Genomic DNA, 51,688 nt, shown 5'->3' on the forward strand with positions numbered 1-51,688 from the left:
GGTTGGGTTATTGAATCAGTGACTGACTGAATGAATGAATAAATGAATGAATATGTTGCCTGAAGCTCTAGACTTGGGGACTGAATGAGTGATTTCATCAGATCCTCCTGGCAAGCGGTTCGGCAGCGGCCAGGCCTGGCAGACAAATGTCTGGGGTTGGGCACTGGCGCAGATCCTCCCCAGGTCCTCATGTCTAGTCCTGCCTCCCACCGCCTCACAGGCTGACCTTGGGCAGGCCAGCTCACATGTCAATAACGTCAAGGGCTTCCCCACTGGGAGAGAGGGGGCGATGGTGTCCCCTGCCCCACCTTACCGGGACAGCAGATGCCAAGGAAGCAAGCAGACACTGTTGTAGAGGATTTATTTTTTCAGAAGGCCTGAGTGACAAGGGCAGGACAGGAGAGGAGGGGAAATCCCAGGGCCCTATGCACGGGCAGTGGGCAGGTTAGCACTCCAGGGAGGAGTTTTATTCCCCATGTCTTGGACCTAAGCCCCACAGCCACCCCATAAGATGGGTATTCCCATTCTCAAGTGAGGCTCCAGGAGGTTCAGTGGTCTCAGAATCCCAGAGCAACAACCACCCTGCTGCACCACCCCAGGCCCCCTCGGAAAGAAACAAGCACTTATAAAGTTTATTTCTTTTGCCTGGTGAACCTACGGTCCCCAAGGAAGTGCAGATAAGCCCTAAATCCCAGTCCTTATGCTGACCCCTTCCACCTGAGAACAATCTTCACCCAAGGCTCTTTCATTTAACTATGCCCCACACACTCCCAGGGCCAGAAAAGCTCCGCCTTGTCCCCCTCCCGCACAGTTCCTAAAGTTCTTCCATTCATCCACTTGGCCTCTTAAGCATTTGCCCTCTTTTCTTATAAAAATACAGCTAGAGCTTGCTAGTACTGACAAGCAAAGGGTAGTCATTCACACCATAGCGAAAGTTTGGTTACTGTTATTTGGGAAAAGAGAAAGGGAAAGTGGGGGACTCTGAAGAGGTCAAGCCTGGGTGTTGGAGGTTGGAGGAGCAGTCAAGACCAGAGGGAAATAAGAAAAGTAAAGAGGTGACACACATAAAAGTAAAATGGGAAGTAAGGTGAATCTGGGCAAATTTGAGGCTTCACAATTGACTCAGCTGGCTGCTTTCTAGATGAACTTGAGTCTCTGTATTGATGTGTGAGGGTCTTTGTGGGGTGGGAGCTGGGAGAGGAACATTACTTTTATTGATTCAGCCTCTAGCCATTCATTGAGCCCTGATTCTGAGCCAGGCCCTGTGCTCTGGGCTCTGTGTTAGAGGCCAGGAGACAAAGTAACTCCAGCGTGGGACCTTGGTCCAACCACTGGGGCTGAAGGGCAAGCCCCCAAGTCCTGAGAATTCTGGGCAAACTGTGACTGGGGCTGTTAAGAGAGGGCAGAGGGTCAGGGGACATCTGAAAAATAAAACTCAATTGCTTGCTGCTTGGGTTGTGCAATGCCTTGGAGGGCCGGGAGGGTTGGACACACACAGGTGATGGAGAGACATTCTGGGCATCAGGAGCAGCCTGGAGAAAGACCTGGAAGTGGATGTGTACGGCATGAGTTTGGAAAACAGGGAGCTGGAGTCCAGTATGCATGAAGGGAAGTGAGGCAGGGCTGGAGGCAGGGGTGCCAGGCTCCCGAGCTTTCACCTCAGCCTGGGGCAAAAATGGGGAGCCAGGGGAGGGTTTTGAGCCAGGGAGTGACTGAGCAGGACTGTGGCCTCTCTGGCTATGGTCAGGCAGAGGACGGTTTGGAAGGATAAGAGGGGAGATGGGTGAGAGTGTGGAGGCTCGTCTGAGGGTGATAGCTTCAGGGACAGAGATAAAAGATGGCGGAGGGATTGGTTGGCCCAGGCTTGTGTTGGCGGGCAGCTGTAATGGCCAGGAGGCGGGGCTCTGTGAGCCCTTCCGGATGAGCCAAGCCCAGGAGTCCTCATGAGTCCAGTTTCTGGAGAATCTTCTTCACCCAGGGCATTCTGGGGTCAGCACAGATCTCCCGGTCCTTGACAGTTAGGAAGCTGGAAGGAGGAGAGAATGAGGGAGCCTTAGCATGTGGCAAGATTGCCACAGCCCTTCTCTGGAAGCTTAGCATTTATGAGTCACTTACTTACTGTGTGCAGAGATGCCCCCCATACAGAGTCACTTAGCATGTATGAGGCCCCTGCTGTATGTAAACACACTTCTTCAGGGGGAGAGGGGGAGAAGAGCGGCTAGGACTTACTTCCTGGACTCTCAGTCCCTCAGCCCCAGGCTTGAGTGCCAGGTCAGGCCAGGGAATAGAGTGCCCAGGAGTCTCAGGACCATTGCTGACATTGCCCTGGGGGAGAGAATATTGGGTAGGAGCCAAGAGCATGAATTTAACCCAAGAGCCAGCTCATCTGGGTTAAAATCCTAGCTCTGACATTGCTAGCAAGTCCCTTAGTTTCCACATCTGTAAAATGGGAATGATCATCATGGTCCAACCTCATAGGATTTGAATGAAGATTAAATGAGTTAATACAAACTGACGTGCTCAGAGCAGCTCCCAGCAGAGAGTGAGGGCTCTGTAACTGCGCCAGGAGCTGGTCCGAACTCTTAACAATGATTTTCTTAATAAATCCTATGACGCCCTATTAGTCTACCCTTTTCATAGGTGAGGAAAGTAAGGCCCAAGGGGGTAAAGCAGCTTGCCCGAGTGCCAGAGCTGGTACGATCTGATTTGCTGTGCCCTCAGGAGCCCAAAGCACAGAGAAGAGAGGTAGGCACTGACCCAAGATCACACAGCAGTCATGGGCTAAGTCTCCCACCCTTGCCCAAGGTGTGGTAAGTAGCAGGCCAGGCCCTTGGGGCACTCTGCCTCAGCCCTTGTTGGAAGAAATGGACTTAAAGCTGGCTGGAAGTCAGGGACATCCCCACAGCTCGACTCCCTTCCTGCCTCTCAAGAGCCTGTCCATGGGGCCTGGAAGCTCCAGGCTCCCCTTACTCCCCTGACCTGCCCCCACCCCACGGACAACCAATGAACAGAAAGAACAAAGAAGGCGGCAATGTTGATCTTGGCCACGTGGGCAGCCTGCCCGGCTGCACCAGGCAAGACTCAGCCCCTCTCTGAACCTCAATCTCCCCATTTGTCAAGACACATTCTCTCTAGAGTTCCTTCTGGCTCTAAATCCAATAATCACGTGTGCTGTCTTTTACCAAGCATCTGTTATATGCCAGGCACCGAGCATTACACCTTCCACTTACTATTACCGTGTCCTGCACTGTTCAAGAGGTTCCATAACCTCTCTGTGCCCCTTGCCTCACCTGGCAAAAGGGGATCAGAACAATACAAACAACGTAGGGTTATTTCAAGGATTAAATGAGTTCAAATTGATGAAGTGCTCAAACAGTGCCTAGCATTTAGCAAGCACTCTTTACAGATTTGATAAATAAAAATAAATGGGCGCCTGGGTGGCTCAGTCGTTAAGCGTCTGCCTTCGGCTCAGGTCATGATCCCAGGGTCCTGGGATCGAGCCCCGCATCGGGCTCCCTGCTCGGCGGGAAGCCTGCTTCTCCCTCTCCCACTCCCCCTGCTTGTGTTCCCTCTCTCGCTGTCTCTCTGTCTGTCAGATAAATAAATAAAATCTTTAAAAAAAAAAATAAATGAAGGAAGCGTGCCTGCACGCTCAGTGGGCGGAGCGTGCGACTCTTGATCTCGGGTTTGTGAGTTCGAGCCCCACTTTGGGTGTAGAGATTACTTAAAAGTCAAATCCTTAAAAAAAAAAAAAAAAGCCAAATCCTTAGAAATAGATACATAGATAGATGTGATCACTCCTGTTATACTGATGGGGAAACTGAGGCTCAGCGTTGAAGCGACACCAACCCACTTCAGCCCTCTTTGTTATTCACCCACACACCCCTGTGAGGGATGGAAGATGAATATGGAGGAGGAAGATGAAAAAATGATGGAGCCTCAAAGGGGGTCATGAGGCCCCAGGCCCAGACACCCCGCTGAGCAGGTTGGCAGGCAGCAGTCTGGAGGGGCAGCCCCAAGGACAGGCCACGTCACCCGGCCAGTGGCAGTCGCCACCTCGGGCTCCAGGCCAAGGAAAAGGAAGCAAAGACATGGAGAGAAAGAGGCAAAAGAGAACAAGAACCACAGGCGAAAGCCCTGAACGGAGATCCAGGAGTCCCGGTTCCAGCGGGGGCAGCCTTGAGCAAATCACTCCCCCACACACACACCCCGCACCTGTTTCTCCATCTGCAAAATGCAAATGATCACGCTCCTCGTAGGAAGGCTGTGAGGGTGACCCGAATTCACACAGGAATGCTCAGAACCGCGCCTGGCCGTCTGGCCATGGGATACACTCTCTGTCAGCTCAGTACTCTTTGGGGAAGAATGGGCTGCCTCGAATAACTCCCAGGGAGCTGGGGAGGATTCCAGATGCTTCTGATGGGAGCATCGCTGCTGACTCAGAGGCTCTGGGCACGCCGCCCGCACCCTGCTCCCGGCGCTCACAGCTCCGCACTGCCCACGGACACACTCTATCGTGTATACGGACAGCCGGCGCCCGGCTCATTCAGCTCCGCAGTCTCGGCACCCAGTGGGCGCCCCATTATATTTGTTGAATGACCACACGACTTCTTTTCTTGGTACACCCAAGCCTGGGCTGAGCCGTTCCAACGATGGAGGCCAGTTGCACTCCTCCCATCCCTGGGTCTGCCCCCCGACCTGCTCGCAGGCCCTCCTGGGCCAAACCTGGCAGGCTCTCCAAGGCCAGGCCCTGCCTCCCCAGCTCCATACTCACACCACGCCAGGCCTCCGGCACGAGTCTGAGGTCCAGTAGAAAAACTTCAGCATGCGCAGGGGCAGAGGGTGACGGAAGTAGTCCCGGCAACAGATACTATCTTCCACGTTGGCACCAAAGGGACCTGGAGGAGGAGAGTGCTCGGAAGACTCACAAGCTGGACACAGGCAGGTCACCCTTGGCCCCGACCTCTGAGCCAGCACTTCTATTCTCATGTGGAAGGTTGGTGTCCCGAGGACTCTGACCCTCAGAGTCCCCAGGCTCAGGGTCTCTGAGGAGCACGAAGGGCCCAGTCTGGGCTGGGGGGCAGGGGAAGTGGTCAGCTCCAGGGAAAGGGACTCACAGCAACTGAGAATCAGCGAAGCCCTAGGCTTCTAGGTGGGACCCGGGACTGCACAGGAAGGAGCCCCAGCCATTCAAGGTGAGGCGCGTGCACGGGCACCATCAGCCTCCCCTGGGAGCTTGTCAGAAATGCTTGGCGCCCAGCCCCAGCCTAATCCCACTTCGGAGCTACTGGATCCAGACTCCAGGGGTGGGAGGGCTGGGGGTCTGCACCTTCAAGCCGCAGCCCTGCGGAGTCAGATGTGCATTTTGATGAGTGCCCAGGCAATCACAGAAGTCGGCTTCAGCTCACACCTACTCCCAACTTCGCGGTGCACGCGGGGAGGCTGAGGTTCAAGGAGGAGGATGTCTGGCCCAGGGTCACACAGCATGACTCTGGAGAGTCAGGATAAGGGCTCAGGCAGAGTCCAGTCGTGCAGACCTGGGTTCGAGTCCTGCTCTGCCCCGAGTCACCAGGCCACCCTGGGCAAGTTTCTTAACATCTCTGAGGCCCACTTGTCTCCTCCGACCAAAGGGGTGATAACAGTACCAAACCAATGGGGCCTTTAAGGCAGGAAAAGCTCCCAGGAACCCCCAAACCTGAGTAATTGTTGTTCCTAGCTGCCTCTCTCCCAGTCCAGTGCTCGTGCCCTGACCCAACACCAGAGAAGTTAGGGACTCAGTGTTGAGGGCAGGCTCTGGAGCAAACATGAGGTGTCGGGGGGGGGGGCAGGACCAGCTTTCCAAGAGAATATCCCTTACCCCAGCTCCTGCCTTTTTTTTTTCTTTTTTAAGATTTTATTTTTTTATTTGACAGAGAGAAACAGCGAAAGAGGGAATACAAGAGGGGCAATGGGAAAGGGGGAAGCAGGCTTCCCGCTGAGCAGGGAGCCCAATGCGGGGCTCAATCCCAAGACCCTGGGACCATGACCCGAGCCGAAGGCAGATGCTTAACGACTGAGCCACCCAGGCACCCCCCAGCTCCTGCCCTTTCCCATCCCAGATGGGCCCCTTTGGTGGCTCCTTCTCCATACCCCAAGGGTCCGATGCTTGAGTTCTCTGGAGTAGAGGACCCCAGGCCATGCCCCCTACCAGCTGAGACAGATACTAGACTACAAGTCTTCGAGACTACCCATTTCACAGATGTGTCAACTTAGGCCCAGGGAAGCACTGTGACTAGCCCAGAGCTAGCAGCAAACTGGGGTCATCTGCTCTCAGTCCGATGCTCTTTCTGCTTCACGAGGAAGATACCGCAGTGTCTGACCCTGGCCTCCGCAGGGAGCCCTCCCTCTTCGCAGCCTTACCTGCCTCAGTTGCTTGTGTCAGAGCAAGAAAGACAAGGGCAGCCAGGAGCGGAGTCTTCAGGCTGGCCATGCTCTTGTCCTTTGTGTCCCAGCCCAGGTGTCTGTAATCACCGGATGACAGGAAGGTCTGGTATTTAAACACTTGTTACACCCACAAGCCTCAGACGCTCTTAGTCACTGGTGGGCTCAGAATCTCTGACATTCACATTATGAAAGAAGAACTCCCGCTTCCTCCAAATAAAAGGAAATTCTCTGTGGCTGGGAACAGCTCAGAGGGGACCCCCACCCTGCCCTCCCCTCTGAGTCTCAAGAGACTTGTAAAATCCCCCATGAGCTGGGCTTCTTAGAGGCCTGTGCTCCCCAGGGTCCACGGACTGGATGGCCTTCACCATGTCACTGGATGTCTCTGGGAATCAGTTTGCCCATCTGGAAATGGGAGAGATGGTTTCACAGCCCTACCTATTTACCTCAGTGGTTGTTTGTAAGGCAGTGAGGATGTGGGCAGGGGCTGACCAGTCCTAAACCCTCACCTTGTAGCCTTGATGATCTTCACCCCTGATCTCTCTTTAAAGGAGAGGCCTGAGAACCCATTGGGCTGGTTTCTGTGCCCCCTACCAGCATCTTCTACCGCTTCTCACAAAATCCCAACTTGGGCCAATGCATGATCCCCTCAACAGTTGCAAAGAGCTTCCACACATTTCCCTCCTGCCTGTTCTTCCTTCCCAGCTGTCTCCAGTCTCTTCCTCATCCACCCCCTTCTCGATCTCTCACCATATCCACTTCCTATATTTCTCTTGGATCTGTCTCTTGGATATGTCCCCTCCTTCCCATGCCCATGGTCCCTGCCCAGTCCAGGCCCCTCCACCCTGGGCTCCGACGCTGGCCGTCAGTTCTCTCTCTCCACACACAGCAGCCAGTGTGGCCCACGTTCAAAGCTGCACGGGCCTTTCTCCTGCTTCAAAACCCTGCCGTGGTCCTTTGACCTGAGGGCAGAGCCCAAGCTCCTAACTGTGGCCTTCAAGGCCCCCTTCCCAGACATGCTCCCTCCCACACTGGTCTCCCTCCTCTGAGGGCTCACGCCACACTCCTCATACTTCCTCAAAGAGCTTGGCCATCCATGCCCTCTCTACTTCTCTACCGCATAAGCTCCTACTCATGCACAAGAGCCATTTGAAATGTCACCTTCTAGGTAAGCACACCCCTTCATGACTTGAAAGTTCTGTGGGGTGACCTAGAACATGGCCCTGAGGAAACTATGTCAAGTTTTCTCTTTCTCAGACCCCTTCCTAGAAGCGAAGCTCCACACTCTTGGAAGACAAGGGTCTGCTTATATCTGTCTTGGCATTTCCAGCATCTACCAAGAGTGGGGTACACAGTGGGTGGTCAGAACACACCCAATGAAGGAGGAAACTGAGGCTCAGAGAATAAGGGGACTTGTCCAAGGTCACACAGCCGGTAAGTGACTGAGCCAGCCTAGAAATTCAGGACTCAGCCCTCCATTTGCAAAGGGTCCCATCCATCCATTTATTCATTCATTCAACAAATATTTATTGAGCCCTGTGGTAGACAAAATAATAGTCCTCCCAACATGTCTTAATTCCCGAAATCTGTGAATATATGACCTTACATGGTAACAAGGACTTTGCAGATGTGTTTAAGTTAAAGATTGTAAAATAGGGAGGTTGTCTGGATTCTCCAGGTGGGCCCAACGGCCTCACGGAGTCATTGTAAGAGTGAGTCAGACTCAGAGGAGGAGACGGAATGACGGAAGCAGAAGTCTGGGAGATGCAGGACCATGAGCCTGGGAATGCAGATAGCCTCTGGAAGCTGGAAAAGGCAAGGAAACAGATTCTCCTCTGGAGCTTCCAGAAGGAACATAGCCCTGTTGACACCTCGATTTCAGCCCACTGAAACTGACTGAGGACATCTGACTTCCTGAACTGGGTTTGTGTTGCTCAAAGCCACTATATTCATGGTCATCTGTCATAGCAGTAAGAGGAAACTACTACGAGCCCCCATCATGTGCCAGGATCTGGGACATGGCAGTGAACACATCCCTGCTAGCGTAGATTTTACCCTGGAGGCTCACGATAAAGAGGCAAATACCAAACAGGGTAATATCGGGCCATCATGAGTGCCGTGAAGAAAATCAAACAGAGGAAAAGAGACAGTGATGATTGGGGAGCAGTTTTGGGTGGTCAGTAAAGGCCTCTATGAGGAGGTGACATTCAAGCTGAAATGCACAAGATACCAAGAAGCTTGCTAGGGAAGAAAAGGCAAGTGCAAAGGACCTCGCAGGGCAAGGGGAGCCTGGGTGGCTTAGTCAGTTGAGTGTCTGCCTCTTGATTTCAGCTCAAGTCATGATCTCATGGGTCGTGAGATCGAGCCCTGCGTCGGGCTCAGTGCTCAGCACAGAGTCTGCTTGAGGATCCTCTCTCTCCCTCTCCCTTTGCCCCTCTCCCTGCTTGCATGCTCGTGCTCTCTCTCTCTCAAATAAATAAATACATCTAAAAAGCCCTGACAGGAAGAGAGGGCTGAGCACCTGGGGCAGAGCGGGTGGGGGAGCAGGAGGTGGCCAGGGGGTTCCTGTGAACCTCCCGATGGAGAGTCATTAGAAGTACACAGCATCACCTGGGAAGACCTCGTGTCAGAGGGCGTTACCCAAGGCCAGAAGGACAGACACTGTTATGATTCCACTTCTATGAGGTTCCAAGTTGTCAAATTCATAGAGACAGACAGTAGAATGATGGTTGCCAGGGGCTGGAGGGAGGAGGGAATGGTTAGGGTTTAATGAGCCCAGAGGTTCAGTCTGAGAAGATGGAAAAGTTCTGGAGATGGGTGCTGGTGATGGGTGCACAGCCACGTAAATGTACTTAATGCCGCTGAACTGTACTCTCAAAAATGGTTAAAATGGTAAATTTGATGTCATATATATTTTATCAGTTAAAAAAAAAAGAATGGCTCAGTTGGAGGAGCATGACCTCGGGGTTGTGAGTTCGAGCCCCACGTTGGGTATAGAGCTCACATACACACATATATACATACATACATAAATCTTAAAAAAAAGAAAAAGAAAAACGAAAGCATACGGAAAGATGCTCCACATCGTATGTCACCAGGAAAATGCAAATTAAAACAACAGTGAGGTACCACGACGTGCCCATTGGAATGGCCAAAATCTGGACCACTGACAGCACCACATGCTGTTGAGGATGTGGACCGAGAACCCCAATTCATTGCTGGTGGGGATGCAAAATGGTCCAGCCACTCTGGAATGCAGTTTGGCAGGTTCTTACAAAATGAAACGTACTCCCAGCATAGGATCCAGTGATCACGCTTCTTGGTTTATTTCCCCAGAGAAGTTATTTATGTCCACACAAAACCCTACATTCATATTCATAAATGCCAAAACTTAGAAGTAACCAAGATGTCCTTCAGTAGGGGGATGGATAAACTGTGGCATATTGAGACAATGGAATATTCTTCAGTGCTAAAAAAGAAATGAGTTATAATGAGTTCTCAAGCCATGAACAGACATGGAGGAATCTTACATTTACTTAAATATGACTAAGTTAAGAAGCCAGTGTGAAAAGGCTGAATACTGTATGATTCCAAGTCTACAACATTCTGGAAAAGACAAAACTATGGACACAGTAAAAAGATCGGTGTTTGCCAAGGGTTAGGGAGAGGGAGAGATGAATAGGCAGAGCACAGAGGACTTTTAGGGCAGTGGAAATACTCCTTATGATACCACAATGATGGATATATGTTAATAGCATATATTTGTCCAAACCCATAGAAAATGTAAAGCCAAGGGAAACCATAATGTAAACAATGTGATAAGGATATGTCAATGTAGGTTCACCAGTTGTAACAAATGGCCCACTCTGGCTGGGGATGTTGATAATGCGGGAGACTATGCATGCATCGGGGCAGAAGGTACATGGAAATGCTCTGGACCTTCCTCTCAATTTTGCCGTCAAATTAAAACTGCTCTAAAAAACTGAAGTCTTTAAAAAAAAAAAAAAGAAAGAAAGAAAGAAAGAAAAGGTGTTACCCAGAATCTAATCAAACTTCTAATCCTAACTTCTAGTTTGTAAGAAATACAGAGGCTGGAAGAAGATGAACGACCTCATGAGAAGACAGACATCTCCGGAAGGTAGGTCCTTCCAGCCCCTCTACAAGGTAACTATCCTGAGATCAACAAAAAGTCAATGTTGTTTAAAGAAAAAAGTGGATGGGGATATTTAAGGTTAAGGAGATTTAAGAGACATAACAGCCCAATATGCGCAATATGTGGACTTCGAATCCTAGTTTTGGAACACCTGCTACAAAAGACATTTGGGGGACAGATGGGGAAATTTAAATATTAGATGATAATTAGGGCTTTATTGTTGATCTTCTTAGGTGGAATAAAGACTTTAAGAATATGTAAGAGAGGGTGCCTGGGTGGCTCAGTTGGTTAAGCGACTGCCTTCGGCTCAGGTCATGATCCTGGAGTCCCGGGATCGAGTCCCGCATCGGGCTCCCTGCTCGGCAGGGAGTCTGCTTCTCCCTCTGACCCTCCCCCATCTCGTGCTCTCTCTCTATCTCATTCTCTCTCTCAAATAAATAAATAAAATCTTAAAAAAAAAAAAGAATATGTAAGAGAACGTCCTTGTTCTTAAGAGATGCACACTAAAGCATTTAGGGGTGAAGGTCACGAGGACCTTACTTTTGAAGAGTCCATGTTCAGGGGAAATATATATGTCTGTGTATGTACATGTGTATATGTAGGTGTGTGTATATATAGATGTGCGTGTATATGTGTGAATATGTATGTGTATATAGGTGCATGTTGTGTGCATGTGTAAACATATGCGTGTTTGTATATGTGCGTGTATGTAAGTGTATGTGTGTATGTGCTTAGTGCATATGCGTGTGTGTGCATACGTGTGGTTGTGAATGTCAACGTACTTGTATATATATACTGATATCCCAGAGAAGGAAAGAGAGAGACAAATCCAATATAACCAAATATGAACAATGTTGCAGCCAGGCGGTGGATATGCTAGCCATCATTGAACTACAAAATTCCTGAGCATTTAAAGTGTTTCAAAATGGGGGCGCCTGGGTAGCTCAGTCGGTTGGGCCTCTGACTCTTGGTTTTGGCTCAGGTCATGATCTCAGGGTCCTGGGATGGAGCCCTGAATTGGGCTCCGTGCTGAGCCCGGCACCTGCTTGAGATTCTTTTCCCCTCCCTCTGCCTCTCCCTCTCCCTCTGTTCCTCCCCACCCCCTCCCCTGCCCGACATCCACAGGCACACGTGCACACGTGCTCTCTCTCTCTCTCTTTCTCTCAAATAAATACATAAATAAATAAAATCTTTAAAAAAAAAAAGTGTTTCATGGGGCGCCTGGGTGGCTCAGTTGGTTAGGCGACTGCCTTCGGCTCAGGTCATGATCCTGGAGTCCCAGGATCGAGTCCCGCATCGGGCTCCCTGCTCAGCGGGGAGTCTACTTCTCCCTCTGACCCTCTTCCCTCTCGTGCTATATCTCATTCAAATAAATAAATGAAGTCTTTAAAAAAAAAAAAAAAGTGTTTCCTAATAAAAACATGAAAAGGGGCGCCTGGGTGGCTCAGTTGGTTAAACGACTGCCTTCGGCTCAGGTCATGATCCTGGAGTCCCGGGATCGAGTCCTGCATCGGGCTCTCTGCTCCGCGGGGAGTCTGCTTCTCCCTCTGACCCTCCTCCCTCTCATGCTCTCTGTCTCTCATTCTCTCTGTCTCAAATAAATAAAATAAAATCTAAAAAAAAAATAATAAAAAAATAAAAACATGAAAAAAGAAGAAATACTTTTTTAAATGTGGAAGTCATCCTGTGAAAAATTAGCTGTCATTGGAAAATTGTGACAGGCAGAGAACCGGTCTGGTGGTTCTTCATCTGAACTTGGGGTTTTCTTACGCGGGGCCCTCCAGGGTGGAGGCCCCTCCATGGGTGGGCTCAGGGGCTCCCCCTGGAGAGAGCACCTGCGTCCCAAGGGACTCTACAGGGCCCCAAGCCTTCCTGCCGGCTCGGCCTCTGCCGCCTCATCACCCCATTTCCCTGAGGCTTGGGAGGAGGGTGAGCCACTCATGCAGCCAGCCAGGCTCTGCTCTCCAGGACCCCTCGGCCTCCCCAGAGCAGGAGCCGAGGCAGGCAGAGAGTTCAAGGAGCCCTGAATTCCCAGGCAGGACTCAGGCGACCAGCTTTCAAAGAATGGAAAGGGGAGTTCCTCGGGCCAAAGGTGGGAATCACCGGAGGTTGCCCATGGGGCTGTTTTCTCCCCTCTAAGGGGGCAGGTGATGCTGCCCCTATCTTCTGAGCTCGCTCTGAAAAGCTCCCAGATCAAATCTGCTTTTCTCCAAACTTCCTTCGTTTAAATTAATTCTTGTTTATTACAAAATACGTCAAAGTGGAAACAACTCAAAGGTCCACTGACAGATGAACAGATAATACAATGTGGTACACACACACAATGGACTATGATTCAGCTTTAAAAAGGAAGGAAATCCTGACACATGCTACAACAAGGATGAACCTCCAGGACATTTTGCTCAATGAAATAACCCTGACAGGGGCGCCTGGGTGGCTCAGTCATTGAGCGTCTGCCTTTGGCTCGGGTCATGATCCCAGGGTCCTGGGATCGAGCCCCGCATCGGGCTCCCTGCTCAGCGGGGAGTCTGCTTCTCCCTCTCCCACTCTCCCTGCTTGTGTTCCCCTCTCTCGCTGTCTCTCTGTCAAATAAATAAAATCTTAAAAAAAAAAAAAAAAGAAAGAAAGAACCCAGACACAGAAGACAAATGCTGTAGGATTCCACTTATAGGACGTACCTAGAGGTGGTCACATTCACGGAGACAGAGAGTGGCCTAGTGGGTGCCAGGGACTGGGCTGTTTGATAGGACGGAATTTCAGCTTGGGAAGTTGAGAAAGTTCTGGAAGGGATGGTCGTGGTGGTGGCACAACACTGTTCATGTACTTAGAGCTACAGAGCTATGCCCTTGAAGTGGTTAAAATGGGAAATTTTATGTTCATGCATATCTTACCTCAATAAAAATATACATGATTACATATAAATGGGTATTCACACCGATACATAGTTTAGATCTCATGAGTCGCCCCTGAGGCGGGAACATGACATGGCTGGGGGCAGGTGTTCAGAGGAGGGGAGGCTTCATTTTCCACCAAATATCCTTTTGTATGGTTTGAAACTTTCCCCGCCCCCGTGCATGATTGACTTATTCAAAAAGATAACATTTGTAACATATGCAGCACAAAAGGGGTAGACAGAGAAGTAATTCTCCCACCTCTGACCACCACCCCTCTGTGTATCATTTCTTTTCCTCGGAGAAAAAGAGGCTTAACAATTTCTTATTTGTCCTTCAGAAACAGTGTAAGCATATGCAAACACATATATAAAGGTATTCCTTTGAAAGTAATGGAAGAGAGGGAGGGAGGGAGGGCAGCATATAGTAAATACCAAAATACTGTTCTGTACTCTGCTTTTTTCACCTAAAATGCATCTTGGAAGCGTGCCTGTTAGTACACTTAGATTGGCCTCATGCTTCCCAACGGCTGTGTGGTTTTCCACTGTATAGACATACCAAAATGTATATAGCCCGTCCCCTGTTGATGGGCATTTTGGGTTTTTCCAGTCTTTTTCATTTAAATTAAAAAAAAAAACAAACCGAAATAACTTTCCTTGAGCAAACTCACCAAGGGGAATGCATCTGGTGGGGGATAAATTCCTAGAAGTAGATTATCTGGGCTTTTGCTTCCAGGGAGATGCAAAGAGAAAGTCCCTGCCCCAGACAGCTGCCTCAGAGCTTCCCCTTTTCAGCAAAAGCAGAAAAGGGGGGTGTCCCAGGAGGGGGCTCCACGTGGGGCTGTGGGGACTCACCAGACCCCTGATTTGGGAGCGGCTGTGAGCCCCCACTCCATCCTGAAGCCTCCCAGAGGGCATCCCGCCATTCCTCCACTTGGCTGGGTGAAGATCAGCACCCCAGCTTTCCCAGGAGCTGGAAGGAAGGATAGGCACATTTAATTGAGGACAGTGGGGTGGCAAGTCTGCGCGCTTGTGGGCAAAGAGAAATGGTCAAAAGCCCAACCAGGAGGCAAGATCTTTTGAAGGTCCAGACCACCACTTGGGCCAGACAAGCAGACTGTGAGGTGAGTGGGAAATCCTGATATGGAGAGAATGGGGTGAGGAGGAAGAAGTAAAAGACTTTGGGGCTAATTGGCCACAATGACAACCTGTACGATGATGACGACGATGACGATTGATGATGATGACGATTGATGATGATGATGATGACTGATGATGATGCCAACTGGTACTCACTGAGAGCCAGATGCACTGGGTCTTGGATTATACATTCACTATCTCACCATCTCCCCATAGCAACACTTAGAAGGGGCCACCATCATCATCCCTATTTCCCAGGTGAGGAAACTGAGAAGATGATCAGATAAGGACAGAGACAGTCCACGGCCAATGAGTGCTGGGGCTTGAATTGGCGCTCAGGTCTGACACCAGAGCCCAGCTGCACCCTAACCGCTCACCCTCTGCAGCTGGGGTCAGATTAGGCCCAGAGGCACCAGGGAGAATGGCAAGCCACGTGTGGAGTCCGTAACAGCCTGAGTTACTGATGCCTGATGTCTCAGATGAGGAACCAAGGCTCAGACACCGGAAGCCATCTGCTGGGGCCACACTAGAGAGTCTGGATTGGATCCCCGGATTTCTGTTTTTGTTTTTAAGATACAATTCACATACTATAAAAAGTTACCCCTTTAAAGGGAATAAAAGTCAGTGTTTTTTTTTTTAAGATATTCACGAGGCATGTAACCACCTTCACTATTTCTTTTTTTTTTCTTTTTTTTTTTTTAAAGATTTTATTTATTTATCTGACAGAGAGAGAGACAGCGAGAGTAGGAACACAAGCAGGGGGAGTGGGAGAGGGAGAAGCAGGCTTCCCACCGAGCAGGGAGCCCGATGTGGGACTCGATCCCAGGACTCTGGGATCATGACCTGAGCCGAAGGCAGACACTTAACGACTGAGCCACCCAGGCGCCCCACCTTCACTATTTCATTCCAAAACATCTTCATCACCCCAGAAAGAAGCCCTGAGCCCATCAGCACTCATCCTCCATGTTGCCCCTGTCCCCAGCCCCTGACAACCACGAATTTACTCTTGGTCTCTCTAAGTTCGCCTTTTGCGGGCATTTCATAGGAACGGAACCACGTAGCATGTGGCATTGTGTGTCTGGCTTCTTTCTCCGCCTAATTTCTTTTTTTAAATTTTTTTTTTATTTTTAAAGATTTTATTTATTTATTTGAGAGAGAGAATGAGACAGAGAGAGCATGAGAGGGGGGAAGGTCAGAGAGAGAAGCAGACCCCCTGCCGAGCAGGGAGCCCGATGCGGGACTCGATCCTGGGACTCCAGGATCATGACCTGAGCCGAAGGCAGTCGCTTAACCAACTGAGCCACCCAGGCGCCCTCTCCGCCTAATTTCTTAAGGTTCATCAGTGCCGTAGCATGCATCAGTATTCCATTCTTGTTTCTGACTGAATGGTATTTCCTTGTGGAGAGACCATATTCTGCTCATCCATTCATCCATCAGCGGACATTCGGGTCATTTCCACGTTTTGGCTCTTCTGAATCATGCTGCTGTGAACATGATGTCCACGTTCTCGTGTGAGTGTCTGTTTTCAACCCTTTGGGGTGCGTAAGGAGGAGTGGCATTGCCGGGTCATAGGATAATTCTATGGTTAACTTTTAGGGGACCTGTCAGACTGTTTCCAGGGAGGCTGCCACAATTTACATGGTCACTGGCGATGACGTTCCAATTCTTCCACTTCTCTGTCAACGCTCGTTATCATCTGGACTGTGGATTACAGCTACCCTAGGAAGTGTGAAGTGGTATGTCATCGTGGTTTTGATTTATGTTTTCCTAATGACTAATGTTGCTGAGCATCTTATCACGTGCGTATCGGCTGTTTGTATATCTTCTCTGGAATGTCTTTGCCCTTTTTCTTTTTTAAAGATTTTTTCTTTTTTTTTTTTTTAGATTTTATTTATTTATTTGAGAGAGAGGATGAGAGGAGAGAGAGAGCACATAAGAGGGGGGAGGGTCAGAGGGAGAAGCAGGCTCCCCGCCAAGCAGGGAGCCCGATGCGGGACTCGATCCCGGGACTCCAGGATCATGACCTGAGCCGAAGGCAGTCGCTTAACCAACTGAGCCACCCAGGCGCCCTAAAGATTTTATTTTCAAGTCATCTCCACACCCAATGTGGTTTCAAACTCACAACCCCAAGATCAAGAGTCGCACACTCTTGCAACCGAGCCAGCCAGGTGCCCCCATCCTTTGCCCATTTCTAAATTGGGTTGTTTGTCAGAGCACGGGGGTGGCTCAGTCCATTAAGTGTCTGACTTCGGCTCAGGTCATGATCTCAGGGTCCTGGGATTGAGCCCCACATGGAGCCCAGCATGGAGCTCCCTGCTCTATGGGGAGTCTGCTTCTCCCTCTCCCTCTGCCCCCTCCGCCCCTCCCCCTGCTCCTGCTCTCTCTCTCAAATAAATAAAATCATAAATAAATAAAGTTGCTTGTCTTTTTGTTGTTGAGTTGTAACTGTTCTTTGTGTATGCTGATGTTATTATTTTTTATTTTAATTCAATTAATTAACATATAATGTATTATTGGTTTCAGAGGTACAGGTCTGTGATTCATCAGTCTTATATAATACCCACTGCTCATCACATCATGTGCCCTCCTTAATGTCCATCACCCAGTTACCCCATCCCTCCACCCTTCTCCCCTCCAGCATCCCTCAGTTTCTTTCCTATGATGAAGAGTCTCCTGGGGCACCTGGGTGGCTCAGGCGGTTAAGCGTTTGCTTTCAGCTCAGGTCATGATCTCAGGGTTCTGGGATCAAGCCCCACATCAAGCCCCACATCGGGATCCCATCGGGCTCCCATCGGGCTCGCATCGGGCTCCCTGCTCAGCCGGGGAGTCTGCTTCTCCTTCCCTCTGCCCCTCTCCCCACTCGTGCTCTCTCATACTCCCTCTCTCTCAAATAAATAAATAAAATCTTTAAAAAAATTTTTTTTTAAAAAGAGTCTCTTACGGTTTGTCTTCCTGTCTGGTTTCATCTTGTTTTATTTTTTCCTCTCTTCCCCTATGATCATCTGTTTTGTTTCTTAAATTCCACATATCAGTGAGATCACATGGTAATTGTCTTTCTCCGATTGACTTATTTTGCTTAGTGTATGCTGATTTCGGATCCTTATTTTCTCCCATTCTTTAGCTTGTCTTTTCACTTTACTGATAGTGTCCTCTGGAGCACCACAGTTTTTTATTGTGATGACATCCTATTTATCTTCTGTTCCTTTGGTTACTTTGCTTTAGGTGTCATCTCTAAGAAACCATTGCCTTATCCAAGGGTGTGAAGACTTATCCTTATGTTTTCTTCTAAGAGTGTTATAGTTTTAGCTCTTTCATTTCGGTCTTCGATCCACTTTGAGTTTATCTTTGTATATGATGTGAGGTAGGGGCCCAACTTCATTCTTCTGTGGTTGTGCCAGCATTACTGATGGAAAAGACTATGCTTTCCCCCATTTCATTGTCTTGGCACCTTGTCAAAAGTCAATTGTGTGCACTCATTTCTAGACTCTCAGTTCTAGTCCGCTGATCTTCATATCCATCCTTATGCCAATATTACAACATCTTGATTACTGCACTTCACAGTAATCCCCTCTGGGCTTTTTAATCTTTAAAACTTTCACACTGAAGCCTTTCAAACATACAGAAAAGTAAAATAAATCTTGGGACCCACAACCTAGATTTAACAGCAGTTGATATTTTGCTATGTTTTAGTTTGTAGTTTGGTTCATCTCTCTCTTTCTTTTTTTCTTTTTTTAAAGATTTTATTTATTTATTTGAGAGAGAGAGAATGAGAGACAGAGAGCACAAGAGGGAGGTGGGTCAGAGGGAGAAGCAGACTCCCCGCCGAGCAGGGAGCCCGATGCGGGACTCGATCCCGGGACTCCAGGATCATGACCCGAGCCGAAGGCAGTCGCTTAACCAACTGAGCCACCCAGGCGCCCTCTCTTTCTTTTTTTCATTAAGAAATAAAATATTTTCAATACAACCAAAGCTACCGTACCCCTACCCTTACCCATTTCCCCTCCATCGCTTTCCATGGGTAACCACAAAACCACCATACTGAAGCTGCTGGGGGCCCCTCCCAAGGAGGTCATTATCCTTTTATAGCTTTATAAATAAAATACAGTATTGTTTTGTGGGTCTTAGACAGGTAGCATCATACTTAATGTAACCTTTTACAATTGCTTATTTCACTCAAGTTCAGGTTTATAAACTTTATTGATCCACGTGGATCTAGCACATTCGTTTTCACTGTTGTGTGTAGCAAATTCTATTTTGGACGGATCTATATTGTTTATTCACTCCCCAGGCAATGGACATTTAGGTTGTTTCCAGATGTTCACTATTACTAAGAGTTCTGTAATGAATGGACATTTTTGTCTGGGTCTTCCTGTTCCCTTCATCAAATTTTTGCTCACTATTTCGTTCTAAACTTGGTTCTCCTCTGAGGACCCTGTTCCCCTGTAGCCTTCTTAGCAGTGGCTATTCTCACTGTGAGGCCAGGGGTGGGATAAGCATCCTCCTTGCTCTTCAAAGCTACTTCCAAGTCAGCCATTCTTCTCTCTCCTTCCTAAAGCCCATAGATTCTTTGAAATGGATGTGCCCAGATGTTACCACCCCTTATCACTCCTGGTTGCAGCCCCCTCCACCCCCCTTGGCTGACAGTTTTAGCTCCCAGCTCATAGTCACTCTCTCCAATGTGGTTCTGTCACAATCCTGGTAATTTCAATAACCAGTCTCTCAGTTCCATGACCTCCTCTGCTCCGATGAACTTATCCTCCACCTACTTCAGCCCCTCCATCCCAAGGTCATACCCTTGACCACATCATTACCTGTAACGGTGCTTGCATAATCTCCATTTCAAACACCCCTCCCCAGCCACCATCGTCTATCAGTCCAGCTTACTGATTTGAGTATCCAATTCCAACAACCCTTCGACCCCACCCAGACCCCACCAGGGAAAGGGGACAACCCTTCGACCCCACCAGGGAAAGGGGACAGGATTGTCCCCTTTTCCTGTCTTTACTTCTCTCTTTACTCAGTTCAACTTCCACTTTACTTCTCTCTTTACTCAGTTCAACTTCCACCGTCTTCCATTACAAGCACTGTTTGCCTCTGCCCTCAACTCTCTTGCCCAAATAACTTCCAACTCCCATCCTTCTTGCTACCTCCTGGCACAACCATGACCAGAGTGAAACCCAGTGCTCCACTCAGGGCACCCGCACCAGTGCAGCTGGACATGGCTGGAGAGAAGTACCAAGTCATGCCAACTGTCCTTTCAAGATCACCACCCTCCCGTGGTCCCTGGGTGCTGCCCCAATGTCCCACATTTCCTTGGTTCGTTCACCCTCCCAGTCCTCCAGACTATTCCATTCTCTCTTCCCTCCTCTCAGACCTTCAACCCTTCCTCCCTGATCCGCACTCTCAACTGATGACCCTGATTCTGATTTCCCCAAGAAAAGAGAAGTTATCAGAAGAACACGCCCACCTGCAGCTGCAGTATCTGTCCACAGAAATGCATCTCCCTTGCTCCTGACTAATCCCCTCTCCTACTCAAGGACATTCTCATCCTCCCATTTCTTCCTGGCAGCATCAACTTCCCCCCTCGACTGTAGCATCTCATCTGCATGTATCATACTGCTGTTTCTCCTATCTTAAGAAAACAATGACCTTGGGTGCCTGGGTGGCTCAGTTGGTTAAGCGACTGCCTTCGGCTCAGGTCATGATCCCAGGGTCCTGGGATCGAGTCCCGCATCAGGCTCCCTGCTCTGCGGGGAGCCCGCTTCTCCCTCTCCCACTCCCCCTGCCTGTGTTCCCTCTCTCTCTGTCAAATAAATAAATAAAATCTTTAAAAAAAAAAAAAAGAAAACAATGACCTTGACCCCACATCTCCTGCAGACACTGCAATTTACAGCAAAATTCAGGAGAATAGCCCATACTTGCTGCCTCCAGTTACCCTCCTCCTTTCTTTGCACCCCAATTCTGATTCCAAAGATTCCCTGGGAATTCTCTGTGATAGCAGATTCATGAAAGGAAGACCCACTCCAGGGAGAAGGATAGGACATGAAACACTGGAGCATATTGTATTTCTAGTGTACAGACAGAGGTTTAAGCAAATATTTTTAGGGATGCCTGGGTGGCTCAGTCGGTTAAGCATCTGCTTTTGGCTCAGGTCATGATGCCAGGGTCCCGGGCTCGAGCCCCACGTTGGACTCCTTGCTCAGTGGGGAGCCTGCTTCTCCCTCTGCCTGCCGCTCCCCCTGCTTGTACTCTCGCGCTCTCTCTCCCGTGCTCTCTCTCTGGTAATTAAATAAATAAAATCTTTTTTAAAAAGGGGAAAAAAAAGAAAATATTTTTAGTTTATGTGAGATGGAGAAATTGTTAAACACGTGAAGGATATACGTGTCTTTTGTAGCTTAAAACAAACTGTTGGAATCAGGTAAGCTGACATGTGTTAGGAAATGTCACACCAGATGCTCTAACAGATAAGCCTCCAACTAAATAATGGCTTGGTCATGGATAAAAGTTTATTTCACACCACACAAAGTCCAAAACGGGTGTTCCTGATCGGGGCGCAGCTCTTCTTCAAGCGGTGATGCAAGAACCCAGGCTCCTTCCCTCTGTGGCTCCACTACTGGGAACAGGTCACACGCTCATCTGCACGAGCAAACAGGATAGAACACGGAGCATGGGGGGCTTTTCTGGCCCACGCCTGCAGATTGGCACAGCAGCTCTGCTCACATCCCACTGACCAGAATTTAGACACGCGGCCTCACCTGACTGCGAGGGAGGTGGGAAACATAATCTGGCTGAGTGCACAAGAAGAGGAAACAGGTTCGGTGAAGAGTCAGCCAGTCTTTGCAAATGATGAAATATGAAAGTCCTCCAAGGAGCAGTGGCCGGGCGAGAAGACGATTTATCCTCCAGCACCTTAATCCGAATGGAGAGCTAGCTCTGGTCTGGAATCAGAGAGCAAGCCCCAATGTCAAAGCCATAATTGCTTTTTTCCTCTTCGAAAAGCAAACAGTCCTACACATTCCATCCATCCCTTCAGCCATTTGATATGTTTTTGCATTTCCAATCTGGTTTTTCAGTGCTCTATAAAATGAGAGGCACCTTGAAGCTTTAGAATGCGTCTACTGTGGCTATCAACTTAAGTTTCAGAGATCCTGACTCTGGCTTGGCTCAAGTACCAACTGGCAGCAAGAGCTTGGCTAAAAGTCTCATGCCCCTCGGGCTCAGTTTCTAATTCTGTGAAATGGGGATGAGTAACGCTTGCACTGCCAAATTGTTCAAGGACCAAAGACTTGTTCATTCTCTGCTTCAAACAATCCTCACCACAGCCCTTTAGGTTTGAAAGAGCATGGATGGCCATTGCTCACTCCACAGAAGGGGAAAGTCTGAGCTGGAGAGGTTAGATGCCTGGCCCAGGGAAATCCCAGTAAGCAATCCCCAGACAAAAGGTGGTGGCTGGAACTATGAGAGGACATGACACCCTCCAGGGAGGGAAGCAGAAGAGGGTGAGGAATAATGGAAAGAGGAGAGGAGAAAACCCATGGAGGTAGATCTCCAAGCTCAAGGTTCTTTCCATAGTGGCTCCTAACCCTCGCTTGCTTGTCACTTGTTTGCCCTGATGCCCAGCCATCTGGGTCCGCAAGGAGGACTATGAGAGGTAGGGGGAGTTAAGGGCACCTGGAATGCCCAGGAGCTTTCAGGCAAGAGTATGACTGAGATTAATTTCTCTTGAGAAAGGATCCTCCAGGACCACCCACAAAGGAAAGGGATGCTCTCCTTGCATCTTCTATTCTGAGCTCCAGAAAGTGGCTGCTCCCAGGGTACAGTATCTGCCACATAGGCCCGGACCCGTTATCCCGGGATGCTGTATCTGCCACATAGGCCCGGACCCATTATCCTGGAATGCAGTATCTGCCACATAGGCCTGGACCCATTATCCTGGGATGCTGTATCTGCCACATAGGCCCGGACCCATTATCCCGGGATGCTATATTTGCCACATAGGCCTGGACCCATTATCCTGGAATGCAGTATCTGCCACATAGGCCCGGACCCGTGATCCAAAAAGACAGAATGATTTAAAAAAGAAATGTAGCAAAATGTTAACAATGACTCAGGGTGATGGGAATACAGGAGTTCGTCATACTGTTTTTGCAAGATTGCTATAAATTTGAAATTACTTCAAAACGAAAAGTAAAAAATAGAAGATTATCAGCACCCAGAAGCGCCCTCACGACCTCTTCCAACCACTAGCCTCTCAAGGGAAGCCACCCTCCCAAGTACCTAATACTGAGACCAGTGTTTTGTCTATTTGCACCATGCAGAATGCATTCTTCCGTAGGTGCCTTCTTTCATCAACATGGTGTTTGTGAGATTCAGCCACGTGGCTGCTTTTACCTTTAGTTCATTTGTCCTTATTCCTACACCGTATTTCATTGTCAGAATTCATCATACACGGCTGGGATTTCTGGAATGACCGACGACACCCACCAAAGAACAATGATAAAACTGTGCAAGAGAGTCAAAAAGAACCTTTCGAAAACTGGAAATTGATCAAAATCATATATAGTAGGCAGATTCATGGCCTCCCAGAGATGCCCATGTCCTAGTCTCTGGAACCTGGGAAGAAGGCGTTCCAAGCAAGTTTATGTGAGATTAAGGTCGCAGGTGGGATTAAGCTTGATAACCAGATGGCCAGACAATAAAGAGATTATTCTGGGTGATATGGGTGGGGCCAGTATAATCATCGGGGTCCCTTAACTGTGCAAGAGGGAGGCGGGGTGAGAAAGACTTGACTGGCCATGGCTGGCTTTGAAGATGGAAAGGAGCCTCAAGCCAAGGAATGCAGGCACCCTCTAGAAGCTGGAAAAGGCAAGAAAGCATTCTCCTCTAGAGCCTCCCGAAGGAAAGCTGCCCTCTGGACACCTCAATTTCAGCGCAGTGAGACCCATTTTGGATTTCTGACCCCTAGAACTGTAAGACGATTGATTTTTATTATTTTCAGCCCTAAGTTTGTGATATGGTGTTATAGAAGCAACAGAAAACTAATACAACACTCAAGAAATGGAGAAACGTTTACTCGAGAGAATCTCCTGAACCTGAACAGGAAGAGCGGGAGTCTATAGTATTCAGCCTGAGGTGCAGCCATATTTCTCCTCCCCTCAGCTCCGTGGTGTAGACGGTCTACCAAAGTGATGGGAAAGGGGTGCCTTCATTCTGGAGCAAGTGCAGAAAATTCCAGGCCCTGAGGCGTTGTCAAAAACAACCGTGATCTCAGTGTCATGCTGAGAGGAGGCAATCACGAAGGCAAATATCACAGCTAGTCTGAGGTCTCAGTACGGGTTGGGAAAAGCAGCAGATCCACAGACTAGCCAGAAATGGAATGTGGAGGGCTGGGGAATGACACAGCCCAAGTGGACAATTTTATTTTAAAAGGTACAAAAGAATAGGGGGGCCTGCCTGGGTGGCTCAGTTGGTTAAGCATCTGACTCTTGATCTCAGCTCAGGTCTTGATCTTGGGGTCCTGGGTTCAGGCCCCATATTGGGCTCCATGTGTGGAGCCTACTTTAAAAAAAAAAAAAAAGGTACAATAGAAGAAACAGTAAACAATTCTCCATCCCTGACTGGTTTCCTTCCCCAGAAGCAACCTCTTACCAGTTCCTCACGCAGCCCTGCGGAGTATTTTCTACTTCTGCAAGCGGATGTATATATAGCTCATTCCTCCCTCCCCTCCTAATGCTGCAGTCTTCTCTGCACCCTGCTCTGTTCCTTTCATCCCCCCCATTTTACAGTATATCTCAGTGGCTTGCAAAAGTACATGGTTGTTTTGTTTTTGTTTTCAAAGATTTTACTTTGTGTGTGTGTCATATTTTTTTATTTAAATTCAATTGATTAACATATAATATATGATTAGTTTCAGAGGTAGAGGTCAGTGATTCATCAGTTGCATATAACACCCAGTGCTCATTACATCAAGTGCCCTCCTTAATGCCTGTCACCCGGTTACCCCATCCCCCACACCCCACCTCCCCTCCAGCAACCCTCAGTTTGTGTCCTAGAGTTAAGAGTCTCTTATGGTTTGTCTCCCCCTCTGAGTAATTTCTACACCCAACGTGGGGCTCGAACTCACAACTCCAAGATTAAGAGTCACATGCTCTGCTGACTGAGCCAGCCAGGCGCCCCAAGAGTACATGGTTTGCAAGAGTACATGAATACCTGTAGAACCGGGTCATTTTACAGAAGGGGAAACTGAGGCCCAGAGACCTGTAGAACCCAGTCTTGCCTCCCATTCTGAAGCTCATTCCTCAAGCAGGAGGGTGAAATCGGCAGGGAAAAACTGTCCCTGCTGAGGCATATTATGTAAAACAAATCATTCATTGAATGAAATAAAATAGACCAAGCTTGGGGCGCCTGGGTGGCTCAGTCATTAAGCGTCTGCCTTCGGCTCAGGTCATGATCCCAGAGTCCTGGGATAGAGCCCCGCATCGGGCTCCCTGCATGGCGGGAAGCCTGCTTCTCCCTCTCCCACTCCCCCTGCTTGTGTTCCCTCTCTCGCTATGTCTCTCTCTGTCCAAATAAATAAATAAAATCTTAAAACAAAACAAAACAACAACAAAAAACCAGACCAAGCTTTATTTGTTTGTTTTGGGAGCCTCTGACTTCTCAGAAGGAGGAGAGGACATCAGACCTTCCCAGTACAAACTGGAAAACAGCATCCCCCTTCCCTAGGGGTCATCTGAGAGCCAGTACCTGCCCCTGTCACAGATTGCTGCCTTCCAGCCCAAACTGGGGCCAAACCTGTGGAGCCCCTTTCAGCTCTGCTGCAACAGCTGTGTGGCATTGAGCAGGTCGCCTTCCCTCTCTGGGCCTTCAGGCCAATCTTCTCCAAGGAGCTCCTCTCTAAGCCTCAGCAGCTGGAGTTTGTTGCTCCCTCTTCAGAGTTCCCACACACATGATTTACAACCACCCTCCCTCTGCCCCCACTTTCCCTCTCTTAAGTAATCTTTAACTGAGCACTTAGAATGTTCTGGGTCTATGCCAAGGATTCCTCATGTGCTGGAGTCTCAGAACAATATTGAGAGGAAGGAAGAATCTGGGCACACTTGGTAGATAAAGAAACGGAGTTTTCAAGAGGTCAAAGAACTTCTCTTATGTCACATAGCTAGTTAGCATTAAGGACAGAAGTCATACCAGGCCAGCTCTGCCAACTGCAGAATCCCTAAGGTGACCTACCACTCCCTTGGGCCTTGATATTAAAGTGTAAGCTTAGAAAAATTCACATCCACCTCCAGACAAAGAGGGCAAGCCCAGAGAGAGAAAGCAAATTGCCCAAAGACATACAGCCACTGGGGCAGAGCCAAAAGTGGAACATTTTCTTAGGACTTTTGGATATTTATCATGTGCTGGATGTTGGGGACATGGAGGTGACTAGAATACCTCCTGTTTGGGGTGCCTAGGTGGGTCAATCAGGTGGGCATCTGATTCTTGATTTCTGCTTGGGTCATGATCTCAGGATCATGAGATCAAGCCCCTCCTGGGGCTCCATGCTCAGCACAAAGTCTGCTTGAGATGCTCTCTCTCTCTCTCCCTCCGCCCCTCCACCCTGCTAGCGCTCTCACTCTCTCTAAATAAAATCCTTAAAGAAAATAGAAAACCTACTGTTTGCATCCAAGTTGCCCACAGATCTCATCTATGCAATGGTCAAAGCCAGGTTTTGACCTGTAGCTACAGGCCAGGCATTGTGTGGCTTACTAGTGTGTTCTTCACAGAGACCCAGGAGGAAAAGCACTCTTGTCCCACTTACAGATGGGGAAACTGAGGCTTGGAGAGATGAAGGAATGGCAGCCTTGGAGCTGGAGCTCTGGCCTGACCCCAACCTATTGTCCTAACCACCCTGCTGCCCTGCTTCCCTGGCTTGGGAACGCACAGTACTGGGAGTAGTATATAATACCTCAGAACAATTATTATTATTTTTTTTAAGATTTTATTTATTTATTTGACAGAGAGAGACACAGCGAGAGAGGGAACACAAGCAGGGGGAGAGGGAGAGGGAGAAGCAGGCTTCCCGTGGAGCAGGGAGCCCGATGCGGGGCTCGATCCCAGGACCCTGGGATCATGACCTGAGCCAAAGGCAGACGCTTAATGACTGAGCCACCCAGGTGCCCCCACTACATAACAATTACTATTATCAACGGGGTACTGTTACTAGATGACCCTCCCCCTCAGGCCTGGGCAAGAAGAGTAGAATTGGGACAGCGGACTCAGGATATTTCCTGGCCCTTCATCACCCCAGGAAGAGCAGCCAAATTCCTTCCTTAGACAGGAAGGTGACTCAGACGTTCCTCCAGGACATTCCAAGTCCGGCTTGAAATCCCAGAACGTCAGGACTGGCCCAACCAGCAGCTCCCATCTCTCTCCCAGAGAATGGCCTATGGAGGGAGAGTCCCCAGGTGATTTCCCTGGCAGGGAGAGATGGGGCTTTCAGCAGCTGAGGAACAATTAGAGCAAAAGTTCACTCCTAGGAACCATGGAGATGGTTCTGAGGCGAGAGAAGAGGAGTGATTTATCCAAAGGCCCCCAGATTTATCCAAAATCCCACAGGAGCCAGAAAGGCAGAGGCTGAGGTGAGCCTCATCTGGAACACTGAACAGCTCTTGGATCGGTCTACAGCTGTGTGCTTGGGGCTGGTGACACCATGATGGACAAGGCCCAGAGCCTGCCTGGAAATGTTCATGGCTCGCTGTGGAGCGACGTCATGACTGGGCAAAGCCAGCATGGCGTGTCCACACCAAGGTGGAAAGGAGTGGCAGCCTGGCAGCCTAGCGGAGGATGCCGTGGAACTCTGCCTGGTGGGCATGGGGGAGCATACGAGGGGAAGCATTCGAATAGGTCTGGAAGGGTGCATTTTGGGAGGTAGAGAAGGGCAGAAGGGCATTCCAGTAGAAGAGAACAGCATGGCCGAAAACTCAGAGGTCCCGAGGACTGCGAGAGGCAGCAAAATATACGAGTCGAGAGCCCACATTTTGGAATCAAACTACTTAGGTTTGAATCCCGGCTCTATCACTTACAGCTGTGGACCTTGGCAAGCAACCTAACCCCTTGGTGCCTGTTTCCTTCTCTGGAAAACAGGGAAAACAAGAGTCCCCACCTCAAATGACTTTTGTGAATATTAATTAAGTCAATCCACATAACAGAGAGCTGGGCAGAGTTATCACCTGCTACTATTCACAGGCAGAATGTCCGTGGACTCCAGTGCTCTTTCCTCTGAGCTTGTCTCTATCTTGCTCTTTTGGGGCTCCATGAAACCTTCCCCCACTCTTGCCCAGTGTTCGAGAGCCCTGAAGGGTGATGGAGAGGGGGAGATCCTGGGAATAGGGCTAGTGGAGCTTCTGGAAAATCCCAGCTGCAGGATTGGGATCCAACCTCAGGGGTTAGGACAAGACAGGAGATTCTCTACGGAAGGTGGGAATATAGGAATGGATGGAGCAGAGAGATACCCCCACCCTCCCCCAGGCAGTGGCCCTCTGGCCTAAGGGCTCCAGAAGACTCTTGCAGGACAAGTCAACTAGAGAAGGAGGTCACAGATTTATGGCCATCTGTTAACACAGAAAGAATTTGCCTATACCTCCCAGGCAGGGACGTGGACTTCCCACAAACCACTGGGATGGGGAAGAGTGGGCAAGGGCAGAGAGGCACTGGGGCTCCCTTGAACAGCTCAGTCCCCTCCCCTGGTCTGAGGAAGGCAGGGGTCTCCAGTCGCCAGTCCGCCTTGACCAGCCTGGGGCTATGGAGCCAGAAGAGGTGGCCGCCTTCCCTAGCTGACTCAAGTGTCAGTGGAAGAGCCCCATCTGAGCCAGTGGCTTTGAGGAACAGGATGTGCTCATGACTTCTGGGATGAGGACATGTCATAAGGACACACAGGAAATGGTACTTAAGGAGATGGATGGGACTGTCTCTAAGGACCCCACTGGGGATCCATCACCCGCCACCCCATCCCTCCCACCCCCCTCCACTCCAGCACCCCTCAGTTTGTTTCCTGAGATTAAGGGTCTCTTATGGTTTGTCTCCCTTTCTGGTTTCATCTTGTTTCATTTTTCCCTCCCTTCCCCTCTGATCCTCTGCCTTGTTTCTCAAATTCCACATATCAGTGAGATCATATGATACTTGTCTTTCTCTGATTGACTTATTTCGCTTAGCATAATACCCTCTAGTTCCATCCACATCATTGCAAATGGCAAGATTTCATTTTTCTGATGGCTGCATAATAGTCCATTGTGTATATATATATATATATATATATATATACCACATCTTTATCCATTCATCTGTCGATGAACATCTAGGCTCTTTCCATAGTTTGGCTATTGTGGACATTGCTGCTATAAACATTGGGGTGCATGTGCCCCTTCAGATCCCTACATTTGTATCTTTGGGGTAAATACCCAGTAGTGCAATTGCTGGGTCGTAGGGTAGCTCTATTTTCAACTTTTTGAGGAACCTCCATACTGTTTTCCAGAGTGGCTGCCAGCAGGGTCACCCTCTGGTGAGGGCCCTCTTCTGGGTTGTAGACTACCAAATTCTCGTTCTATCTTCACATGGTGGAAAGAGGGAGTACACCAGCTCTGTGGCTTCTTCTTATAAGGGCATTAATCCCATTCCTGAAGGCTGTTCCCTCAGGACTTAATTACTTCCCAGGGGCCCCACCTCCAACCTCACACTAGAGATTAGATTTCAGCATAATGAATTTTGGCGGGACACATTCAGTCTGAAACACGTGTCTGTGGTATAACTGAGAAACAAACCTCTCTCCCTGTCCCCTGCCCCTCAGTTACCCTTCCCAGAAGTAACTGCTCTTGCCAGTCTCTTCAACAACCATTTTTATGGTGATTTACAGATTTGAGAGTTTTTGAGATGCTGGATAAAAGTCCCAAAAGGAAGCAATAGCAAAGCAAGACCATGAAATGCCCAGGAAACATAGAATGAAGAGTTTTTTCTCTAAAAAACAATGGTGAAAGCCCCTTTTCCTGCATCCAACGTGGCTGTGATTCTGCTCTGTGGGTCTCAAAGTCTGATGGGATAGGTTATCCTTCCACTCCAGAGCATACCTGTAGGACTGAGTTCTCCAACCAGCCCATTACACTGGCCCCTGGCAGATCTGGGGTGGCTACCATTGGCTCTACATTTAAACCTTAGTCCCACCAGCTGAAGCCTTAGTAATAGGTTCCCAGTTTTTAGTGTATCTTTCCAGAAAGAATAAGTTTCTAAGCATGTATGTGCATATATTTGCCACAGTCTCCTCTTTTCCTATAAATAGGGTAGTATATTAGAGAAGCAATTTGGACTACTCACACCACTTCTCTTTAACATTGTAGTAGAGGTGGTAGCCAGTGCAGTAAGTTAAGAAAAAGAAATAAAAGACATAAGAATTACAAAGGAAAAAATAAAGTTCTCATTATTCATATGACATGACTGGGTACAGAGGACTTCCCAAAAATATCTACAGATGAGCTACTGAAATCAATAAGTGAATTTAGCATGGTTGCTGCATCCAAGGTCAATATTCAACAATTAATTATATTTCTATAAACAAGTAACATACAAATAGATACTTGAAGGGCACCTAGGTGGCTCAGTCAGTTAAGCCTCTACATGGGTTGGAGCCCTGAGTCCAGATCCCTGTTCAGTGGGGAGTCTGCTTATCCCTCTCCCTCTGTCCACCTCCCCACTCATGCTCTTTCTCTCTCAAATAAATAAATAAATAATATTTTTAAAAAATAGATATTTGAATTTAAAAATGAAAACTAAAAAATTGTAACTGATATTTTAAAATGTTATCAATACCATAGATAATTAAAACCTAGAAGTAGGGCACCTGGGTGGCTCAGTTGGTTGAGCGACTGCCTTCGGCTCAGGTCATGATCCTGGAGCCCCGGGATCGAGTCCCGCATCGGGCTCCCTGCTCGGCGGGGAGTCTGCTTCTCCCTCTGACCCTCCTCCCTCTCATGCTCTCTGTCTCTCATTCTCTGTCTCTCAAATAAATAAATAAAATCTTTAAAAAAAAAAAACAACCTAGAAGTAAATCTAATCAAAGTTATACAAGACCTCAATGCTGAAAACCGCCAGATGTTTTTTTTTTTAAGACTGATTAATTGATTGGGGGAGCAGAGGGAGAGAGAGAATTTCTAGCAGTCTCCTCGCTGAGAGTGGAACCCAACGCAGGGCTCAATCTCCCTATCCTGAGATCATGACCCAATCCGAAATCAAGAGTCAAATGCCCAACAGACTGACCCACCCAGTCACCCCCCGCTGAATGTTTTTGAAAATAAAATTAAAGGAAAGCTAAATGAATAGAGGAATATACCATGATCATGGACTGGAAGATTCAAAATTGTAAAGAAGTCTACTTCTGACTTCTTCACATTGGTCTACAGATTTAATGTAATTCCAGTCAAAGATCACAAGATGATTTTTATTACATGAAGATTCTAAAATTTATATGGAGAGGCAGAAGATCTGAAATTACCAAAACAATTTGAGGAAGAAACCTAAGCTGGAGGACTTACCCATCAAAATCAAGGCTTACTATAAAACTGTTGTGCTTAAAAAAAAAAAAAGTATTGTATCAATCAATTATCCAAATGGAAAAAAAAATATTGATCCCCTGCCTCAAACCATACATAAAATGAATTTCAGATTGATTGTTGATCTAAATGTGAGAAGAAAAACAATAAATATTTTAGAAGAAAACAGGAAATATCTCCAAGGTCTTGAAGTAGGACACAACCTCTTTTTTTTTTTTTAAGATTTTATTTATTTATTTGAGAGAGAGAATGAGAGAGCACATGAGAGGGGGGAGGGTCAGAGGGAGAAGCAGGCTCCTGCCGAGCAGGGAGCCCGATGCGGGACTCGATCCCGGGACTCCAGGATCATGACCTGAGCCGAAGGCAGTCGCTTAACCAACTGAGCCACCCAGGCATCCGAGGACACAACCTCTTAATTGGGGATATTAAAAAGCACTAACCATAGGGGCACCTGAGTGGCTCAGTCGGTTAGGCATCTGCCTTCAGCTCAGGTCATGATGCCAGGGTCCTGGGATCGAGTCCCACATCGGGCTCCCTGCTCAGCAGGGAGTCTGCTTCTCCCTCCCCCTCTGCTGCTCCCCCTGCTTGTGCTCGCTCTCTCTCTCTCTCTCACTCTTGCTCTATCTCAAATAAATAAATAAAATTTTAAATTTTATTTATTTGAGAGAGAGAATGAGAGAAAAAGCATGAGAGGGGGAGGGTCAGAGGGAGAAGCAGACTCCCCATAAGCAGGGAGCCTGATGCGGGACTCGATCCTGGGACTCCAGGATCATGACCTGAGCTGAAGGCAATCGCTTCACAAACTGAGCCACATAGGCGCCCCAATAAATAAAATCTTAAAAAAAAAAAAAGTACTAACCATAAAGGGAAAAAACCTGATTAGTTAGACTACACTAAAACTAAAATTTGTGTTCACCAGAAAACACTGTTAAAAAAGTGAAAAGTCAAACAGTGGGATAAAAAAGCTCTTATCTAGAATATATAAAGAACTCCTATGAAAATCATTAAGAAAATGACAGACTACTTAAGGGGAAAAAAGGGGCAGTAATGCTTGAACCAGAATTTCCCAAGGAGGATTTCCAAATGGCCAAAAAAACAAAGAAAATTTGAAATGATGTTCGACTTTATTAGTCATCAGGGATATGTAGATTAAAACCAGAATGAGGTACCCACTACACACCCATCAAAAGGACTGACAAGAAAATGACAGACAATCCTAGTGTCAGCAAGGATGTAGAGCAACGAGAAACTTCACACACTGCTGATGGAGAGGTAAGTTGGAGAAAACTCGGGAAAATTCCTTGGCAGTATTTACTAAAGGTGAATGTATGCATACCCTGTGATCCAGAATTCTACTGTTAGATATACACCTCCGGGAAATGTGTACATATGTCTACCAAGTGACATATACCAAGAACGTCCACATTAGCAGAATTTATAATTGCTCCAAACTAGAAACTACCCAAATGTTTATCAGTGGTAGAATGGATAAATTGTATATTCTTTTATTGTTGTTTTGTTTTTTTAAATGTACAATGCAATGATTTTTAGTAGAGTTGTGCAACCATTACCACAATGACATTTTAGAACATTCCCTTACGCCTTGAAAGAGCCCTCATGCTCATTTGCCATCACTTCCCTTTCTCTTTCCCCAACCCCAGACAACTACTAAACTAATTACTGTCTCTACAGCTGTGCCCTTTTTGGAAAACTCATAGACATGGAATCATCCATTATGTGGCCCTTTGTTTTTGCCTATGTTCACTTAGCATAGTGTTTTTGAGGTTCATCCATGTTTTAGCATGCATCAGTACTTCATGCCTTTTTGTAGCTGAATTACAGCATTCCGTTGTATGTGTATACGACATTTTGTTTATTCATTCATCCATCCATGGACATTTGGGTTGTTTCCACTTTTTGGCTATCATGAATAATGCTGCTCTAAACGTTTATATTTAAGTCTTTGTGTAGACCTATGTTTTTATTTCTCTTTGGTAAATATTCCTAGGGTTATATAGAAAATTTATGTTTGACTTCTTAAGAAACTTGCCAAACTTTTCCAAATAGGAGGTACCATTTTGCATTTCCACCATCACTTTATGAGGGTTCATCCTTGTTCACATTTGTTATCATCTGTCTTTTTTTATTATAGTAATTCTTGTGGTATGAATTGGTATTTCATCGTGGTTTACATTTCGCTAACGACTAAAGATGTTGAACATCTTATCATATGCTTACTGATGTTCATATAGCTTCTTAAGGGAAAATCTATTCAGTTATTTTGCCTATTTTTTAATTTTTTTAATTTTTTAAAAAGATTTTATTTATTTATTTGACAGAGAGAGACACAGCGAGAGAAGGAATACAAGCAGGGGGAGTGGGAGAGGGAGAAGCATGCTTCCCGCTAAGCAGGGAGCCCAATGCAGGGCTCGATCCCAGGTGCCCCAATTTTGCCTATTTTTTAAAAGAGTTTACTGTTAAGTAATCTCTACACTCAGCATGGGGCTTAAACCCACAACTCCAAAATGAAGAGCTGCATACTCCACCAACTGAGCCAGCCAGGCACCCCTATTTTGCCTATTTTTGAATTGGATTATTTGTCTTCTTTCTGAGCAGTAAGTGTTCTACAAAGCGTTCTATACATCTTTAAACACATGCATAATTTATGAATATTTACTTCTAGTGATTAGATTTTCTTAATGGTGACTCATAAGGTTTTAAATTTTGATGAAATCTAATTTATTAATTTTTTAATTTTATGGATTGTTCTTTTGCTGTCATATCTAAGAAACCTTTCCCTAACCCACAGAGATTTTCTCCTAAAAGATCTACAGTTTTAAACTCTACATTTTGGCCTCTGATCCATCTGGGGTTAAAATTAGTGACTGGTGTGATATGGGGGGTCCACCATCATTCTTTTGCATGTGTGTATCCAGTTGTCCCAACACATTTGTTGAAAAGACTATTTTTTTCCCACTAAATTACTCCTTTGTTGAAAATCAATTGACCATAAATGTACATGTTTATTTCCAGGCTCTTGCTTCTGTTCCACTGATCTATGTGTCTGTTCTTAGTCCCACACTCTTCTTTATTACTGTTGATTTATAGTAAGTTTTGAAATTAGGAAGTTAGGCTCTCTAACTGTATTCTTTTCACTAATTTATGCCCTTTGCCTTTTAATATACATTTTAGAAACAGCTATTCAATTTCTGCAAAAAAAAAATGAATTTAATTTTGATAAGGATTGAGTTAGATCTATAAGTCAAGTAGAAAAGAAATTCTCTATTGAAAGTGAGTCTCAGGGGTGCCTGGGTGGCTCAGTCGTTAAGCGTCTGACTTTGGCTCAGGTCATGATCCCAGGGTCCTGGGATCGAGCCCCCATCAGGCTCCCTGCTCAGCGGGAAGCCTGCTTCTACCTCTCCTGCTCCCCCTGCTTGTGTTCCCTCTCTGGCTATCTCTCTCTGTCAAACAAATTTTAAAAAGAAAAGAAAATGAGTCTCCCAGGGGCACTTCGGTAGCTCAGGAGGGTAAGCTTCTGACTCTTGCTTTTGGCTCAGGTAATGGTCTCAGGGTTGTGAGATGGAGCCCCGAGTTGGGCTCGGTGCTGGGCGTGGAGCCTGCTGCTTAAGATTCTCTCTGTCCCTCTGCCCCTCCCCCCACAAAAAAAAGAAGGGAGGAAAAAAAAAGAAAATGAGTCTTCCAATCCAGAGACATGGAATGTCTATTTATTTAGACCTCTTTAATTTCTCTTGGCAACGACTTATAATTGTCACTGTGCAAATCTTCTTACACGGCGTTTATTAAATTTATTCCAAAGTATCTTATTCTTTTTGATACTATTCTGAATGGAATTGTTTTCCTCATTTTATTATTGGATTGTTCATGAGTGGTATATAGAAATATAGTTGATATAAATTGACCTTCTACACCACCATCTTACAGTACTACTTTTGCTTCTAGTAGGGTTTCTAGTAAGGGTTGTTTGTTTGTTTGTTTGTTTGTTCGTTTAGTTCCCTGAAAATTTTCTGTGTATAAAATCATATCATCTACAAGTAGGGATAATGTACTTTTTCCTTTCCAATCTGGATGCCTTTTATTTCTCTTTGTTGCTTAATTTCCTGGCTATCACCTCCAATTAAATGTTGAATAAAGGAGAGCAGAGCAGAAATTCTTGTCTCGTTCCTGATCAGAGGGGGAATGTACCCAATCTTTCGCCATTAAGTATGGTGTTCACTGTGGGTTTTTCATAGATGCCCTTTATCAAGTTGAGGAAGTTCCCTTCTATTCTTAGTTTGTTGAGTTGTTTTTGTTTTTTTCTTTTTAATCAGGAAAGGATGTTGGGAGTTTTTCAAATTCTTACATTATGTAAGTGTAGTGCCTGCTAAAATTTTTAAAAATATATATAATGTAAAAAATTTGTAAAGTATTGAAATTCAGCATTTTGGTTTTTGGTTTTTTTTTTAAGATTTTTTATTTATTTATTAGAGAGAGAGAGACAGAGGCAGGCAGAGGGAGAAGCAGGCTCCTCGCTCAGCAAGGAGCCCGATGTGGGACTCGATCCCAGGATGCTGGGATCATGACCCGAGCTGAAGGCAGACGCTTAACTGACTGAGCCACCCAGGCATCCCTGTTGTTGTTGTTTTTTTTTAAAGATTTTATCCATTTATTTCAGAGAGAGAGACAGTGAGAGAGGGAACAAAAGCACGGGGAATGGGAGAGGGAGAGGGAGAAGCAGGCTTCCAGCCGAGCAGGGAGCCCAATGTGGGGCTCGATGTGGGGCTCGATGTGGGGCTCAATGTGGGGCTCAATGTGGGGCTCAATGTGGGGCTCAATGTGGGGCTCGATCCCAGGACCCTGGGATTATGACCTGAGCCGAAGGCAGACGCCCAACGACTGGGCCACCCAGGCTCCCCTAGCATTTTGGTATTTTTAAAATGTTATAACAGTGACTAAGGTTTTAATTTCCTTTTAACACACTGGGATTCAAAGAAGAAAACCCTCAAAGGGCAGGGATCTCTGGCCAGAGACTTCCTGATGTTTGCAGAAAGAGGAGTCAGGGACAGAAAGAAAAACATACATGGTTGGGAAATTCAATCCTCATTAAGAAAGGCACAAAAAGGAAAGTGAAAGCTCCCCCCTGCCCATCGGAATCTCTGATAATAGCTTTTTGTGATTCATTGGTGTGGGGGTGGGGGGTACTAAAACAAAAACAATAATAAAAGGAAGAAAAAGAAAATAAGCATGTAACAGTTTCCATTTCATTTAACCCCTGTGTCTCTGTAGGACCTGTTCCAGCGGGTGACTGGGGCTCAATTCTCCTTGGAATGCAAGCCAGAGGGCCTCCTTGGAAGCAGCATCCCTGTCTTCCATAAGTTAGACAGTGACATCCCCAGCTGGTTCCTGGGGAAAGGGAGGCCACCCAGAGCCTGCCCACCCTCAGGGCCTGTCCCCTGGCAAAAAACTTCATGCCCTGGCTGTGGCCATCTTGGTCATCTATCCTCAGAACCACAAGCATCTCCCCAGTCAGACTGAGAAAGGTGGGGAGGGTTTCCAGAGCACAAAGGCCTTTTTCCAACATCTTTTTTATGATAAAAGGAATACATGCTCATGGTTAGAAATTCCAAGAGCACAGAGAATGGGAACTCCTTTCTCATCCTCTCTCCCCAGAGTGAACTGAGGTACCCGGTTTCTTGCCCTGGGAAGCAGTAAGGGTAATGATCACATCCTATAGATGAGGAAATCGAAATTTAAAAAGAAGAAACTATCGAGGCCACACAGCTGAAAAGTGGCAAAGTTGAGATTTGAACTTGACTCTCCTGCCCTCAAGTCTACAAATTCCCACGAATCTATCAGAGGTGTAAGCCCTGAATGGCTCCATTCCAAGTTTAGAGTGCTTCTTTGCCCCATCCCTTGTCCCACACAGACAGGCAAATCCTCACACCCGCATACAACACACACACAGCCCCTAAGCCAGACACACAAAAAGGCCCCCCATACCCGCACTGGCCCAGCAGGGCGCCCTCACCCCCACGGACACACATCCATCTCTAAACCAGCACGCACACTCACACACGCTTAATCACACGTGTGCGATGTGCATAAACACACTCACACACACGCTCTCACTCCCAGAGACGTACACTTCTACGCACCCATAGACACAGACGCTGGCCCACCCCCGTCATCAGAGCTCACCCTAGAGTGGCCACATCCCCGTCTTGTCAAGCTGTCTGCAGAGATCCTGCCTTCTTCTGCCCAATCGAATTCCACCTGTTTCCTAAGCCTGCTCTCATGTCAGTGGACGCCACCTGCCCGCAGCCCGAGCTGGGCACCCGTATCCCCATGCCCTTCCCCTTCTGGCCAAGATTCTATGGCTTCTGTTCTCACCCTGGTGCCTCGCGGAGTTTTGGTGAAGAACCGCACGGCTCATGGCTCCTGCCTCCTGAGGTTTATGGGCACAGATATCTTGAAGGGCTGAAAGATATAAATCCGAGCGCAGAGGTAGAAGCCCAACCCCGGTGACCTTTGCCTTCTCCCAGCTGCTGGCTTCACAGAATGTTTCTGAATCCCTTGCCTCAGTTTCCCCCAATAGTTCTCAGAGGATAGAAACCTGCACATTCGGTCTAATTTGAGGCTCCCTATAAATGTAGCTCCTTAACATAGCAGGGACATGGGAGAGACTTCATGGGAACACACACTCCTGCCCCCACACCTATTTGGGGCCCCTAGGGCTGGTGCGGAGTGGGCACTCAACTGGGGGACTAGGTAGAGAAAAGAAACTTCTCTCCCACAGCCAGAAGTTAGGAAAGAATCGCTTCTTCTAAAATATCATCTTGGGGCTTAGAACACAGGGACTGAGGTCCTTTGTGGAGGTGTGGTAAATATCTGGCAGGAAAGATTCTGAATGTAGGATTTATCCATTCATTTGTTCAATTAGTATTTCCAGGGGCGCCTGGGTGGCTCAGTTCGTTAAGCGTCTACCTTCGGCTCGGGTCATAATCCCAGAGTCCTGGAATCAGAGTCCCACATCGGGCTCCTTGCTCAGCGGGGAGCCTGCTTCCCCCTCTCCTCCCTGCTCATGCTCTCTCTCACTATCTCGCTCTCAAATAAATAAATAAAATCTTTAAAATCAATCAATAAATAAATATATTTCCAGAGTGCCTACAAGGCGTCAGGTTGGGGATCAGTGGGGGATGAAGAGCCCAGGCAGGCCCTGCCCACAGGGAGTGTGGGGTCTGGCGGGGGCACATGTGGCCTGAGGTTCAGGCACACACACACACATGCATGTAACCACACACCATGCCGGGGTTCTGATGCACTTCTAGCGCAGACGGGGGACCTGCCCGGCTGGGCTCAGCTTCCCTGGGGAGGGGGTGTCCAGTGGAGAGCTGAGGGCCAAGTGAAGGCAACAATGCTGAATCTTTTTCAGACCGTGTGACCTAGAAAACTACTGCATCAGACCCTGCCTCATTGTTACAGGGAGCTTGGAAAACCAAGACACTTGCCCTATATATCTGCTGAAACCTCTGGAGAACACCAGAGGTGTCAGTAATGCTTTTTTTTTTTTTTTTTACAGTGAAAAGTAATTTTCATGGCTTTTTTTCTTTTGTATTGCAAAAGTAGTGAATTTGCGGAGCACAGCTCCCCCAGGGAGATTCTGGCTGGGGCACAGGGCACCCTGATTTTGTATGACTCAGTGATGACTCCTGGGACTCCAAGAGTCCACCTGTCACCTGCCCAGGCCCCTGCTGGCATATCCTTATCCTCTCTTGAGGTCCCTAGGACATGAGTATTTCTTCTAGAATCTGGATCCCAGTGGGCATAAAAAGGCACTGCAGGAAACAGAAAAAAACAGTGTTCTGTTTTGGTAGGCATAACAAAAGTTCAGAGGAAAACCTGCAGCTATTTGAAGATGAAAGAATTTCTGGAGGAAATGTGGAAGCTCTGACTGGCTCCGCACTGGTGGGAAAGGCCTGTAGCTGCTGATTCCTGTCCCTACCCAGAATCGGGGCTCCTCTTTCCTGCCTTGGAAGCCCCATTTTGATGGGCTTGGTCATGGGACATAGCCTAAAATCCTAGGTTCCAGCATTTCAGGGGCCAGAACTGACTCTGCACAGCTGGGGAAATACACCAGCCCTGGGTCCTCATGATGCACACAGAAAATGTATGGTGGGCAAGTGGAATATTTGTCTCTTTGTTTTGCACCCTCCCCAAGACCCACCGCCCCAGCTTCCCTGGAGGAATCAGTGGCCCATCTTAACCCTCGAGTCTCTATGCCACCCTCGGTTGTCCTCAGACCCATCTTGTTTGAGTCCCACTCCAAGGCCTTTGCTCACACGATGCCCCTTACCTGGGATGCCCTTCCTCTCAATCCCTGCAGACCAGACCTGTCCTTCTTTGCCTTTTTTGGCATCATTGGAGTTTTTCCCAGGGTGCTGCCTAGTTTCATTTGATAGGCTCTGATCTCTTGCTTCCCGATGTTTTGCTGATTAGCCAGGAGTCCAGCACTGTCCAATAGAAAGATAACACAAGTCACATACATAATTAAATTTTCCTAGGAGCAACACTGAAAAAGTAAATAGAAACAGTTGAAATCAATTCTAATAACATTTTTTATTTAACGCAACATAGCCAAAATATGATCTCTTTGACATATCATCAATATTATAAATTGATAATCAAATCGTTTCCGCCTATTGTCCTACTTTGTTTGAAATCCAGTTTGTATATTTCATTTATGACCCATTTCAATTCACTGCAGCCACATTTCAAATGCTCAAAGCCACCTTGTGATTTCCATGTTGGCCAGAAGAGATCTAGGCTGTATTCATCTTTGGATTACATGTGGCGGAAGTTTACATTAGATTGTCTTAAGTGAAAAGGGGCATTGGCTCCTGAAACTGAAAAGACCAGGCACGGATGGCTTCAGGCACAGCTAGATCCAGGCTGGTACCAGAAGACTGGAGTGGAGAGGAGGAGGCACAAGTGATGGGAAGGGGAGGCAGCCAGAGTCAGGGTTGGATTGAATCCAAAGAGGGCTCCCAATGGAGCGTCAGGTAGAACAGGAGAGCCATAATCTAGTCCTGTGGATACGTTCAAAATATTTAATGACAAGTATGGTACCTGCCAACAAGAACAGACAACAGCAGGCTCTTGGGTTGGTGGACTGCGGGGAGTCAGGAGTAAGGAGGGGTCAAAGTGGTGGGGGGGGCACACAGGGCAGCCCTGCTAACCAGCTAACAGGGCAGAAGCTTACTCCGGTACATGGATGTGGGCGTAGGGAGTGTGCCAGGAGACTAGTCAGGGGTCTAAACCTCAGCCAGTACATCTCCCCTCCCCCCTTGCTCTAAGCACTCAGCCTGCCTGAGAGAAAGCCCTGGGCTGGAGGGACCCTAAGCAGAATACAAAAGCCTTTTAGCTGGAAGAGGCAGAGCAGATGGGGCCAGTGAGGGGACCTGGAGGTGCCTGAGCACCAGATGGGCACGAGGAGGTGATGTGTCCATGCAACGAGCTGGACATGCGGGTCAGAGATGAAGAGGGGAATGCAAGGGGTCATGGGGGCCTCACCTGGGGAGGCTTCCTGAGCTCCACCATTGAGGGACAGAAAACTGGCTTGAAGAGCCCAGGGAATTTACTCGTCCGTCCATCCGTCCGTCCGTCCATCCATCCATCCATCCATCCGTCCGTCTATTCATCCACTCATGCAGTACTTCTTCATCAAGCTCCTGCTGTGTCACGGGTGCTGAGCTATCTGCTGGGAGTAACTGGTGAACAAAATGGCCAAGGCTCCTGCCTTTACAGAGCACAGAGCCTAGCAGGACAGAAGCATGATCAGCAAAGAAGCCAGCCAATGAGCCCAGAGGCTTCGAATCTGCAAGAAGGAGGCCAGATAGAGAGCAAACGGGAGGTAAGGCGAGGGGCCACCTTCGCCAGGGTGCTGCGGCCAAGACATGGAAGCTGACACGGAGCAGGAGCGATAAAAGGAAGCAGTCCTGCATAAGCTGGGGGGTGGGGGGCGGGAAATGGCTCCACAGAGGGAATATCAGTGCCAGGGCCCCAGGAGGGAACATGCTTTGTGCACTGAAGAAACAGCAAGACGGGGGTAGGGGGCTGGAGGTGGGAGGCGAGGTTAGAGAGGTGAACAAGGCTAGCTCTAATGTGGCAGTTGGTCGGGGTCTGCTGTGGTCGTGGGGATGGCCCTACGACACTCTCTGAAAAGTCAGTTTGGCAGCTGAAGACTTGCCCCACAATATCCACCAGGGGCCAGAAGCAGCACAGGGCTTTCTTTTTTCTAGGCTAACACATAATTCTCTGCAGGCACTCTACCAGCTCGGCATGCATTAACTCTTTCATCTTTACAACAACCCTTTGAGGCAGATACTATTCCTAAATCCATTTTACAGGTAGGGGAACTGAGGAACAGAGAAGCTACTTAACTCACCTATGGTCACAGAGCTAGCAAATGGCAGAGTGGTTCCAGAATCCACAGGCTGACACACTTATCCAAGCTGCCTCAAGTTAAAATAGGCTCTGTGCCCCTTGCTTATCAGAGTGGTGGGCTACAGGGTCCACTCCATTCCTGGGGTTCTCTTTCTAGGGTGACCCGAGGCTTCGGGGGCATGATAAGTGGTCCAGAGAACTTGGAAGTGAGCTCCTGGCCTTTGGTCCCTTCTGGTCACCACTGTCCACGTGATCCACTCAAAATCGGGAAACTGGGCCATCTACCTCTGACTATGCCAAGGCTGGACCTGGGTGGACTGAGACGTTCCCATCCCGTCCCATCAGAGATCCACGCCTGCTTCATCCACTTCACCCCTGGGCTCCCCACTCAGGAGGCCGGGATGCCCAAACCAGGGCCTTGGCAGGGCTTTGTTGCTGGCGCCTGATGATTTCTGTACCCCCAGCTTTGCCGAGGAAACCAGAGCCTGAACACAAACACTTGGTCATGCTGCTTGGCCTGGCTGGCTGGGAAAAGCCTAGCCTTTCTTTTAAGTCTCCTCCAAGAATAAAAACAGGAGTAAAGATAACATCACAAAGTCTCGCTGGCCATTTGGCAACCTTCATTGGGTTTTTCTGTTGTTGTTGTTAAAGAAGACAATGTAAAGAAAGCATCTATCACAGTTCTAGGCCCCCAGTAGTACTCAAGAACGCGTATTGAGCCAGAAAAATCAGGCTCTACTTATCAGCTGGGCGAATCTGGGTAAGTTACTTGGCCTCTCTGAGCCTCATTTTCCTTCTCTGTGAAATAGGTGCAGTGAAAACCTACGTTGTGGTACCGTTATGAACATCAAGTGAATGGGTGTAAAAAGGCACCCATAAAACTCAGCTTCCTGCCACTCTTTCCCCAGGCAGAGGTGGTGATGTGTTCCAAGGTCACAGGAATGCTAGGATCCCCCTTTCGGGCCCCTCGGCTGGCTGAGCACCAGCTTGCCAATTGGCCACGGACTCCATCCAGACTAATTGGAGCCGAGCACGAGAGGAGCCAGGCTGGGGCATCCCCAAGTGCTGGTGGACTTCCCAGGCTGAGCTCAGGGGACTTTCCTCTTTCAAGCTGGACAAAGGCCCACAGTGGGGACTGGGTGAGGCCTGTCCCTCTATGGTCCACTGTTGATATCTAGGCTGCTGCTAAGGGGGAAAATGAGATAAACAGGATCTCTCCTTTCCCATTTTTGGTCTTGGAGGCCTGAGCTACCTGCTTTTAGGAATGGGATCCTAAAAGCCTTCCTCCAGGCCAGGAGTCTGGAACCTGAAAAGTGTGGAGGGAAGACAGCTGACTATCCACCCAAACTCAGAAGATAGGGCTGAGAGGAGCCTCAGCACTGACAGCCCAACCAGCGAGCACTTTCTCCCAGCCAGGCCGGGAGGGCAGCAGACAGAAAGGGGCTGGCTTGGGCTCCAGCAGTTGCCTGCCCGTTTTCTCATCTCTAAAATGATACGCACTCAGAAAGGTTGGTAGTATAAGGCATGAGGGAGGGGGGTTCCAGAGGCTTCTGGAGGTTCCAGAGGACCCTGGCAAGTCATTCAGACTGTCTGAGCCTTAGCTTCCTGCAATGGGGCAGGAGTGGGGAGCTAGCAGCCCCTATCTGATGACTTGCTTTAAAGAGAAGTTGTGAGTACCTAGTAATCTGGCCCCTCTATGGCCTTAGTGACTTTGTGTCCCATCTCTGTGTCCCGTCTCTCCACATCTGCACCCCAACATGCACATCAGCCAGCCAGCAAGGCTAGTTCTTTTTACCACCGAAACACATCTTGAATCTTGAATTCAGCCACCTTTTGCAGTCTTCACTTCCCTGGTCTAGCCACCTCATCTCTCATGGCCTTCTCCCTGGGCTCTGATTTTTCTCTTGGCTTCTCACATCCACCATTCACACAGCAGCCAAAGGAATCATTTTCAAAGGATCCAGTTAGGATCATTCCCCTGCTTAAAGCACTCCAGTGACACCACCACACACACAAGAAAATCCAAATTCCCCTCCCTGGCATCCCAGCCCTGTGTGATACGGACTTCAGCCTCCTCCATCCATATCCCTGCCCCACTGGCTTGTTGCCCCTCCAATAGATCACACTCCTCCCTGCCTCAGGATATTTGCATTGGCTATGCCTTCCACGTAGAATGCCACCAGCTTTGATTCTGCTTGCTTCTCCCTGTCGAACTCAGTGTCACCTCCTCAGGGAGGCCCTCCCTTACCACCCTTCCTATGAGAGCTCCTAGTCATTTCTGATCATGGTTAAAGGAGATTTTTTTAAAGGTAAAATCATGATTCTCATAGAAATATAAAATGAACCAAGTCAAAGATTTCATGGAATTCATTAATTCTGAGGAAACAATAAGACGTTACAACTGGTTCTAGGGAGAATTCAAAAATACATGTATGGGGTGCCTGGGTGGCTCAGTCTGTTGAGCCTCCAACTCTTGATTTCAGCTCAGGTCATGATCTTAGGATCCTGGGATCGAGCCCTGCCTAGGGCTCTGAGCTGGAGGGGCGTCTGCTTGGGATTATCTCCCTCTCCCTCTGCCCCTTCTCCTCACTCCCTCTCTAATAAATAAATCTTTAAAGACACATGTATATTGGCAATCAGGAATGATGAAATGAATTTATAAATAGATGGGAAAAATGGTCAGTATCCAGGAGACAGTCATTAATTGCAATTCACCCCAACAAAATCCACTTGCATCTCTATGCACGAGATTCATTTGTATGTAGAAGTAATGAAAAGCCCTATCAAATCAGATGGCCGAAACTGGTGCCCCAGACAGGACTGCTGGTTACCTTACAGGATACCTGGTTACCTTACAGGTTTCCTGACACATCCTCTGTCCTGCACTTATCAACACCTGACCTTCTTTGCCATTTTGCCATTCACCTATTTCTTCTCTCTCTCCCTTCACCCCATGCTTGAACATATCTTGAGGGCAGAAATTCTGTTTTGTGACAGCATCTAGAAGTGTCTGACACATAGCAAGTGCTCTCTAAATGTTTGTGGATGCCCTTTCCAGTGTCCAGGGCAATTTGTATTTCAGGAAAAGATATAAAAGAGGTTCTTGCTGAACCCAAAGAAATAAATTCTGACAGCCAATGAGGAGGGGGCACTTGTGAGAAGGAAAGGGGATGGGGAGGTTCATCACCAGCTAAATAATCAGGACCTGAGCCTGGGTTGGTAGGGAATGTTCTCTGGCTGAGGCTGCTCTGTGATACCATCTTGGGTGAGTCGGAGGGCACTGAGGGGCAAATGTGACTCCACTATTCACAGTCTCTGAGTCTGTCGCCTGGACTCGAGGGTGGAGGGTCGGCTCACAGAAGTCACACTCAGTCACCTTTCAGACCCACGTTACACAGCCAGTCAGGGGCCCAGCCCTGCCAGAACCTCTGTCTCCTGTCCCTCACCCCCCCTTCTTGCCTGCCCTTCTTTAGGAGCTGCGTCTTCAGGGCCTCGGGGGAGCCTTCGAACTGGGGCGTATGACATCCTGGGAGGGTGGAAGTGCCCTTTTCCCTCCCGGAAATCCCCTGGAGAAAGGCGCCCTCGTGGCCCGTAAGTCTTCTGGTCCCTGGTCGGAGCCGGAGGCGTGAGTCTGGGGTTAGGGAGGGAGGGGGCGGAAGGTGCTGCGAAGGTGGGGATCTGCCTCCCCCCGAGGCGGGGCGCGGGGGTGAGGGGCGGTAGCTGGGGAGGAAACGTGAATCACCACATGACAGAATGCAGGAAAGGGGGAGGCGAGGGAAGGATTAATCCACAGACATTCCCTGCGCGCCTACTGTGTGTCAAACCCGGTTTGGGCTCTAGGGACACGGTCAGGAACAGAGCGCGTATCCCGCTGTGCCGCTGCAGGACGCGGCGGAACCCCGAATCCGAATAAATGGCTGTAACACACATAAAAACGTGAAGTTGCAGTTTCGACAAATGTTCGGAAGGAGAACGCGAGACGCGTGCGATCAGACCTTGCGATATCCCGATTTCACCTGGTACGGGCGCCAGCAAACGGAGATCTCTACGCTAGTGCGGGAAGGCGAGCTTGACTGCTTCGTGCAGGAAATGCACAGGAAGTGTGTGCAGAAATGCCAGGGTGCTGGCAGATACGCCGACTTGAATCGTGAGTGAATGCACGCATGCAGGAGTGCTCGGCCGAGCCACGAATGCCTGCGGGTCAAAGGGAGAGTTCTCGAGTCTCCAGCACGCTGCGCGCGCCCTCTGCCGCCACCTCGGCGCCTCGCTCCGCCCTTCCTCCTCCCATTTCGCCCCGCCCCTTCGAGCCAGAGCGCCTTTCTAGCTCTTCCCAACACCCGGCGCGAAACAAAGCCCGCCCCACTCCCTCCCTCCGCCCCCCACTCCCTCCCTTACCCTCCCCCCGCCCCCTCCCTCCTCCACCCCGCGTGCTGTTCGCTACGCATGCGCACACTAGAGCTATTCCGAAGAGGTTTGCTTGCAAAACAGCGAGCGAGCAGTCAGGATGGCCGAGCGGTCTAAGGCGCTGCGTTCAGGTCGCAGTCTCCCCTGGAGGCGTGGGTTCGAATCCCACTCCTGACAAGCCACCTTTTGTTTTTCACCAACAGCTGTAGATTAACTAGGTGATACTTTACACGTTCGGATAGTTTCCATTTAATCTTTCTCTTTTTTTTTAATTATGTTAGTCACCATACATTACATCATTAGTTTTTGATGTAGTGTTCCATGATTCATTGTTTGCGTATAACCACCAGTGCTCCATGTAATACGTGCCCTCCTTTATACCCATCGCCAGGCTAACCCATCCCCCTCCCCCCAGATCTCCATTTAATCTCTTTACAGTACAAGTATTTCCTTCTTAACAGGCATTTTCTTCCTAATGACATTAATTTGACTTTGGACTATAAAAAGAAAGCCCCAATCTGTACCGCAGATCCCTTTTTAGGGTAGTCAAATGTATACGGTCTCCTCCAAGTTTGCGGGAGGAAAAGGGCAAAACGTGAAGGTTGTCAGAAGTGGGATTCGAACCCACGCCTCCAGGGGAGACTGCGACCTGAACGCAGCGCCTTAGACCGCTCGGCCATCCTGACTTCCTGCGAAGAAGGCTGAAGGACTCCTTGTAGTTGCTATTTCCGTGCCACGCGACTCGAAAACTAGCCAAGCAGCCGGGTAAGCTGGCAACTCCGGGTCTGGACGGGCGGTCTTTGTCGTCCGCAGGTAAAAACCACCCGTGTTGCCGAGGCTTACTGTTAACCTTCAACTAATTCGGTCTTTTTTCTACGAATGTGTTAAGTGGAAACTCTGTAGCCTGAGCAGAAACGAAAAACCAGTTTCCCTTGCCATCGATCGAAAATAACCCTAAAAATAAACACAATGGAAAAGAAACTATATTGTTAAATTCTAGCCACTCGCCAAGGTTCGGAACCTGAAGATGTGCTATTATTTTTAACGACTGCTATTATCCGTGGCAAAGGTGGGGACTATTGCTGGGCCCCTGAGGGTAGTGGGGAGGGGGGTTAGACGATTCTTTTTGGAAGGGAGGGCTCTGTGATGGACTTTGCCATGAGCTCCTCAGGACTGGAAGCCGTGGGAAACGGGACCCCATTCCACACCTGTTTAACTGGAGCCTCATCCAGACAAAGTTGGCTTTTATACCTTTTTGATACACTGAACAGGGGAAAAGTTGGAGGCTGTTAAATTTGGAGACGAGACCATTTATCCGACTACGAAAGCCTGATGTGTACAACGGTTTGGGATTGTGTCGGTCTGTCCTTCTTGCTCCAGGAACTGGGGTTTGAGGTGGGCAAGCAATGGGTGGGTAGTTACAGAGGAAGTTTTCCATAGAAAAAAGAGCTTGGGGGCGTCTGGGTGGCTCAGTTGGTTAAGACTCTGCCTTCTGCTGGGGTCATGATCGCGGGGGTCCTGGGATTGAGTCCGGATAGGGGCCTCCTTGCTCAGCGGGGAGCCGGCTTCTCCCTCTCCCTCTGCCTCTGCCTGCTCCCCCTGCTTGTGCGCTCTCTCTGTCAAATAAATACATAAAATCTTGAAAAGAAGGAAGGAAAGAAAGGAAGGAAGAAAGAAGGAAAGAAAGAAAGAGGGAGAGAGAAAGGAAGGAAAGGAAGAGAGAGAGGGAGAGAGAAAGGAAGGAAGGGAGAGAGGGAGAGAGAAAGGAAGGAAGGAAGGAAAAAAGAAAAGGAAGGAAGGAAGAAGGAAAGAAAGGAAGAGAGAGGGAGAAAGGAAGGAAGGAAGGAAAAAAGAAAAGGAAGGAAGGAAAGGAAAGAAAGGAAAGAGAGAGAGAAAAAGAAAGAAAGAAAAGGAAAAGAAAAGAAAGAAAGAAAGAAAGAAAAAGAAAGAAAGGAAGGAAGGAGCTTGTTGGAAAGGAAACAGGGTGCCTGAATAGATAGTGATATCCCCGTCACTGGAGGCATTGAAGACAAGGCTTGGATAGCCTCTTGGTGGAAAAGCCAGTGAGGGGATTGGAGAGTCCCTGTATTTGTGGGCTCCTGGCTGAATGTGAGAAGATATCTCATTGTGGTTTTGATTTGCATTTCCTTAATGAATAGTGGTGTTGAGCATCTTTTCATGTGCTTGTTGGCCATGTGTATATCTTATTTGGAGAAATGTCTAGTCAAATCTTTTGCCCGTTTTTTTTCACTTTGTTTTTGTGATTGAGTTGTAGGGGGTTCTTTGCATATACCATAAATTAACCCCTCGAGTCAGATATATGATTGGCGAATATTTTCCCCCAATCCATAGGTCGCCATTTCACATATTGTGTCCTTTGATGCACAGAAAATTTAATTTTGATATTGTCCAATTTACTTATTTTTACTTTTGTTGCCTGTGTCTTTGGCGTCATACCCTAGAAATCATTGCCAAATCAAAGTCATGAAGATTTTTTCCCTTACGTTTTCTTTTAAGAATTTTATAGTTTTGGGCACCTGGGTGGCTCAGTCATTGGGCGTCTGCCTTCGGCTCAGGTCATGATCCCAGGGTCCTGGGATCGAGCCCTGCGTCGGGCTCCCTGCTTAGCGGGGAGCCTGCTTCTCCCTCTCCCACTCCCCCTGCTTGTGTTCCCTCTCGCTATGTCTCTCTCTGTCAAATAAATAAAATCTTTAAAAAAAAAAAAAGAATTTTATAATTTTAAGCTTAATGTTTAGGTCTTTGTGTTGTTGCTTTAAAAAAAAAATTTATTTACTTTAAGTAATTTCTACACCCAATGTGGGGCTTGAACTCATGACCCCAAGATGGGGTCACATGGTCCTCTGACTGAGCCAGCCAGGCTTGGAGTTAATTTTCACATATGTTGTAAGGTAGGTCCAGCTTCATTTTTTTGCATGTGGACATCCCATTTTCCCAGCACTGTATGTTGAAAGACTGCCCTTTTCCTAGTGAATGGTTTTGACACCCTTGGTGAAGCCATTTGACCATATATGCAAGGGTTGTGTGCACTTTTTAAAAACTAAGTGTTTCCTTGGAATAGCCTCATTTTTAAAACTGTAATAAATGTATTTTGAGAAGAATGTTATAATATGGCTATAATAGGACATCTGCATCATTACCGGTAAATATAAGGTCACAGAAAAAATAAGCATAATGGGAACAAACCCCTGCCATTAAATTCTAGCCAGAATCTTTGCTCACTAAAAAGAGATGAACAGAATTAGATGTTAAAGACATATCAGCACCGAAGGAGCCTTTCTCGTTGGCATAATTAGATTGACAGTGAAGGGGCGCCTGGGTGGCTCAGTCGTTAAGCGTCTGCCTTCGGCTCAGGTCGTGATCTTGGGGTCCTGGGATCGAGCCCCGCATCGAGCCCCGCATCGAGCCCCGCATCGAGCCCCGCATCGGGCTCCCTGCTCGGCGGGAAGCCTGCTTCTCCCTCTCCCACTCTCCCTGCTTGTGTTCCCTCTCTTGCTGTCTCTCTATCTGTCAGATAAATAAATAAAATCTTCAAAAAAATAAATAAAAAGATTTTATTTATTTGACACAGAGAGAGAGAGCGCAAGAGCTTGAGTGCACAAGCAGGGGGAATGGCAGGCAGAGGGAGAGGGAGAAAAAGGCTTCCCAGTGAACAGGGAGCCCGATGTGGGGCTTGATCCCAGGACCCTAGGATCATGACCCATAGCCAGTCAACCAACTGAGCCACCCAGGCACCCCTATGAAAGTCCTTTTAGACACCTCCTTTTTTCCTTACCTCCCCCAATTACCAAGTATATAATCAGTCACCCCTCAAAATCCCAGGTCAGCAGCTCTTTCTGCCCTTGGGTCCTGTCCCTGTAGTTTAATAAAATCACCTTTTTGCACCAAAGACGTCTCAAGAATTTTTTCTTGGCCCTCAGCTGCTCCAGACTTCACCAACATTCCAAAATACATCAAAGGTGCAGGTTTGGAGATGTGTGTGTGTGATGTGCAATGAAATCAATTAATGAATTAATTATGCAATTAAAAATAAAGAAATTGAACCAACCTCATTGCACTGAGCATAGGGCCAGTTGGAAAAGTGTTTAATTGATAGTTGCTGATTATAATCAGTAACTCCCAGAGTTGGCTTCTGGAAGCTGCTTGTTGGATTAGCCCCAGGGGAACCTTTATCAATTTTTTTAAAAATTGTAAATCAAGGGGCACCTGGGTGGCTCAGTTGTTGGGCATCTGCCTTCGGCTCAGGTCATGGTCCCAGGGTCCTGGGATTGAGCCTCGCATCAGGCTCCCTGCTCTGCAGGAAGTCTGCTTCTCCCTCTCCCACTCCCCCTGCTGTGTTCCCTCTCTCTCTGTGTCTCTGTCAAATAAATAAAAAGATCTTTAAAAAAAAAAATTGTAAATCAAAAGATATAACTGCCCTCCAAAGGTTTTTTTTTTTTTAAATAATAAAATACACCCCATTACCAAGGGTTTAAGAACCAAGTGATCTGGGCCCTGGCTCCCTCCTGAACCCCATCTCTCCCCAATCCCTTCTGTCCTTCCTCAAAGACCCCAAAGTCTTTCCTGCCTCAGGACCTTTGCACATATGGTGGCTTTCTCTGCCAGATTCCTATTCATCCTTCAGGTCTCCGTTTAAATGTTTATACTTTCCCTGACAACCCCCAAACATCAATTATTCTTTCCCATGGGGCCCTGCTCTTTTCCTCTAGTAATATTATCACAATTGATAATTATCAGTTTATCTGCGGGCTTATATATCTAGTTTATCTCCCCCATCAGACTTCCTAAGGGCAGGGTCTCTGGTTGGATGGCTCATAGCTCTGTCCCCAGTGCCCACCACATCCAAGGTACACATTAAACGTCTGCTCAGTGCCTGAATCCCCACTGCCTCTCCAGCATGCTCCCATCCTACCCCAAAGGAGGGAGGCTCAGCACACAGTAGGGACTTGACCAGAGTAGGGAGTCTTTATAAAACGGAGGAGAACTGAGACAAAGGCCATGTGTTCTATGTGGAGATGGCTGGCTCAGACCCCAGGGAGGGGGGCAAGCCTGGGAAAGGACAGGCATTCCTGGCCTTATCCCCAGTTCTCTGTTTCCCCCACCCCATCCCAGAACTTCTAAGGCATGAGTGGAGACTGGGTGGGCGGCAGGTTCCAGCCTGGGGACAGGTTCCTTCCCACTTTTTCTGACTGAGGGCAAGAGTGAAGTTGGTCTGGAAGAAAATGTCAAAGTAAAAAACAATGCAGTGATTGACTCTTGCTTGCTGCCATTTGAAAGGAATGAAAGTGGGATTAACCAAAAAAACAAAATCTAAACCCAAACCAAAACACTCTACTGTTTTAGATGCTGCCTTGGAAACAATCATCTTACTGTTTTCTGTGTCATAATAAAATTAAAGGTTTACCCAAGAGCTTTGTTCTTCTGCACTTGGCCTTGTGTAGTGTATAGGGAGGCTGGTCTCTGGGTTTGCAGCTACCAAGAAGCACGGCTCCTTTCGAGTGCCCACTGCGTGTGGGGTTGGGAGGAGAGTCTCAGGTGCCTACGGGGAAGGGGTTGAACATTTAGGGGTGGGTAAAGGGCTCAGTCATCATCAACCAGTGGTATTTTCTATCAGATATTGGCCATCAGATCTTGTCCCTCTCCTGTTAG

At 47.9% G+C, this 51,688-nt stretch overlaps 1 protein-coding gene and 2 non-coding genes across 8 annotated transcripts; 1 reads left to right on the forward strand and 2 right to left on the reverse strand.

Annotated features, from left to right (window-relative positions):
• Window positions 1-350: 350 nt before the first annotated feature.
• On the reverse strand, window positions 351-45,836 carry CCL22 (C-C motif chemokine ligand 22). Of its 6 annotated transcripts, XM_045891064.3 has the most exons (6): window positions 40,745-45,836; window positions 39,528-39,684; window positions 37,565-37,651; window positions 6,400-6,500; window positions 4,775-4,898; window positions 351-2,026 (listed from the first exon to the last, which is right to left on the reverse strand). In XM_045891064.3, exons 4-6 carry the CDS (start codon window positions 6,467-6,469, stop codon window positions 1,942-1,944), a joined length of 279 nt encoding a protein of 92 aa, XP_045747020.1. In that variant the 5' UTR covers window positions 6,470-6,500; window positions 37,565-37,651; window positions 39,528-39,684; window positions 40,745-45,836; the 3' UTR covers window positions 351-1,941. The 6 variants fall into 6 exon arrangements, 1 of the variants encoding a protein (XP_045747020.1); XR_008507312.2 differs by lacking the exons at window positions 351-2,026; window positions 4,775-4,898; window positions 6,400-6,500 and adding an exon at window positions 21,019-21,541 and having other exon boundaries at window positions 40,745-45,534; window positions 45,634-45,836; XR_006793512.2 differs by lacking the exons at window positions 351-2,026; window positions 4,775-4,898; window positions 6,400-6,500 and adding exons at window positions 21,025-21,239; window positions 21,359-21,541.
• A 279-nt stretch (window positions 45,837-46,115) lies between these two features.
• Window positions 46,116-46,198, forward strand: TRNAL-CAG (transfer RNA leucine (anticodon CAG)). Its single transcript has one exon. It is a non-coding gene; the product is annotated as a tRNA-Leu (tRNA).
• A 426-nt stretch (window positions 46,199-46,624) lies between these two features.
• Window positions 46,625-46,707, reverse strand: TRNAL-CAG (transfer RNA leucine (anticodon CAG)). Its single transcript has one exon. It is a non-coding gene; the product is annotated as a tRNA-Leu (tRNA).
• Between the last annotated feature and the right edge of the window lie 4,981 nt (window positions 46,708-51,688).

The sequence above is a fragment of the Mirounga angustirostris genome, unplaced genomic scaffold, assembly GCF_029215605.1.
Source record: "Mirounga angustirostris isolate CCGP_5_RB_7025 unplaced genomic scaffold, mMirAng1.0.hap1 SCAF_16, whole genome shotgun sequence".
In the NCBI taxonomy this organism is placed as follows: domain Eukaryota; kingdom Metazoa; phylum Chordata; class Mammalia; order Carnivora; family Phocidae; genus Mirounga; species Mirounga angustirostris.

What these genes read in the sequence shown, in the direction of transcription:
- CCL22 (XM_045891064.3), bottom strand. Translation starts at nt 6,469, where the DNA reads ATGGCCAGCCTGAAGACTCCGCTCCTGGCTGCCCTTGTCTTTCTTGCT. An exon ending in GACACAAGCAACTGAGGCAG is followed by an intron (nt 4,899 to 6,399) that starts GTAAGGCTGCGA and finishes CTCCTCCTCCAG; the next exon opens with GTCCCTTTGGTGCCAACGTG. An exon ending in TGCCGGAGGCCTGGCGTGGT is followed by an intron (nt 2,027 to 4,774) that starts GTGAGTATGGAG and finishes TCCTCCTTCCAG; the next exon opens with CTTCCTAACTGTCAAGGACC.